This window comes from Lytechinus pictus, chromosome 8 (assembly GCF_037042905.1).
Source record: "Lytechinus pictus isolate F3 Inbred chromosome 8, Lp3.0, whole genome shotgun sequence".
NCBI lineage: Eukaryota > Metazoa > Echinodermata > Echinoidea > Temnopleuroida > Toxopneustidae > Lytechinus > Lytechinus pictus.
The window spans coordinates 32,031,214-32,097,301 of NC_087252.1; the positions used below are offsets into that span (position 1 = coordinate 32,031,214).

General features: G+C 37.8%; 2 protein-coding genes across 2 annotated transcripts; both read right to left on the reverse strand.

Annotated features, from left to right (window-relative positions):
• Nucleotides 1-605: 605 nt before the first annotated feature.
• Nucleotides 606-7,609, reverse strand: LOC135154916 (uncharacterized). The gene is made up of 6 exons (XM_064103158.1): nucleotides 6,233-7,609; nucleotides 5,716-5,888; nucleotides 5,061-5,527; nucleotides 4,188-4,799; nucleotides 3,279-3,658; nucleotides 606-3,171 (listed from the first exon to the last, which is right to left on the reverse strand). The coding sequence occupies exons 1-6, from the start codon at nucleotides 6,577-6,579 to the stop codon at nucleotides 2,700-2,702; spliced, it is 2,451 nt and encodes an 816-aa protein (XP_063959228.1). The 5' UTR covers nucleotides 6,580-7,609; the 3' UTR covers nucleotides 606-2,699.
• A 24,675-nt stretch (nucleotides 7,610-32,284) lies between these two features.
• LOC135155276 (uncharacterized) lies at nucleotides 32,285-47,215 on the reverse strand. Its single transcript, XM_064104212.1, has 2 exons — nucleotides 47,014-47,215; nucleotides 32,285-33,195 (listed from the first exon to the last, which is right to left on the reverse strand). The coding sequence occupies exons 1-2, from the start codon at nucleotides 47,213-47,215 to the stop codon at nucleotides 32,285-32,287; spliced, it is 1,113 nt and encodes a 370-aa protein (XP_063960282.1).
• Nucleotides 47,216-66,088: the final 18,873 nt, after the last annotated feature.

A 66,088-nucleotide genomic window follows, 5' to 3' on the forward strand; every position in this document is an offset into this window, starting at 1 on the left:
AGAATATAATGTTAATTTGTTGATGCCATACAATCCTCCTCGACGTTTAAGATCTTCTGATTCTGAATTGCTTACAGTTCCTAAATCCAAGAAATCATGGGGGGATCGGACATTTGCACATGCTGGGCCATCCTTATGAAATCAGTTGCCATATTCCATTCGTAGTATTTCAAATATCGATAATTTCAAAATTACTCTAAAAACCCATTTGTTTAAAATTGCCTTCCAGTAGTTTCCTTTCATTGTCATGACTGTCATTCTTTTTATCTTTGTCCCTTCCTGTACCGTGTAATTTTTCTCTTATTTCCTTTTCGCAGCGCCTTGAGCACATAATCAATGTGGATTTGGCGCTTTAGAAATACTCTCTATTATTATTATTATTATTATTATTTCTGTTCTTTCAAAAACTCATTGGATTGTATGTTAACTACGGGGTCAGCCACAGTCAAGCCTTTAGTGGGCTTAGAGTTTCTCAATTTTTGCAAACGAGTCTGAACCGCCTGTAATTCAACATCAACTTCCTCCGAAATAACGCCTTCAGCGTCAGACTTCAAGTCACTTGAACACTCCCTATCTATTTCTTCCTTTTGTTCTACCACATCAACTAGTCTGGTAGGGAGGTAGGGTTCCCATGCACCCGAATGATATATTTTTTTAACCTACATTTTTGTAATCCTTAAGATGTCTAGGAAATGAATTTTGATGTTCCCAAAACAAAATATTGTCCCATGGGGTTCAAATCCAAGATGGCGTCCAAAATGGCCGCCATATTCATGGAATTTGGATTTTCATACATAAATTCCGACACAAACATTCATTTGCCACAAAATTAGTGTCATATGAAAGATGAATAAATTTTCTACAAGTTGATACTATTCATTGGTGATGAAAATGTAATCAAGCTGAGATTTTGATAAGAAAAGTGCAATTTTGAGATTTTTTTTCCAAAAATTGAAAATTTGCGAAATAATGATTTACCATAAATCTCATGAAAATATGGAAATTGCCTTGATACTTTTTAGAAAACTTTCCTAATATACAACTATTATGTTGACGAAATTCCAAATTGATATCATTTTTCTTTACAAACTTATAATGTCTCAAACTTGAAAACTCAATTTTCAGAAATTTAGCTTTTTTACTGCATATTGTGGACTTGGATATACTAATGTATATTGTCACATTTTCAACCCAGAAAATGGAAAAAGGTCTTAAATAATGCGAAATTATCTATCATCTTGTTGGTAGAAATGTATTACAATCACTTTATTCTTCAATTTAATGTCGGGTGATAGTTTTTGACAGAACTAAGACTTTTGACCGAAATTTGTATGTTTTTGGTAAAAAGTTCACACATGCACTGTTATTGATCAGATTTATTACGAATATCAGTAATAAATGCACAATCTCAACATTCGATATGAAAGAGGATGTATCAACGAGAATATTTACAGGCTTCATACCACCATTAGTATCTTTATTTGCTTTAGAAAGAAGGAAAATATGCTGAATGTATTAAGCGATTTTGCGCTAAAGTGAGGCCAAAAAGCAACCTCGGTGTGGCAGTCACACCCATGAAAACGATTGCGAAGTGATGAATGGTATGCCATTCAAATAATACAAAAGATTTGACCAGCTTCTTCCATCGATTTTGTTGGTATGACTAACACACCGTAATGTACAGTATGTACTCTGCGTGGTAATAGAAATTTATCTGATTCAGAATAATACATAGACAAACAAGGGTGTTTCTGTTACATCATAAACACATTTATTCAATGAAGTCTCTTGGAAAAGTTCTTAGAACACGGTCTAACTCTTGTTTTTAATTATGGATAGCCAAAATTTAAAAAATATGTTTATATTGTATATCTCTTACGTTTACTACTCTGTTTCCTTTTTGCTTTCATAATGAAGAAAAATACTTCAATTATCATTATGAACAATTTGGGTGTCATGTGAGTCAATAAATGGAATGTGTACTGTTAGGGATGTGTGTCCCAATTGGCTCTCCAAAGTTAAACCACAACTTTAAACCAGTGTTCAATTTAAAACTGAATTCAGAATACGGGCTTATTTAACATAATGTGCTTTTGGAGCCCAAATGTGGCCAAACGGCATTAATGCTAGTTTACAATGCCACTTGTATTTTATCCTCCTGTGAGGAGACATCATTCATTGGTTACCCGAAGAAAGGTTCTGGAAACTTAATGTCCGTAACCCCATGTGGGGGCCTTCAAATTAACCACAACCCGATCTGTATAATTTAGATTTTTAACTACGTATAGCTTGAAGACGAATGTCCCCATCTTGAGTGTAAAGTTGGCATGAGGAATCTATTGCGAGGTTATAGTTTAAGCATGTCGTAGTCCTTTAATTCACTGAATGTCTATTTCTGCCACTTTTCAATTTTCATGGAATATACCCTTGCCTTTATCGTGAATGTGATGCGAGATCCGACAACTCAAACACCGCTACATTAATTTTTGCGTTTATTGTCAGGTTGCTAGATCTTCTTGAGGGATAAAGAAAAACTAAAAAAGCATAAATCAGTATAATTTACATTCCAAATCTAGCCAATCCAAATCTACCTATATATACAAAATAAAAATTGTAAGATCATTTTGCAATGCTAGTTTTTAAGATAAACACAAAAGTTCAATATGATAATAAGGATGGGGCTTGGGTGGCAGGACAAGCTACTCATCATCACCATCAAGAAGCTCATCATAATCAATTTCTTCTTCCTCCTCTTCATCATCTTCCACTTCATTAATAGTTGATTCTAGTAAGTCAATGAGGGAAGGTGGGAGGATAGGACCACATGACCATATTGGCTGCAAAATACCCTCCTTTGTCTTCTCCCAGCCTTGTCCAGGATCATAAGGTTTGGGGCTGTAGAAGATCATCTCCTCAGCTCGCTTGTAGTGAGCAAGGCGGTGGTTTACACGGTTAATGTGTGGTACAAGGTTGTCTCTGCATGGTGGGAGCCGGGAGAGATCAACCTTTGATTTGGACGTCAGTCTTTCGTCGTCCCCCACCATCTGCTTCAGAATGATGCTGCGTACTGCATTGACAGACTTTTCCCTAGCATGACCATACATTAGACACGTAAATGCCTCAATGTCATCCAACACCTCTGGCTCGACAGACCACTCATCACCAAGTTTTCTGGAAAAAAAAACAAAAATATTATAAAATCGTGCTCCACTGACATTTGTTTTCAATTGAAAAATAACTTGATTAAAAAATGCACCGGATTTGAGGAAAACACTCACCTGAAGGCTGTGTGGTACTTGGGGTGGCTCTGTAACTTCTTCAGGGGCCCAACCTTGCCCTTGCCCTTGAAGGCACTTGTCACATCTTCCCCGGTGAATACAAACAATCCGAGAACTGTGGTGCAGTAGTCAGCTCCCTTTGACTCTGCTAGTTCACTTACATTGACAATCTGACGATGCTTCCCAGTTCCTGTATCCAGGTAGATAGTTATGGGGATGGACTGAGCATAATGCAAGAGGATCAAGAATATGTCAGTGTCTGGAGTCCTCACCACAGCTGATTTGTACCCCAGCTTGGCAGCATACTTAAGATACAGTACAACCCGAGTGTCTGTTTCCTCCTGATTTGACTCCAGCTCATGGATCTCATGGGGCGTTACCTGAAACAAATCATTATTTTATTGTGATTACATTATGTATTTGACAATGTTTTTGATTATTTTTTTTCTGGTTCGCATTGGTTCAATAACTATATTACTGTATAATATGGCCAATAAATGTGAACCCACTCCCCTCTTTTTGAAAAATGCTAATGCAAAAATGCAGATTTCTCTTTTGGTCAATGCAATTTTACCCACTTTTTCTATCAATTTTCAATCAAAACATAAAGTGAATAAAATCCTAAAATACAAATTTAAAACAAAAATGCGCGCGGTCATCTGAAATAAACTTGTCATTTTTTAACCTAATAAATGTACAATTTTCAGGTATCCTGCAATGCTCGCTTTCACATAATTATTTATAATACCAGTAATTCGGAAATGTTCACATTTTTACTGACCTTTGGTATAGTCTATGTATAGCTCATATTCATAAGAAACTAGAAAATTGAAAGAGTCTTGTTAAATAGATGGACATTTTATAGGACATACTAATTATGAATGCATCATGTTATTTCAGTATACGTACATTGCCATCTGATGTGTCCAGCTGATACGCCTTTCCCTCGACTACTACCACTGCTGTCCCACTTTTCTCAAGCCGAGAGGTTGCTGCCTGACTCCCCCAAACACGTAGCATTAGTTTACAGAGCTGTGTCTTGTTCTCCTCATTTGCCAGGAATAGCTTGAAGTCACTCGGCTTCCTTGTTGCGGGTCCCTCTACAATAAACCTCTGCGAGAAGCCTCGGCGCAGCCTCTCCTGAGACTTGATGGAGTCCACGTGGTATGAGTCAGTTGAGAAGACAAAATTCTTCTTAGCTACCATCTGATCCAGCACTTGGAGGCAAATTTGACCAAACGTTGGCGGAAGGTTCTCCAGGGCGTGAAAAAGTGCATTACCATCCTGGATGTATAGAGCGTCTTCTGGGTAAGGCACATCCTCGGGAGCATCTTCCATCAGAAAATGAAGCATAGAAGCCTTGTTCGTCTTGTTAAAGAACCCGTCGGGAGTACCAAGGCTGTGAGGGACAGGGGTCAGGGAATACCTCATCAGCTCATCGAGGTTAAGGGGCTCGTCAAGGTTCTGAGACTTGATGAGTAACGTAAATGCAAGGTCACTTTGCTCACGGTACTGGATAGCCTACAAAGATGAAAATAGAAACAATTTAATACGCCATAACTATAGCAGCCAGGAGTGTTGATAATTTCCATAAGCACTACTCGCATACATTCACTCTTGTGCAGGTCATGTACCAGACACACATCAACTTATCAGCGCTTAATTGTGCAGTGATTTTGTCAAATTTTACTCGCAACAAGTAAGACCATTTTTTTAAATATAATCATTAGACACCGTGCAACATTATAAACAACTCTGCAATTATAGTTGAGGGGCACATACCTTTCCCTGTGTGCCAGTGAGCTTCACTGACTTGTTAGAGGCCTCCAAGGACTTCAGTTTCTGTCTCTTGATAGGGTCAAAGAACAGCCGTTTAGAATCCTTCACCAAGCGTTCTTTGATGAATGCTTCCTTGGCCTCCTTACCAGCGGATTCAGCACGGAGCACATCAAACTCAATCTCTGCAGAAACAGGAGCACCAGACGCTATGTTGTATAGGTGGTCCTTGTCAACCAAGGAGAAAGGATTGACAAAGTTGTGGATAGCAGAGATGGTACGCTGAACGTTATCTTCAGACTTCTTCATTTCAGCTCTTTCCAGCTCACGGTGCTTCCCGGCTTTCGGGTAGTCTGGGTCATCAACAAGGCCGCACATCTCCAGCATCTTCTCGAAGTACTGAGCACGAGTTGATGTCGTACGACAACATCTTTGGTAGGCACCAAACATGGAAAATAGACCTACGAACCCACCTGTAGATAATGAAGTGGGGCAATTGAAAACCTTTGTAGTAAAACTAAGTTAAACCTAAAATAACAAAGAATAAATTATACTACGATGTTGTGTATTGGTTAATACTGGACAATATCATGTAAAATATGACGGGATAATATTGGCCGGTTTCTTTGGCCATGCCACACTTGATTCAGTATTCCGGTACCTTGTGACTTGGCAAACTTCATGAAGGTCTCCTCCATGGTCTTGTCCACCCCACATAGAGAACCAGGGATGAGAGACCTTGCCACAGCAATTCCACCCTTCTCCAGCAGATCCTTGGCCCCAGGATGAGACAGTTCGATGTTTGTCAGGAAAACATCAAACCAGCACAAGTATCTGTGGAGTGATAGAAAAGTATGAATACATTTTTGATTATTTTGTCACTGCTAAAAATGACAAATTATGTTAAAATAACTAACTCATATGGTTCTGATATTTTGGGGTTTTGCTATGAGAGAGTATTTCTGAAATTTACATTTTCTAAGCTTAATAAATGAGATATGATCGATACGATTTGTTTGGTTGTTTCAAGATAAAATTTTGTCAATAAAGTTCCCTCTTCAGGCGAATTTGTTATTTCATATATTTTTGTGTGTTTGTTGCGTGAGGGAACCTAAAATGATGTCCATAAATAAAAATGACAAAACTGGCAGAACATGTAATTTCAGCACATATTTTACCTCGAGTAATTGGGTCCATCGTATGCAAAGAATAGGTCAGCCATATCACCGTTGCACTTGTGGAAGAGGGACAAGTTGTTAGTCTTTACAGAATACTGCAACATTAGGATCAGACGGGTATGATCTATCACACTAAGCCAGAATGTGGCAGTCTTGCCAAGGTGACCCTTGCGTACCTTATCTTCATATGTGACATACTTTTCAAGCATGGTGGAAGTGGATGCGTCCTGCATCGCACAGTCGAGCTTCTCTCGCGTGCATGTCTTTACTAGATTGAGCAGGGCTTTCGGGTTGGTGACCTTAACTTTCTCCTCCTCAACGAATGCCTCAATTAACAACCTCTCCATAGCTTCACTGACTGTCTTGAGGCAGAACGATGCTTTAGCATACGCCTTTCCTGTCAATACACTACGTAGGCAGCCACTAGTGATGAGACCGACCAGCTTCAATAAGTATTTCAGAATAGCCCGATCCCTTACATTTGTGACCAGTCACCATGCCGATGTAGTTCATTCCTGTGTGGAATGGTCCTGGTGTGACCACATGCTTCTTGTATTCATCTGGGTGTTTCCAAATCAGGGGGAGTACTTTCATACAACCTCCAAGGTCGAATGTGTTGAGGACGTACTCCTGACCCACTTGCATGGTAGCATCTTCTGACCGCTTTAGCAGCTCCTTGATAGTTGAATAGTCAGTAAAGGGATGGTGGATAGGTGTGAAATAGTCGATCGTTGACTTTCTTCGAGGTTTCACACCAGTAGCCGAGATGAAGCCACCAAACCCTGGGACAGGTTGCTTTGCTCCACTGCTCCCCACCACTCGTGCAAACAACCAGACACGATACTCTTGGAGGCATGTTGCATACATTTCACAGTTTATGATAGGTGGAGTGAATGAGGCTCCTTCGGGAAATGTGGGGCCTACTCGACTATGAATGTGAACAGGAGCCAGGGTCTCAGGTGTATCCAATTTCAGTGAGCGTTCATTGCTCCGTGTGAAGAGAGGGAGAGTCCGATCCTGTTCAGTGGTATCAAACCCAGGTTTCACCTCTTGTATCATTATCCCACCTGTGCTGTTCACTATGTTTGGGCCATGAATATTTGTTGTTATCTTGTTCAGATTGTCCCACTCCAAATGAAACACATTGTTTCCTTCGCCGGTTATGATCTGTGGAGTAAGGGATGTGGAAACATCATCAAGAGCCTTAGCGAGCGCTGTCTCAAGTTCCAAGCCGAAGTCATATGTCTCACTGTGACCCAACCTGTTGAGAATAGTGGTAAGTTGTTTACTGCGATAGAGGTGCCGTATGGTGGTACATATGAGTATGTGTTTTGGCAATTTCCAGTCTCCCCTCGTCACCGCACGACATATGTCCTGGAAGAGAAAAGCAAACGATTAGCATCGCAGAGTTACAGCTACATAATACAAAACTCTAGATTATTAATACTACAAAAACCTGGCAAACCATTTAACAAGCTTAGATAATAAAAGACTACAAGAGTTTAACAGCCTGTTTTTGCATCTTGAGATAATTAAGTTGTAAGTTCACAGAAGAAGAAATAATTTTTCCGACATGGAACCTTTAAACTAATTTTCACTTTTAGATCCTGATAAAATGTATGTTTTCAAAGCTTAGCAAATGCAACTTTCAAATACATTCTTATCTCACAAAATTGTCAGTTAAAACCATATATTTCTCAGCTCATGGATTTTAGGGATATATTTATAACATACCTGTCCTATAGAGAGAACTATGCGGTTAGTTTTCTTGCACTGCTTTTTGGCTGCATCACCAGAGATGACGAAATCCAGGAAGTTCACAAGTTCACGTGGAAGGAGTTCATCTGATGACTTGATCTCAAGGTCGTTAGCTGTAGGAGGCCAAGGAAGTGACTTTGACTTGTTGAATGCCTATGTGATAATACCACGAAGAAACAAGGCAACATCTTCATATTTTTCTTTGGACCCCAGCTTATATGCATAGGTCACGGCATCTGCGACAGAGATGCTGGCACTGTAGACTAGGTTGTATGTGATAAATCCTTTGTCACCTGGGTGAATTTTGGCGAAAACTATGAAGTTGTTGATATGGTGTTTCTCAAGTCGGGCCTTCAACTTGTCACTTCTGTATTCCGGATTGGGGAATTCAGTTCTCTCCAGCTCTTGTACGTACAGAAGACGCAGCGATGTCAGAAGCACAACCTCATTCTTCCCAATAACTCGGTCTTCAATAAATTCTACAACAGCAGTGAAAGCCTTCATATGTGCAACATCTTTACGATCTTGCTCTGTGTCAATGGCCTGGTTTGTAGCTTTTGCTTTATCCCGCATGAAAGTGGTGTACTTCAGGTTAAAGGCGTTGAGACACGACTGGTGGTAATTCGCTTTTCTCGCAAACAGGTCCTCGCCTTGTACCATGCGATGAAGATGATCTAGCCCTAATTCTAGTGCACGAGGCTCAATCTGCTTCCACCTAGGGTTCTTCAATGCTCCGTGTTTGTCCTTGAGTACATGGAATTGGATGCATCTCTCAGTCTTTCCATGGACCTTGGTTTCCGATTTTCCGCAAAAGATACACTCTGGAGGAAACATCCCTTTTGAAGTTGATTTTTGTGATGTAGGTTTCTGAGAGGATTCTGACGTTGAGGCCTGATTAGTTGCTTCACAACTTTCCAATCGATCTTGGTTTTTGGTAAAGTGTTGGTAGCAACCTCTGTGATAGCCTACCGTGTCTAGATTGGCACCATCAAGGCTCTCTGGAATCTGATTACATACATCTTCCATGCGATAGCGCGAATCACGAGGTTCTCTGAGTCTTCTGCCTCGGATGCTATGTAACTGAGCCAGCTTGTCAGTGGTAGATCCCCGAACTTTACTAAGAGGCGTGAAATCTAGATATTCGATACCACTGGCATGCAAAATACAATTTACTTGAGGCATTTTCTTTGGTACTTCTGATTCGTCACCACATTTTCTACTTTTGCGTTTTGGCATGGTGAATTGTTAATGGTTAACTGCTACAATAATTGTTAATGGTTAGCTGCTACACTAATTTTATGCTAATTGTTAGTTCACCAACACCAGTCTAAATCTACAATCTTGCACTTTAAAGTGATAATAAAAAAAAGACTGATAACATAACAATGCACATCTCAATGTACTAACAATACCTCTTGTTTTTGACTTTCTGAACATGCTTGTGATTTGATGAATCTGGTTAGATGTGATATAGATTTCCCTGGTCAGATCAGGGAATTCCTTGGTCAGAATGGTCAAAGGGGGTTGATATGCTAGAAAGTGCAGAAAATACAGCATTGCTGCGTGCATGCAAACTTGAAAAGGGCTGAAAAGCGCCACTGTTACATAATAGACTGTGTATTCAAAACCGCTGAAGCGAGACCAATGAAATTGTTATAGAAGTTAGAACATGATATGAGCTTCCTAGTGCCATATATTTTACAGAGAATAATTTTCATTTTTAAAGTAATTTAGCCACATATCAGAGGGACATTTTTTGGGGGATGCGCTGTACATTAGTACATTTAGTGTGCAAAATGCAGTAAAAAAGCTAAATTTCTGAAAATTGGGTTTTCGAGTTTGAGACATTATAAGTTTGTGCAAAAAGATGATATCCATTTAGAATTTCGTCCACTTAATGAATGTATATTAGGAAAGTTTTCTAGAACGTTTCAAGGCGATTGCTTTATTTTCCTAGGATTTATGGTAAATCATGTATTTCGCAATTTTTCAATTTTTGGGAAAAAAATCTCAAAATTACATTTTTCTTATTAAAATCTCATCCGAATTACCATTTCATCACCCCTGAAAAGTATCAACTTGTAGAAAATTTATTTATCTTTCATATGACACTAATTTTGTGGCAAATGAATGTTTGTGTCGGAATCTATGTACGAAAATCCAACTCCCATGAATATGGCGGCCATTTTGGACGCCATCTTGAATTTGAACCCCATGGGACAATATTTCGTTTTGGGAACATCAAAATTCATTCACTACACATCTTAAGGATTACAAAAATGTAGGTTTAAAAAATATATCATTCGGGTGCATGGGAACCCTATCTCTCTCCCCTACTAAACGACCTCAACATCATTCTTCTGGACCCAATGTAAATTGGGGTCACTCGCTTTACGGGCCCCTTTTACATTACCAATAACTAGATCATACAAACAATCGGGCAGACACACAGCCTCTATCTCTCCTTCGAAATACGGCGAATCTACAACTATCTTAGCCAATGGAAAACGCCTGATTGTAGTATCTATTAACTTGACTGCTCGACATTGACCTATAAACTGATCTTCCCTAACCAATGCCTGTTTCACTACACAGGTAGTGCAACCTGTATCACGCAACACTGATACGGGAACATTCCCAGGCATCAATCTCCCAGACACGACAGGCAAACCATCGACCATTGAATCGATATCATCATAAGCCATTCCAACATTTTCAACGACTTCGTCCCTAACACTGAAGTCATCGACCACAGACTCAGACACACAGCAAGCCGTCATGTCTACAACTTCAGACTCTATTTCATTTACCTGAGAACTCTCCTCACCAATGTCTAACTTAGGGCCTCCTCCCCCTACAAACATCATACCCTGAGCCGCCGCAGGCCGGGACAACATGGGGCACTCCCTCTTTATGTGATTAGGATTCCCACACATGTAACACCCTCTCGTCTGAAAAGGCTTATTACCTTCATTCTTCCTTATTCTAGACTGAATTTCATTTGATTTCTGATTAGTCCTTCTGAATGGTTTTGACATAGGGTTCTTACTACATGACTTCGGATCTGATCGGAACTTTTAGGATTTCTGCCCACTTGAGAACACGTGAGGCCCATGCGCACTAACATAAACTTCCGCACAATTAACGGCTTCATCAAAATTCATGCATTTTCGTTCCCTAATGAACCTAGCAACCTCTTTAGGACAATCAGTCAAAAATTGCTCTCGCAATATCAGATCCTCAAGAGCCCCTCTACTACTATCTATCTTAGCCGCCTCTACCCACTTATCAAAATGAGCCTTCATTCTAGTAGCAAACTGTTTGGGACGTTCAGAGTTTATCGGCCTACTTAATCTAAAATTTCGCCTATACCCTTCCTCAGTGAGATGATAGTATTGCATCAGCTCATCTTTTACCGCGGTATATTTCTGGCGATCATCTACATTCATCCTATTTAGTCCAGGATAGGCCCCATAGACAAGGGGTCGAACCTTGTTTTTTTAGATATACAATGTTTTTTGATGGTTTCTTGTCAATTCGAGGGTGCTGATTCCGAATCTGAATGATGCCACTCTTGTAACCTTGAGCATTTCCCGCAAATTGGCAAAATCCAATATGGCCGCCAAAATATGCAAATTACCCATGAAAATCATTAAATTGCCAACACATTAGCTATAAAATGCATGTAGTTGTTGTGCAGAAGTGAAAAAGCAATTGGAAAAGCGATATTTGACAAAATATTTATTTTATTGATATTCAAAATGGCTGCCATAACCCCTGTATACTTTATTATGTAGAATATGAATGGGGAAATATTTTTTCAAACAAGAGCACTATTATTGCATGTGATTGTGACCTGCGAGTGGACTACTGTCTGAAAACATGCCTATTAACAAAACTATGTCATTTGTATACTATCTAATGTTATAAATGCTGTATTATGATATTCAAAATGGCTGTCATAAACCCCTTATACTGTGTACAATATATAAAAGGGGACAAATAATTTTCACAACCTTTGAATTTGTTTGAATCAATGCCAATAACTGCGAAATATTGGTGTAACACTGTCTGACAACAAGGATTTCTAACGAAACATATCATTTCCCTTGCAATTTCGGTAATTATGCTGCATGTTGACATTCAAAATGGCTGCCATAGGCCCTATCTGTATTATGAATAAAGCGAATGAAGAAACTAATTTTCACAAGAGTAAAAACAATAAAATGAATGTAATTGTAATCTATACAAGTGAAATATTGTCTAAACACATGATTTCTGGCGAAACATATCATTTCATTTTTCATGCATGAGATAAATGCTGTATTGTAAAATTCAAAATGGCCCCTATGGGCCCTTACAGTATTATCTACAATGTAAATGGGGACAAATACTTTTGAAAGAATTAGGATTTGCCTGACTATGAAATCCATATAATTCTGTTGTATAAGGAAAATATTGTTTGAAAACGTGATTTTTTTTAATGAAATATAAAATGTCCTCTCCCATAGGTGATAAATACTGTATTTTGACTTTCAAAACGGCCGCACAAGCCCCTACAAATTATGTAACATGCGTATAGGGAAACTAATCATCCTCAGAATGAGAACCAAAAACGCACGTAACTATGTGATGTATAGGTAAAATTTGGTCTTGAACATGATTTTTTACTAAATACATCACATAATGGTTGAGAAGGTAATAAAGGCCTTACTTTGAAATTCAAAATTGCTGCCATAGCCCAAAGTAGTATGTACATTGTAACTGGGGACAGATAATTTTGACAAAATTTTTACTATGAAAATGGCTTAATTTTGATGTAAGTGTTAAGTATTGTCTAAACCCAACGATTTCTAACGAAATATATCATAGCTTGTGTCATAAAGGTGATGAATGCAGCCTTTTAAAAATGAAAAATGGCCGCCATAGTCCCTTATCTTAATATGTAAAATTTGAATGGGGAAAGATAATTTCCACAAAGAAACATATTGCAGCCATTTTGAAATTCAAATATAGCATTTATCACCTAAATAACACAAGAAATGATCTATTTGGTTACAAAATCATATTTTCAGACGATATTTCACTCATACATGCAACACCATTTAGTCAAGCAAAGCCAAATTCTGTTAAAATTATATGTTCCTATTAACAAAGTACATAATAGGCCTACTGTTAGGGCCTGTAGCGGCCATTTTGACTTTCAAAATACATTATTTATCACCTACCTGGCAGAATGAATGATATATCTTGTTAGGAATTATGTTTTCAGACAATATTTTACTCTTAAATCACAATTATATGCATGTTATGGTGCTGACTCATGTGAGAATTGGTTTCCCAGATCGATTGTACATAATACAGTCAATGTCTTTTGGCGGCCATTTTGAAAGTCAAAATACAATATTTAACACAAATATGAAACCCGAATAATATATTTTGTTGCAAATTATATTTGAAGACAGAATTCCACTAATTTACCACAAAAAATACGTTTTAGTGATTGTTTTTGTCCTCTCTCACATCGTAGATCATAATTTTAGGGCCTTTGGCGGTCATATTAAATATCAAAATACAGGGTTTATCACATACATGGCATGTTAAATAATAAATTTCGTCAACAAAAATGTTTTTAGTCAGTATTCCACTCGTTTATCTCAACAAAATGCATTTTAGTGCTCACTCTTGTGATTTTATTGTGTCACCATTCACATTGTACATAATAGTGTTAGGGCTTTTGAAGGCCATTTTGAATATCAAAATACAGGATTTATCACATAACTGACATAACAAATGATATATATCGTTAGCAATCATGTTTACAGACATTGCTTCACTCATAGATCATAATTACTTGCATTTCAGTGCTCAATTTTGTAAAAATTAATTTTCCCCATTCATATTGTACAGGGGTCTATGATGGCGGCCATTTTGATATCAAGAAAATAAATATTTTGACAAAAATCATTTTTTCAGATATCATTTCACTCCGGCAGCACAATTGCATGTACTTTAAAGCCAATGTGTGGACAATTTTATGATTTTCATGGGTAATTTGAATATTTTGGCGGCCATATTGGATTTTGCCAATTTGCAGAAAATGCTCAAGGTTACACGAGTGGCATCATTCAGATTCGGAATCAGCACCCTCAAATTGACAAGAAACCATAAAAAAACATTGTATATATAAAAAAACAAGGTTCGACCCCTTCTATCCTGGACTAATTCACTACATCTAAAGCTTTCCCTGTCAGATTAGAGATTAGATATATTACCCAAAAGTCATCAGAAACTTTTTGGCTTTTCATTAACATCTCAAATTTGGTTATGTAAGCATCGAACTTATCGTGGGCATCGTCAAAACGACCTACTTCAAGCTTTATCCCACCTAACTGAGGTACATTATTCACCTCTTCCTTACGCATATGCGCTAACTTCAGTTCATGTTCACGCTCCTTTTCTCGAGCTTCACGCTCAGCTTCAATTTTCTTTCTCTCGTTCTATCGCCTGGCAACGCTCAGAAACAACCTACTTAACTCACCCCCACTAAGGCCCATTTCCCTACCTAACGTGGAAAATTCTTTCATTTAATGCTAGCCATAGTGACTATTGACTATAGATTCCAACAAATTCAAATATCCTAACAGGCTTTAACCATCCGCATAAACAAAGCAAAAGCTTTAACACCTTGCAACAAATGCCAAACCCCTAGTGTCTTTCAGCAAGCACACTAGAATGTATCTCCCAATGAGCATGCAATTAACCATGCGGAACCACACCAATCCACTTCACACAAGAGGATTCAAAGCCTAGTTAAATTCAACACTGGAATCTATTCAAGCACGTAAACTTGCATCAACAATCACAATTGCCAAAATTACCAGGCATTACCAAGGACGTAACCTGGCTCCGGGCGGGTAAAATCTTTATATCAATTTCTCCCGTCACCTCCATATAGGCAACTTCTCCTGCTTTTAAGCTCATTACTAAACAACCATAATTTTGGGGCAAACAGGTTCCTGATTTAAAAAGAGGAAGGTATAAAATTCGTGTCGTATTAAATAAAAAAGTACAATATTTTTTTTAATCAAATTCTATTAAACTTCATGTCATTTCCCTGCACATTCATCTCCTGTCCTTATTTGCGCTCTCAGTTAAAACTTTTGAATGACACTTAAGTTTCTTTATCATTCAAAATGAAGCGCTTCAGGATAAGTCAAAGAAAATATACATCATCCTTTTAATATAATTTCAATAAATCACAGAAGTTTCAACTTTTTGCGCACTATTTTCCTTGTAATGAAGTTCAATAATCTTAGAAAATCAATTGAATCGATGGGGTATTAGAGATATCTGCATTTGATGAAACGTCTGCCCTTTGAAATTTCAGAGTTACATTGCTCTGCGCGGGGAAGAATATCTTCCTCCCGGCATGTACACTTCTTCTCCTCTGTTTTGGGAGTTAAAGATATGCACTGTCGCTAAATTGTTTGTAATCAAATCTGATCTTTCCTAGGGAAGTATTCAATATCTTAGAGAATACCCTTTTCTCGGGACCCTTTTCTTTGCCAAAAAATTGATAAAACGCTTTAGCTTCCGCGCTTCGCGCGGGGTTATTATTATATTAATTTCCGCCATTGTATTCCTTTTTTGTGCGTTCACAATCACTTTTGAAAACAAGGTTCAAAAACACAATACAGTCAACTGAATTGGAGCTGATATAGGTACTAGAGACAAGAGAGACGGCTCCTTTTATTTTTAATTTATGAAACACCGAAAGCTTCGCGCGGGAGGGGGAAACTCCCCCTCCCTGCACCCACCCCCTAGGGAGCGCGCTCTGTAAGTGATGGCACGCTTCGCGTGCATTTACCGCCCCCTCCAAAATGAAATCCTGGCTACGCAATTGAGAACCCCCCCACTTCAGAATTTTCCGACACATATTGAAATAGTGTTTAAATTCACCCTCTTTCAGATCGGAATATAAATATTTTCTGCTCGCGCTTCGCGCTCGCATTATTGATTTTTATAATAAAAAAATGTATTTAGAATGCCCAGATACTAGGTCTAACTCTAAACACGCGCACGCATGTTTATTCAGATACGCAGCTTGATTTTTTTTTGGGGGGGATACTCTGGGCTAAAAATATTTATATCAAATACATTTTATCAAAATGAATAAATTTTATCAAAATCTGATAACAATTAGTTAAGTTATTTAATTCTAAAGTTTAGTAATATTTTATGAAAATGGTGATATGCATGTCGTCATGAATATTTAATAGGTGGGCTGATGCTGTCACATCCCCACTATCCTAGCTGTTCCTTGTGGAATCAAAATTGTTTCATTTTTTTCATACCAGAATGAATGATATGTCTCCCTTATAATGAAATAAGTTGCAACAAAGAATATCTAATGGACAAATCAGTTGTCAATGTTTTGGTTCTTGAAAAGAAAATATTGAATAAACCTAATTTTATATAATAAAATACAAAAGAATAATGTCAATCTTTAAAATGCAATAAATGTGATATTTCTTGTCTGATTTTGATCAAATCTTTATTCTTATGTTCGTCTGAGTTTTCTTTATCTGTACAAACCATTTTACATTCAGTGTGGAGTTTCAGATCAAAATATCAAAATTTTTCTGCACGCGCTTCGCGCTCACATTATTAATTTAAGAATATATCCAATTACCCATAATTTTCTTGATTTACAAAACATGAATAGAATGTCCCGTTTTTAGGTCTGAAATCTCAACTTTGTTTCCGCTCGCGCTTTGCGCTTGCATCAATTGTATAGTTATATACCTATCCTGTTCATGATTAGAAAAGTGCATAATATGTCTCGTTTTTAAGTTTGAGATCTCATTTTTATTTCCGCTCGCGCTTCGCGCTCGCATCAATTGTATAGTTTTATACCTATCCTCATCATGATTAGAAAAGTACTTATAATCTCTCGTTTTTTTTGTCTGAAATCTCAATTTTGTTTCCGCTCGCGCTTCGCGTTTGCATCAATTGTATATATATACCTATCCTGTTCATAATTAAAAAACGTGCTTAGAATGTCCAGTATTTAGGTCGGAATTTCAAATTTTTCAGCTCGCGTTTCGCGCTCGCATTATTTGATTGTTAATTTATGTATCGTCTTAATGGGTAACTGCAAACAGTCCTTATAACACGTCCCTTTCGATCAGCCCAGAGCGTATAAAAAAAATATCTGCTCGCGCTGATCGCGCTTACAATTATTATTACATAAATTGTTACACACGCATCTTGGACCACAAGCAATGCTTAAAATGTTCAATTTTCAGGACAAAATACATGAAATTTCTACAAAAAATAACTCGCGCTTCGCGCTTGAATTATCTAATTATATATTTATGTTCTTTTATAAGAAGAAAGCTAAGAAGTGACTTTCGTATATATGTATATATATATATATATATATATATATATGTGTGTGTGTGTGTGTGTGTGGGTGAGTGAGGGTGTGTGTGTGTGTGGTATATGTGTGTGTGTGTGTGTAATTATGGAAAACTCAATTGTGTCTGTCCCCCCCACCTATGAGGAGAGATTTCAGCACCCCCACTGAAAAAATCGTTCCCAGGTCCCTGGGGAGAAACCACTAAAATATTATATCAATAGACCATAGTGACATCATTAATTAATTCCTAAACATGGAAAAGGTGACCATAGCAGTAAGTAATTCCTTTCCAGAATAATTTCAAATATTTCAAGCAGCAGTGTCTCGGTGGGACCTCCAAATTGTCACGTGAGAAGTGACTTTTTTTAATTATTTATCTACTGCTGCTTGACGCCAAATAAGGAATACGTAAAACTGAGGATTACAGTTAGTAAAAGATTTAATCAAAGCTCTTAAATAATTCTGTGGTCTCCTTTGATTTCTTTTACAATGATTCACATGAAAATATACATGGATATGGATAACAAAACATAACTTAACTTAATGATAATAGTTGATGTGAGCCCCCATCATCTCATCTGGCCTGACATGCCCCACTTGGCCCTGGTGGTCGGTCCAGTTCCTGGCCTCCGCAGCTTGCGATGTCTCTTCCACTCGGCCTCGGCCTCCGCAGACTGTTGCCCCTCGATGAGTAGCCCCCAGATCAGAGATGTGGCTTCAACGCATTAGTGGACGAGATCGAGCCCCCAATAATGACATGAGTTTTGACGAATCATGTCGGTGGAGAACCGGCGGCAGCTGGGGTCGTTATCTCGTCACCGACGTAAATTAAATAAATTTCTTCCCTGACAGGCACTGACCATGTATTTTAAAAGTATGAGTATCCATGATTTAAAAAATAGGTAGATCATATTAGATCAAGATTTATGAAATAATACAATTTATTCCATATGCTAATAATACAATAAAGATATTGGTATACATAATTCAATTGATGGTAATATATTTGAAAAGTGACTGAGTCTGGAATAAACCTGGTGATTTGATGGTTACCTAATTTGATTTGCTGAGCAATTTTTTTTTTCTCTCAAAGTCAGAATAGTTTCTTTTATATATATATATTGGAATTGTGATTTTTGGTTTAGGCTAGGATGAAAGATTGTGAAAATATCGAAATAAGGTGTTTTCAATTCAATCACTTTTCTTTTACATTTTGATTTTACAAAAAAAATGGAATATAGTAAACTTGTTTCATGAAATTAAGTTGGATTATAGATTTTGATTTTCCATTTTTTTTCAAATCTTAATTCTTCAAAAAAATTTGCAATATAAAAGTTGTTGAACAATGACTTGCAATTTCAACTGTAATCCGAAATAGTAACTATAACCGCTGCCACCAGATGTGGGGTTGAAAGTAATACAAGTCTTAAGGGGAAATAAAATGTTCAACTGAAGAAGGAACAGAAGTTCAATCACACATCAAATGGAACAGCAAGCAGAGAGGAGAAGATGGAACTTAACTATGTACTTATGTACAGACGCTGTTTGATTATTGGGGGCGTGGCTATCCATTATTGAACATGAAGATATACCCACCATGCCTACGTGTGTCTCAGAATCGCTTCATGATCGAAAACACGCATGCGACCTTGCCAGAGAAGGTGTGGCTATATACATGCATGAACAAACGTCCATCTATTCAACTAATATGTTCGCTATTATTTGCATGGGTTAATTTCAATATGCCTTACCGATAACATTGCCATGTTAAATATGTTAATTTAGTGTATCTCCGGATATCTTGTACATGCGTTGTCTGACCAGAGAAGGCGGGCTATTTCATGCATGATTAACGAACACCTATTTTTGCTTTTAATTCACTCAAACGCCCAACGGGTCAGGTATTTGAATACTGACTGAAGTGGGCTTTACACCCGGCTTTAATACATTTCATTATTTCCAAATCAGCCCGATATCCATGTGTATCATTAAGTAGCACATGTTTAGCCCCGTGTCTGTTCAGAGAAGGCGTGGCAACTCCGACATGCATGACTATCACGAATATATGCTCGCCAAAGCAGGAGTAAAGTGATTATTCGATAGGCCTACCCTGGGCATGAATCTGCTATTTAAAATTGATGGATACAATATGAATTTTTTTTTTCAATCTTTCGTTTGTAACTAACTTTTTTATTAAATATCCCTCATATCATCTTTAGGCATATTTCTGGGTATACTCTTAATTCATTTTCATGCGACCGCTTATTATTATTATTTTTTTATGTGTAATGATTTCAAATCTTATATGTACTTGGGTGGTTGAGCTCTGCTCTACTCTTCCAATGATATGTTTTGCTGACCAAGATGGGTCTTGTTCTTTTTGTACATGTAATTTATATTGATATTGACTGCACATTTGCACCACAGACACGCATGAACACCCGTTCAATCACTAGCAAACGCACCTACACCACAAGCACCCTTGCAGTTGACCCCTTACTTAGGTACTTTACATTTTATCAATTTTGATGGAATCCCTCTCTTTTATTCTTGATAATTACATAGAAAATTCACATGACAGCAAATAATATACACCTCAAGAATTTAATAACATGTCTGATAGTAATCCCGATCATATTTCCCTTTTACATGCAAATTTAAGAAGTCTCAATAGAAACTTTGAATATTTTGAAAATCTCTTACACACATTAAATAATTTCAAATTTTCTGTTATAGGAATTAGCGAGACATGGTTGCATGATAATTCCCCAGATTTGTTTAATTTACCAAATTATAAGTTGATAAGGGCAGACCGCAAAGGAAAAAGAGGCGGAGGCGTGGCCTTCTATATTATTGATAAACTGAAATTTAAGATCCATTCCGATGTGAAACTCTTACATGCAGAGTCTTTGTTCATTTAAATTAAAAACACAGGATTTAAAAATATCATCATAGGTTTGATTTATAGACAACCAGGCTATAATTTTGATTTGTTTTATGAGGAACTAGAGCAATATTTATATGCATTAGGTAATGAAAAATAACATACTTTTATTCTTGGTGATTTTAATATCAATTTCCTACCCTCAGTCGACAATAATCACTCAATCAATTTTATGAAACTAATGTACTCATTCGGCTTCCATTCATCCATCAATAAATCCACTAGAATCAACCCAAATTCATCTACTCAAATTGACAATATTTTTTCCAACGTACATAGCAACATGAATAATAAAATGATAGGAGGAATTCTATGGTTTGAAGTTTCAGACCACCTACCAATATTTTTAACTTGTGAATTGAAATTACCGTGCCCCAAATCATTTAACCAACGCTCATATCGAAAAGAATCTAACTGTAATATTGAATTAATGAAGCAAGACTTATTATTTGAGGGGTGGGAGGATGTCTATAATGAAACTGACGCAAACACATCGTATAATCTCCTAAATAATAAATTACAACATTATTATGAAAAGAATATTCCCATAGGAAAGGTAACAAATATCGAAAAACACCCAAACAACCCTGGATAACAAAAGGTTTATTAAAATCGATACAGACACGTAATTGCCTTTACAAGTCACATTTACGCAATCCTACTGAAGCCAATATCTTAAAAGATAAGAATAGAATTTATAAATTATAAATATTAAACCCTTCTGAAAGCAACAGGCAAAAATATGTTAAAGCAAGAAACCATATAAATAGGTTATTAAGGTATGCTCGTAAGACTATTACAAACTAAATTTTTTGCAATGAAGGGAAATATGAAACAAACTTGGCAGCTCATCAATGATATATTACATAAAACAAAAAATAAATTACCAAATTATATCAATGCTGATGGAAGGCGAATCACAGATTTTAAAGAGATAGCTGATTTTTTAAATAATTATTTCGTCAACATTGGTTTATCTTTAAACAATTCAATATCTCTGACTTCAAACACCTCTGATAATTTTACCAAATTCTTGCCCATGCAAAATCCAAATTCTCTTTACTTCAAACCTATTACTGAGAGCGATATCACTGATGTTGTTAAAAAGCTAATCTGTCCAAATAGTTGTGGCATTGATAATTTTAATCCTCGAGTTATAAAGAATGTTATATATTGTATAGTCAAACCATTATGTTTTATCTTTAATTTGTCTATTTTGACTGGTATTGTACCTTTCAAATTGAAGATTGCAAAAGTTATACCTGTTCATAAGAAAAGTGATGTTCATGATGTTTTTAATTATCGACCAATTTCCATACTTCCTTATTTTTAAAAAAATTGGGAAAGGCTTATTTACAATCGACTTTATGATTTTTTATGTACAAATTCAATTTTAAATGAATGTCAATATGGTTTCCTAAAGAATGTTTCAACCGAAATGGCTGTAATTGATTTACACGATTATTTGATTAATGTTTTCAATAAAAAACTTTACTCTATTGGAGTATTCTTAGACTTAAGCAAAGCTTTCGACACCATTGACTTTTCAGTACTTATATCAAAACTTTATAATTATGGAATAAGAGGATTACCTCTTCAGTGGTTTCAAAGTTATTTATACAATAGAATTCAATATGTTTCTTTTAACAATATTTTGTCCAACCCATTAGAGATTTCATGCGGCGTGCCCCAGGGGTCAATCCTCGGGCCCCTCCTTTTTCTGATATATATCAATGACCTGCCCTTTTGTTCTGATAAATTGAAATTCATTTTATTTGCTGATGACACCAATATTTTATTTACTTCAAATGATATTACTTCTCTATATGACACATTAAACATTGAATTATTGAAAGTTTCGAACTGGTTTAAATGTAATAAATTGGTAATTAATGCTGATAAGTCTAACTTCATATACTTTTGTTCCCAATATTGACGTTTATCATGCAGATATACTCGATTCATTTAAATTGGAAATGTCAGGAAACTATATCAAACGTGTTACCTCAACCAAATTCTTGGGTATTACTATTGACGAAAATTTATCTTGGAAAACTCATATAGCCCAAATTAACAAAACAATATCTAGAAATGTTGGTGTCATCAGCAAACTTCGCCATGTCTTGCCTCAATCCGTTTTGCTAATGTTATACAATACTCTTATTTTACCGTATCTCAGTTACTGTAATATTGTTTGGGCAAATACTCATCCAACCAAACTCAAATGTTTATACCTCCTGCAAGAGAGGGTTGTCAGAATAATTACACTTTCTCATTATCAAGCCCATTCTAGCCCACTATTTAAACAACTCAATATATTAGATGTATACCAGTTAAATGACTATATGTGTGCAATTCTCATATTTAAACATGTAAACACTCAACTTCCTAAATACATATCGGATATGTTTGTAAAGAACAGTCTAATTCATACTTATAATACTAGAAACAGGAATCAATACCACAGATGGAATGTGAATACAGAATTTGCTTTTTATTCATGTAGGCATCATGCTCCTACAATCTGGAATTCACTCCCTACATTTATAACGTCTATTTCATTTTATAACAGATTTAAGCACAATGTAAAGCTATATTTGATCAAACGTGACTCTCGTTGAATTTTAAATGATTTTTGTCTTCTTTCCTATCAATCCCCCCCCCCCTCTGCTTTTCATTCTCTCCTACCTTTTTCATGTATGTTTGTTCTGGGTTAGTCTTGGTGCAAGACGCAATTCATTTTTATTTACTGAATATTTACTGAATTTGTTCTCCGCTTTTATCAATTGATCAAATCTTATGCAAGTAAGGGAGCTGTCTTGACAAGACCTTTACGGTCTTTTACAGCTATACCTAATTTCAATACTTTTCTATTCAATATGCATGTACATACCATTCATATACTTTATTTTATCTTGAATTGCATTTTTTTATCCAATGTGTTGTTATAAAATGTTTTTAATATTGGAATTGAATAAAGTTGAACTGAACTGAACTGAACAATTAAAAAAAATACAAAGTATATCGCAACAAGTTAACAAAATTAATTCGTTTATCACGTAAAATGTATTATACTAATATAATAAAAGATGCCAGTTCAAATACTTATACTACCTGGAAAGTCATCAAAGAAGTAATGGGAACAAATGCAGATCCCCCACCTACCGAAGATATGACTTTAAATGGTTCCAAAGTTGACTCTTCCCTTTATGCAAACTCATTCAATTCATTTTCACAAATATCGGACCCGAACTTGCAAGCAAGATCAATAGCCAAAATGCGCATTTAACGGATTATCTCCCCGAACCTAATCCACATTCATTTTTCTTGAACCCTACGAACCCCACAGAAATTCTCAACATTACACGGTCTCTTAATACCTCAAAATTTCATGGGCATGATAAAATTAGTATGTCTCTTTTAAAAGAAATAATTTACCCGCTTGCAAACCCTCTTAGTCATGTTTTTATTAAATCTCTATCACAAGGTATATTTCCTGACTTATTCAAAATCGCCAAAGTCAATCCAATTTTCAAAAAAGACAATCCTCATGAAATAAGAAATTATCGCCCTATATCTCTACTCCCTATATATCCAAAATCCTCGAGAAAATAGTACAATTTATTAATTTCTAATCAATATGGCTTCAGAAAAAATTATTCAACAAACTTGGCTTTAATTCAAATTTACGATAAAATAACAAACGCCATAGCTAACAAAGAGCATGTCATTGGTATATTTTGTGACCTCAGTAAGGCGTTCGATACACTTAATCATAATATTTTACTTTCAAAACTTAATTATTATGGCATACGAGGTCAATCACTTCTTTGGTTTAAATATTATTTAATAAATCGAAAACAATATGTCACATTTAATGGTAACGATTCTAGTTCACTTTCAGTTCAATGTGGTGTCCCTCAAGGCTCCATTCTAGGCCCGCTTTTATTTTTATTATATGTCAATGATATTATTAACACATCTTACATTTTATCATTTGTATTATTTGCTGACGACACAAATATATTTTTTTCTCATTAAAATATAACTTCCCTAAACAACATATTAAATCTTGAATTAATTAAAGTTTCACAGTGGTTTAAAGCAAACGAACTATCCTTGAACTAAAAAAAGACCCACTTCATCCATTTTAAACATTCTCATATTACCGATACTCCAATTCACTTACAGATTGACGGCACACCATTAGAGCGGAAGACTCACTCTAGATTTTTAGGCGTCAGCATAGATCAAGCTTTGTCTTGGAATCACGGGGGGGGGGGGGGGGGGCACTTCCATTGACGAGTGGATACCATGCGCGACCATGGGGTCTCAAAAAGCACCCTAAACACGTATTTTCCATATTCTGAAAATGCACCCCTTAACACGTATTGGCGTGTGAAACCCTACCCTTAACAAGTATTGGAAACAAAACAATACTCTTGGCAAGTATTCGAAATGAACCCCTAAACAAGTACAGGAATATTTTGTCACGGGTCCTTCGGTCGTTGGTTTTACACATCATTTGCTTTAGTACGACCCCACCTTCCACACCTCGTGCAAATCGGACTCTAAACAAAAAGTGTTGGGGCAAAAAGGACATCCTTTACAAAACATTTTAATTTTGTTTTATCATCCCCGCAAATTTGACCCTAAATACGTAACTTTCCTAGCGAAATAGATACCCTTTTTTCATTATTTTTGTGTTTTTGACACCCTTATCACGTTACGTACGTAACGTGCCCTATCTTGAAAAAGACATCCCTTTTACGTGTTTTTTTGGTCGCGCATGGTATCCACTCGTCAATGTAAGTGGCCCCCCCGGGCTTGGAATGAACATCTGCACCATATCATTATATGTATCTCGAGAAATATTGGAATAATTTCCAAGTTGAAATTTATTTTACATCATAAAACTTTATTTCTATTGTATAATTCGTTAATACTCCCGTATATAACATATTGTAACGTTGTTTGGGCTAATTGTGGTTCCACAAAACTTCTATTTCTAAATTACAAAAAAGAGCAATTCGCATTTGTACAGGATCACATTATTTGGCTCACACCGTTCCTTCATTTTTTAAACAAAAGACATTAAAAATTGCCGACTTATATACTATTCAAATAGCTATAATTATGTTTAAATATATTAACAATCTGCTCCCCTCGTCTTTTGATAACATGTTTAAATTTAATAGTTCTGTCCATACTTACTCAACGCGCATATCCGGAAACTTTCATCTCTCTAACCCCAGACTGTTAATTGCCTCTAAATCAATTCGACATCATGGTCCAGACATTTGGAATGATCTTCCAAACAATATTAAAACTTGTTCAACCATATACTCATTAAAAGCCACTCTAAAGAAAACTATCATTCAATCTTATCAACCCCTCGCTCCAAATTAAAACATTCACACAAATATCCACATTCGCTATTTGATATTCTGATTTTACTCAACTGCTATACACAGCACTTGCAATGCACCCACTTGACCAGTAAATATCAATCTAAGTCACGAATCTTTTTATGAGGCCGCCATCATTTCAAGCCTTACCGCTCACGATGGCGGTCTCCTGCGTTCATTTATTACATTATATATATATGTTTACATTTATAAAAGATCAATTTATACTCACATCATTATTTGTATTTATCATGTAATATGACTACATCGTTTATATTGTGAATTATTTTGTATATTGTAATTGTAAATATTTTTGTATTGTGTTTTTGAACGCAGAAATAAATGCAAGCAAGCAAACTATGAAGACACAGGAACAAAATAATTAACTTAACTCGATGGCTTGTTACGATCGTCTGCGTTCGCGTAGCGGGGCTGGCCGCATCCTTTCGAGAAAACCGGGGGAGCTTTTCTCGAAAGGGTGGGTTGAGGGAGGGGAGTCATAATAACGCACCTTTTCGAGACAACCGGGGGAGCTTTTCACGAAAGGCAGTGCTGAGTAGTCTCCTGTACCAGTTGTTTGTTTGTGTGTCTGTGTAAATTGTGCGAGGGTATTGAGGCCGCATAGGAGGTGGGTGTGTGTGTGGGTGCATGTGTGTCATCTTTGGAAAACTTCGACGGACATTTGCATTAAAATGGGAATGAAAAAACATTTTCATTAAGGCTTATTTATTTCAATAGTCTCGGCGGTGCACGCGTCGACCGGGTTCTGCTTACATGGTAACTATCATATTAGTACTAGCTGGCAGCTTGCGAAGCTCAAGCCCGGAGCTAAAGCCAATTTCAAAGTAATTGCTTCAGTGGTGTACAGATAAGGGGGGGGGGACTTCGGGCGCTCGCCCCCCTCAAAAAAAGAATCACGACCAAGAAATGAAAAAAAGAGAAAGGGAAAGAGAGAGGGGTGGAATATTTTTTTCTGAATATTATGCCACACATAATTGGATTTTTTTAAAGATAAAAATATATAAATTTTTGCTCGCTCACAACTTTTTTTATATTTTGCCTGATACACCATACCTAGCCCGACAAAATCTTTGGATCATTACGCCACTGATATGTTTCATTACATTTCTATGCAAATGCTAAATTTATTCAGAATAGAATACGATATTTCTCCTAATAATTCCATTGTTTTATATGGCTTTGTGGAATTGTTGATGGGGGTAGTCAAGAATTACTTCATTAATATGCAATTATATTCAAATCACAAAAAACTGCAAGTTCTCTTCTTTTCTCCTAATTATCAGTGGCATAAGATGAACCCAAAGTTCGAAAGGGTCAGATATGTCGTATCGGGGAAAATTCACTAAAAGTTGTGAGCGAGCAAGAATTTTTTTTTCGACATTTTCATTTGAAAAAAAATAAATCAAATTTTGTATCCAATTTTGACATAAAGATATTAAGAAAATGATATCATATTTCAACTTTTTGTCTTTTCTTTCCCCCTTTTTTTAGTCGTCATTTTTTTTCTTTTGGGGGGGGGGGCGACCCAAGTCCCCCCATCTCTGCACCTCTACCAATAGTCTATCAATATTGTATTGTTGTTATCATTTGATGAAAAATTTCCATAGAAAACGACTGGTTCAGAAAACTATTAAACGCAGCCTTTCGTGAAAAGCTCCCCCTGTTGTCCCGAAAAGGTGCGTTTATTTGATTTCCCTCCCTCAATCCACCCTTTCGAGAAAAGCTCCCCCGGTTTTCTCGAAAGGGTGCGGCCATCTCCGCTCCATCCCCGCTCCGCGTAAATGTAAACAAAGCTGAACTAAATACCAAAGCTTGAACTATATAACTATTAAAGGAAACCAAATGTCAAAATAACAGTCCTACACTAACTTTATATAACAAAATACAAAAGAACTAGTGGGGATATGACACCATCAGTTTACTCACTGAATATTCATGAAGATATGCCTAAAAGTGTTTCACCGGAATAATGCAAATCTTTAAAATGCAATATATGATATTCCTTGTCCGATTTTTATCAAATCTTCATTGTTTTGTTCGTCTGATTTTTCTTAATCTTTTCAAACCATATTTCATTCAATGCTTAAATTATAAAGTTTCAGATCAGAATATCAAAAAATTTCTGCTCGCGCTCCGCACTCACATTATTAATGTAGGAAGATATCCAATTACCCATCATTTTCTTGATTTACAAAACATGAATAGAATGTTCCGTTTTTAGGTTTGAAATCTCAATTTTGTTTCCGCTCGCGCTTCGCATCAATTGTATAGTAACATACCTATCCAGTTCATGATTACGAAAAGTGCTTAGAATGTCCAGTTTTTAGGTTGGAATGTAAAAAGATTTCAGCTCGCGCTTCGCGCTCGCATTTTTGCAAACAGTCCTTATAACAGGTCACTTTTCGATCAGGCCAGAACGTTTATTAAAAATCATCTGCTCGCGCTGATCGCGCTCGCAGTAATTATTTGTTACATACGCATCTTGTTCAGGGCCCGTATTCCATAAACGAGATAAGCATGCTTAAGTCAAAAATCTAAGCATTTTGTCTTATTTTCTGTCTAAGATAAAATTCTTAGCCAAAACGCGTATTCCATGAAGAATTGGCTAAGAATTTTGTCTTAGAATTTGGCTAAGAGGTTTTGCGCAACTAAGACAGATATAGGATGAATGGCTAAGTAACTTTTCTTAAAACTGCAGAGTCTGTATTTCATAAATACAACATGGCTAAGAATTTAGCCCTAACTTTAAGACAGTTGTGAGCTGTCTTAATCGTTGTAGTTTCAAGGCAATTTCAGCCAACAAAATTTTATAATTTATACCTATATTGCATTTCGAGCTCCTACCTCATTTTTTAAACCGATTTTCATGAAATTTGGAACACACATTAGTCTTAAGGTAAGGAGGTGGAAGATTTTTTTTCTTTTTCAGAAATTGTGTTGCCATGGTAACAATATATTATGGCCCAAATGTTGCCGTTTAAAATACTTCATTAGTTTTATACCAATTCTCATGAAAGTTGGCTCACACATTGGATTTGAGGAAAAGATGTGCAAGACACATTTTTGCATGTGTCGGAAAATGTGTTGCCATGGTAACGGTATATTATGGCAAAAATTATGTATAAATCTCGCTGTTCTAACTATTTCTCTAGTTTTTAACCAATTTTCATGAAATGTGGCACAAACATTAGTCTTGATGTGAAAATGTGCAAAACATATTTTATGCCTATATAAAAATATTGTGTTGCCATGGTAACAAATAAAATACCAAAAATAAATGAAAATCTTGTGATTGAATTACTTTATCAGTTTTCAACTGGTCTATTCTCCTAAAAATTTGGCATACACATTAGTCTTGAGTTGAAGATGTCTAAGACATATTTTTGCCTGTATCAAAAATCATGTTGCCATGGTAACAACATATTATTTAACGAAAATAAGGTGAAAATCTTGTAGTTTGAATTCCTTCATCTCTTTTCAACCAATGCTCATGAAATTTGGCACACACATCAGTCTTGAGTTGAAAATGTGCGAGAATGTTTTTGTTTGTATCAGAAATCGTGTTGCCAAGGCCAAGGTAACAACATATCATACGCCAAAATAAGATTAAGACAGTGGTCAATGCTAACTTTTGTTTGGCTACATGTAGCTGTGGGCTTAGTTATCGTTTTTAATTTTAGGGTGGGGGGGGGGGGGCCTAGACCTCTAGATCTCAAACTACAGCCCCTAGCTTTAGATGTAAGCCAAAGATCAAGATCCTTCAGTCCTAGAAATAATCAAATGCTATATCCCTAGCTTACTTCCTTTTTCAGGCCTAAAGTTAGATGAATAGATCTAGACTAGCCTACATTTACTATTTTTTAGAACTAGAATCTATATTTTGATAGAGTCTACAAGTCTCTACTCTAGATCTCGACCTATTACTTAGATTGATATAGTTCTACTTTTAGATCTAGATAGGGTCTAACTTTTAGTCTTAGTCATTTAGTCTAGATCTAGGCCAGAGATTCTAGATCAAACAGTAGACTAGTCTGACTAGATCAGCCAACGTTAGGGCTACCGGCTAGGCTAGAAATAGAATCTGGAATGAATAGAAGAAAGCATAGCCATACTAAAAAAGTTAGGCTAGGCCACCTAGATCTTAACTAAATTTTTATATAAATCTAGGCCCCAGTCTAGACTGAGCTGTTGGTCTAGGTTTTACTTTAGGCCTGTTTTGTAGAAACCTAGATCTAAACAAACTCCCCAAAATGTATAAAATAAAACTCCTCCAAACAAACAGATGGACCTAAAAAAGAAGTAGGCCTAGATCTAACTTAGTTAGATCTAACTTTTTACATAGATGTCTAGGTCAGGGTTAGATCTAAGTTTAGGCGTAGTTGGCAAGCAATGCATAGCGATAGGTCTAGCACTGTAGACAGGAATAACCAACGTTTCTGGGGATTTATTTAAAAGTTTCTGACATTTACTGTCATGTTACATTGGTGAGATTAGGGTCTAGGCCAACGTAATGTTAGACTGTCGAGTGTCTTACTCGTAGTTTAGCAGAAAACTCAAAATGCAGTCGGAGACTGAAGCTTTTGGTCTAACTCTAACTAAGTCAGATAGTCCTACATCTAAATCTATCCCTGTCCTAAGTAAGGCTAAGCCAGGCTTAGTCCCGAATGTTGTTCTAGGCCTAGACCAATACTATTTAGGTCTAGGCTAGATATATGTACTATATGTAGCTTCAGTCTCAGTTGCTCCACTATGGCATCCCACTTGTAACAAAGTTACGTTTTGCAGCCTTCATGAAAGTAAAAAAGTCAAAACAATGTTCAATTCTCCTCAAAACAGACGGATATTTTTTAGTTCTTGGACCTAGCCTAGATCTAGGCCTAATGTTAGACCCAAGACTAGTCTCAAAAGTTACAAAAGTTTTCCCTTCGGGGCCTAGGTCTACTTAAACTGAAGTTAAAGTAAACTGTCGAGAGGAATATATAGTTTATATTTTGACAAACAAATAACAATACATGAAAAGTAATAAATGGGACTGATACACAAAAAAACTGTGCAAGTCACTCGGTTTGGGATTGAAATGTTTTGGTAATTAGAAAAATATAGATAATTTTAATAAAAAGTTCTTACCATATATGGGTAATAAATGCTCTTCTCTTAGTACAATAGTTGTAACTAGTTTCAATAAAATCCAAAGTTTTAAGAAAAAACAACTTCAGTGACATTTTTGCAAGTTTGTTGCAGTCACCCCTGCAGCAATTTAGTATTGAGAAAGTCGCTGAAGGTCATAGAATTTGAGACTTGGCTTAGCCATATCGCCTGACTTGAGACAAATGTCTTAAAGTTTATAGAATATCGTTAGGGAAGATTTCTTAGACAAGCAAAATGCTAAGACAAATTGCTAAGACTTAAGCAAAAAGCTTATCTTGTTTATGGAATACGGGCCCAGGACCATAAACATTGCTCAAATTGTTCAATTTTCAGGACAAAATACATGCAACTTCCAAACATTTTATTATATATTTATGTTCTTTTATAATAATAAAGCCAATAAGTGACTGTCATATAAATTCATGTGTGTATATATATATATATATATATATATTTGAGATCAATAGTATGGAGAGGGCCGTAGCAAGGTAAATACCCGTCTTCATCAAGCTTTCGGGCACATGCCCTTCATCAGGATCTAAACCAATATATAAAATACAAAATATAGGCCTACTAATAACAATGGTAAATACAATGCAATGCAATATATAACGGAGATAAGTAATTATAGTCCATAAATAATAATCAATTATACATGCAAGGTAATGGTAAGTCAATATGTACGAAGTATAGAATATTTAGTTACCGTAGGGTCCGTAAGTATAGTGTGTTGTTGACAGTAAAGTTAAGTGTGAAGTGAGGTCAGATGTGCAGGGGTGAGTTCATTAAAGGGTGACGAGGGTCGTTTATTGGTCGGCGTTTATACCACGTGGTCTTAATGTTTTGAGTTTGTGTATCCAATGTGATTCCCTTTCATGATGGTGTCGTGTTTCTTGTTTTTTACTATTTCGATGGCAGTGATGTTAATGTTGTGTACTGTATGCCCGGGAAGGTTGAAATGTATGGTGTATGGGAGGGTTTTGCTGTTAGGTTTGTTTTTATTGTAATTGGTTACTTCTGATCTAGTGTTATTTAGTCGCGTGTATAGTGTTGTTTCAGTCTTTCCGACGTATTGCATGTTGCATTTGGTGCATGTTAGGAGGTAGATGACCCATGAGGATTTGCAGTTTATGTGATCGCGTATGTTGAATTTTTGTCCAGTGACTGAACTTGTGAATGTCGTTGTTTCTTGGATGTGATGGTGGAGTGAACATTTTTTTGCTTTGCATTTGTAGAACCCTAGCTCTGGTGTTGACATGTCTGTGATAAAGGTGCATGTCGTGTCACTGGTGTTATGATTATGTGTTTGATTGTTTCTGCTGTTATCTTCTGTTTCCAGTTGTGGTGATTTAGCGTTTACTTCGGCGGAAGGATGTCATCGGGGCTCTGTGAAAGATGGTTTTCAGTGTGTCACTCTGTTCGATGAGTGGATAATGTTTATGGATGATGGAGGGTATTGTTGATGTGCCTGGTGTGTATGTGACAGAGAAGTGGATATTCGTAGAACTTTGTTTCTTGTTTTTGATGAGAAGTTGTTCTCGAGGTATGATGGAGGCCTTTTGGATCTGTTCCGTTACCAAATTGGTGTCGTACTGACGGCGTGTGAGGTGTGTCTCTAGTTTGGTCAGATGGTACTTTCTGCTGTCATCACCAGAGCAAATTCGTCTTACGCGGGTGGCTTGACTGAATGGTATACTGCGGAAGGTGTGTTTCGGGTGACAAGAAGTTGGTAGAAGATAACTGTGTGTATCTGTCGGCTTGTTGTAAAGTTCTGTGTGAAGTGTGCCATTTTTTAGTTGAAGGAGTGTGTCGAGAAAGCAGACCTCTGAATTTGAGGATTCGAATGTGTATTTTATAGTGGAATGTCTAGTGTTGATGGTGTCCTGGAATTTCGCAAGAAGTCTAGGAGAGCCAGACCACATGAATTGTATATCGTCGATGTATCGCTTCCAAGAACCTGCAATGATAGCATGTCTTGAGTTGGTTAGTATATCCGTCTCAAGTTCGCCCATGAAGATGTTGGCATAGGATGGAGCGAGTGGTGTACCCATTGCAGTGCCCTGGATTTGGATGTAGTGTTGTTCCTGAAATTTGAAGTTGTTGAGTGTGAGGACAAGTTCAAGAAGGCGAATGAGTTGGTCTGTAGGTGGGTGTAGGCGTTGTCTCGAATTCAGGGTGTTTTTGCATGCTTGTATTCCTTCATTGTGTGGGATGTTGGTGTAAAGTGATTTGACGTCAGCTGTTACTAGTATGGTGCGTTCTGGGAGTGGGGCGTGAGATTGTAGGAAATGACAGCTTTGTTTTTGAAAATGCTGCCTTTTCGGACCAAATCAATATTTATTTTACCTTGTTAACAAGCGTATCAAATCCTGAATTACTGTTTTATTCAGATATCATTTGTACGAAGGACATGTTCCCTCTTTCAGTTTAATCCCTTTGATTTATCCTCGGTAATAAAAATATATATCAATGCCTAACAAGGGGTCTTAGGCATTTTTCTTACCTGTCTGTATGTACACTGAATGTAAACGATGTAGGCCTACAAATTTATGTTATTCAGCCTTTGGCTATAAATTTGATTTCATTATAGTACAATTTATCTATATTTATATATAGGACCTACTTTAGTTGAGGTAGGGCAAGGCGGGGTAAGATGAGCCCTTTTTTTTGCTTTTTGCATGTTAGGACTGGTATGACCAATAATCTTGTAGAAATAAGTACCCTGCCTGCAAATTTAATTCTTGGGAAACATTTTTGTTTACCTATATGACACTTTCTACTTTCAGGCTGTAAGGCCTTGTCACCCTTGAATAAAAAAGTAAAATGGCTCAACTTCCACTCCATGGGGTAGGTAAGTTGAGCCACCTTCTGTGGTAAGTTGAGCCACAAAAAAACTATGTACAAAAGCTATAGGGCAAGAACAAGCGTAACTTTTATTCTTTTCACTAAAAATAGTAACATCATCTAAACGTTAAACAACTGTCTTGTGAATTTAGTCCCTTCTGCCTGCATATCAATGGCCTTTTAAGGTTTGTTTTTATATACATTACCATATGAATTACCATTGCTCAACTTGCCCCATGTTGGCTGGCTCAACTTACCCCAGTCCGAACTCCATGGGATATTTTCACATCCTTGTAGTCGTTTTCCCCGAAGTCCGTAATGTTAGTCGGGGCTATATACACTTTCTTTATGCATCCATCATGTAAAAGACTATGACAAGAATGAGGATCCATACCTGGACTAGCAATATTTTCATCGCATAAAGATGCATAGTAGTAGTGGTAGTAGTAGTATTAGTAGTAGTAATAGTAGAAGAAGAAGTATGTCATTTGCACGTCACCTGGAAAGATGATGGCGAAAATATGATGTTGGGCCCTCGAACCACTGGAAAACAGAAAAGGTCCCCCAACAGAGCCTGGGGGTACTCCGCATTCAAGTGGCCTTCACAAAATGGTAGTACAAGAGGGTGCGGTCCACATGCAAAGTGACAGGAATAGAATTTGACATTTTTATTTAGTTTCCCACCCACAATGAAATACATTTTCATGCCTTTTTCTCTTTTAATCTGCTTTTAATCGAAGAATCAGGCAAAAATAATCAAGTACCATGACGGAGACCTTAACAGAGGAAAAACTCAACGACATATCAGAGGCTGTGGGTGACCATAAGAATGTATTTAAGTTCGGGTTGAAACTGGGATTTAAGGAGTCCGGCGTCAGGATGTACATCAGGGGAAATAAACGAAATGACACTTTTGAAGGAACCACCTCCATGCTCTTCGACTGGAAAAGAAAGACACGGCGAGCGAAACAAATACCTAATCTCATCAAGGCACTGGAGGACGCTGGATTTGCGGAATTAGTTGATGATTTTTTCCCATCTGGAGGGGGTAAGATGGCCTTACAAAAACACATGTAAAGCTAGACCCACTTTTTTTAAATGTAAAAGTTTATTCCTGGATTGCTTTCCGCGAGTTGGGATATCTTTTTGGGTGAGGGAAGGGTGCACGCTTGCCTTGCCTATATATTTTAATGGCCCCCTTCTCATTCAATCCTCATCCTAATTTAACTTCAAATATTTAAAGTAGAAATATATTGGAAATCATAAAAATAAAGATTTATATATCAAATTAAAGGGGAAAATAAGAAGAACACGATGGTGTACATCATTTATCATGGAGACCGATGAAACTCACTTAATTGATAGTTTAAAGTTCTCTCTCTCAATGCTTCAAACACGCACAATTACGTCCGCGAAAAGATGAGGTAAATTAAAATTAGATGTTAAAGATCATCCCCAACATGCGTAGCTCATATGTAAACAAACCATCACAAACACACATTGCTTGCTCGCCTTGGCTGAGCTGAGAGAGTACGGTAGATGCACGTGTTGCACAGCTCTCAACCGGCATTTTTGATGGTTTGTTTACAATCACATACACGGAACGAGCTACGCATGTTGGGGATGATCTTTTACATCTAATTTTAATTTACCTCAACTTTTTGCTTCAAAAAAGGTTTTATCGTAATTTAAAATTAGTACGAGGTGTTACTATATTTTTATATAGATAAATAATTCCCCGAGTTTCGTAATTTTGTTAAAATAATGAGATAGAAATTATATCTAACAGAACGAGTGACAATTTATCCCAGCCACGTGAATATTATCGTCGGTGCATATCGTCTGCTGCTATTCGTTGAGTTGATTTGCCTTCAGATTAGGATATATTCACTTGTTTGTAAGTACAGTTATATAATTATTTTCCTTCTTTAGAGTAAATGAGGGAAGAGACTCTGTCTAGATTGTCAGGCTGGAATTAATTTTCATGGATTTATTTTGGCCCGCGGTACGTGCAGCTAGCACTAGCAGTAGCAGCTGCATGAATTGGTAGCGAATCGGCATGCAAGTTGAATTGTCCGACTCATCATCATAGGCGTAATTCCCCTAATTTACCTCCATCCACGTCACTATATAGAGCTAGAAACTTCATCATCATTCTCTTCATCTTCAAAATCATCAATTTGAAAATCCAAAATCTAGATAAACTTCTGGTTTTTCTTTCATTTCGTGATCGAAGTATTCAGTGAGTGTGGAGAAAACGTACCCTCTCAACAGGTTTTGCATGCAATGGAGCTTGACGTGGGAGAGCCAATCACGTCTCTCGTACACTCATACACGTCATCAAATTTGAGTCAATTCAGAGACCGCTGGGAGGCGTATTTCGGAGAGGCATTTTAGCGCTTTTTAATTGGCGATTTCCACCTTATGTATTACTTTCGTTAATTTTGAATGACTAAATGATAATCCGCACATCATGACCTTTCCACTGATATATAATAAGGCCATATTCATAATCATTATATTTCTCCTTTAAGTGCAATGTTATACATTAAGAGTTTTATAATAAAAAGTATTGAAAAATTAAAGATATTTAGAAATTATCCTTTCGTTTTGTATAACTGAAAACAGACCCCAAGGGTTCCTAGAATTACAAAATCTCTTAGTAAGAGGTTCTATTAATTTCTCTAAAAGATAAATAAACAGCAAATTATTTCAAAAGAAATTGAATTTTATGAATGAATTGGTAAATAGATCAAAACATGTTATTATATCCGGATATAATTAGCCAATTTCAGGTCCATTTGATGGTAAATGTTTATTCATACCATACAACAATGAACACCTCATATGAGAAAACACTGTGCCTGTAACTCCTCATTTCCTCTTACTCTCTTCTACTCTTTCTCTCTGTCACGCAATTATAAAGCAATGAGACAAATGTCACACATAGTATTACTATAATTACTTTAATTACAAATAAATAAACGGGTTCATTTAATTAATTCATACAGATATATACAATTATAAGATTACATAATAAAAAGTACACATGTATTAATTCCATTCCAAACTGGTCAAAGCGGAAAGAAATTTAGCGGAATGTGATCACTGATCAAAGCGGAAAGAAATTTACCGGATTGTGATCACTGATCAAAGCGGAAAGATATTTACCCGATTTTGATCGCCTGTCAAAGCGGAAAGAAATTTCCCGGTTTGTGATCACTGGTCAAAGCGGAAAGAAATTTACAAGAGTGTGAACACTGGTCAAAGCAGAAAGAAATTTACTGGATTTCAATCACTGGTCAAAGCGGAAAGAAATTTACTGGATTGTGACCACTGGTCAAAGCGGATCAAAAACATTTACCAGTTTGTGATCACTGTTCAAAGAGAAAACGTTTACAGTATATATACCGGTTGTCGTAGATATTTGCAAAAGGCAGTCGGATGTCGGACGATAAACACTTAAAGTTAAATCAAAATTCCGCAGACAAACAAAAAATAAGACTGGATGGATCTAGCTGAATTAGTGTTGGTTCGATCGATAAAAAGCTGAGATGATTCTGATGAAGCGAGCGAGGCAGTAATAAATTTCGCGCACTTTTTCAGTTTTGGCGCCGGGCGCCGCCTGTGTGTATTTGTGTGTGTGTGTGGCCGGCCAGTGGGCTGCGCGTGCGGTGCACGCTATATATCGCACGTTTACCGGGCCGAAGGCATTGAACTAGAACTAGTTCAGTGGCCGAGGGGCGGTAGTTCCGGTGTGCCCCCACTGATCTCTCCACTAAGGGAGAGATCAGTGTGTGCCCCCCCCCCAATACCTACACACACGTATACACACACACTCACATCATCCCTCCAGGATCACGTGCACTTCCGGGTCCACTTAACCACCAGCCAATTACGTAATATCTTGCAAGGAGTGTACATCTACCCTAGGGCGCTTTATTGCGTCTATACCACTGAACTGGAAATACGTGTCCCTATTTCCAACGTACACAAAGCCGTGCGGCAACGAAGAGCATCGGGCTTCACGCTCGACTGAGCGCGCCGCCATTTTGCTAGGTCAATACTGGCTGGTCGACAAACGCTGCGTGTAGGCAGAGGGGAAAATGGAACGCAAAGAAAGTGTTCCTTGTGCTGATTAAAGTTTTAGTTTGCTTTGTTACATCATGAACTATATGTTATTGAATACTTTCATAACTGCAAATGTTGATTTAGTCACATTTTTGTATTAAAGGGGAGTAAACATACGGACATGAAATCATAAAAACCCTTTTCACGCGCACACTGTGACAAAGAAAGGCCCCACAACAAATTTGCTTTCTGAGTAGGCCTACAATTTGTCTGAACAATTAAATAAATTATTTTAACGATTAGAAATCATGTCCCTTTTTTCGAGCTTTTTTTTAAACCTCCCTTTTCATGTAACTATTCCTCTTATCTCATTTTCTCCCGCATTTTCTCTGGTCTTCCTCTTCTGTCCATCTCTCTTATCCTCCCTTTTCTCCACCCCCTTCTATTTCTTCCATTTCTACTTTCATGCACCTCTCTCTCTTATTTCTCCCCTTTATCATCTCGATCTCCCTCTTTATTATTTTTCCTTTCTCTTTCATTTCTTCTTTCTCTCTGATCATTCCTCTTCTTTCTCATCTCTCTCTCTTACCTTCGCTTTCTCTCTATCCCTCTTATATCTCTCTTTTATTTCCTCTTATCTCACATCTCCCTTATATCGAGCCCTCTTTTATCTCCCTCTCGTCTCGCCTTTCTCTCCTTACCTCTTTCTCATCCCTCGTCATTTCCCCCTTTCTCTCTCTCTTTGATCTTCCTCTTCTTTCCATCTCTTCTCGTTGATCGTCTGTTTCTCTTTTTTCTCTCCATCTATACCATTTTGCCTTTCTCATTTCAACTTTCTCTATATATATTTTGAGTAAATATTCCCTTCCCATCCTCTCATACTGTTCAATCACACATTCAGGGTGAAAAATTGAATAGAAGTTTGAGGACAAGACGGTTGTTACTTTTAAATGAAGCCTTCAAAGTTGGACCTTAGCAGTCAGTCCGCAAGCCCCTGTGTTAATGAGCAAATGAGCAAGATTTATCCAAGTCCTCTCGTGGCTGAATTCATGTCCCTGCAAAATCTCGTGAATTGTGAGACTTTCTTTCTCAAATAACTTAACCACTTTCTCCTTGAGTGATATTGATTATTGTTGTACCATGGGCAAGAGTAAATGTTACTCTTTTATATTGGTCATTTCTTTTGAATGAAATATTTTGATAAATAAGTGAATTTTTTACCTGAAAAGATGCATCAAACATAATTTTCTTCCTTTGTTTTCACTTGCAAATTGTGCAACATTTTGTGTTTTAGGCCGGGTTTTAGGCACCAACATTATTTATATCATCAGAAAGCTCAAACTCTATACTTGCTTACAATGTCACTCTTGATATGTGGCATCTTTTAGATGGGTCAGCAGCCAGCTTTTTCCATCAAGATGCAAGACGAGATTTCTGAAATTTCTGAGTAACATAAAATCCAGAGTTCTGATTGGCTGAATACTGTTTTCAAAACAAACAGGCGCGGGTAATTTGAAGAGATTACCACATGGTGAGTGTGACCTTGCAGAGGCCCAGTGTGGGGAACATTGGAATTTGCGTGGGTGTGTGGTCTCTATGACCAATCAGAGCTCAGTATTCTTGTTTTTGAGCTGCAAAATGTACTTGGCCTATGAAAAGCTGGCTGCTGACCCATCTAAAATACATCTTCTTATAAAAATTATATCATATTAAAGCTTAGATCTCTGGCTTTATTATGATTTAAAAATCATTTGTGCCCAAACAGAAATTAAGTGTGAAAACAACAACTTTTGTTGCATGAAAAAAATATTTTGTTTCATGTTTTAGATCAAAAGTTTTTCCTATATTACAACATTCTTTTAAAAATCCAAACACATGACCTAAAAGAATAATTCTTCTTATTTACAAAGATACCTAAAACATGAAATTTGGTCAATATTTAGAGCAGCAATGGCCGAATAAAAAGAGGTGTTTTGGTTCGCACCAAGCTCATTAACTATGCAAAAACCCTCTAGTCATGAATATCACTTGGATAAAAGAAGCTACTTTTTCAGGGCTTGCGGACTGACTGTTCGTGTGCTCAGCCATGAAATATCTACTAAGTACAGTGTATATAAAAATGGGCACAATAGAATCTGAATTCTTTTGAAATTTAATTTGGAAGAGCATGGATGTTGCACGACATGTATGCGTACAGATATACATCAATACACCTTTACATAAAGGAATAGGTGATGGATAAACAAAACCAAGTCAACTCTAACAAGTTTTCTGATACAAATTAGAGCACAAATCAGAAAAGCATAGCAATGGTAATTCTATTTAAAAAGTTGTGGCACTTTAAATTTCGCTTATTTTCACATACCAGTTATATGCATATCCTGGTCAGTATGAAATATTCCACATGTCAAAAATTGCACAAAAAGACCACTACCTCTTCTCAAATATTTTAACCCCTTTTTAAAAACTACATGCATTACCAGGTCCCAGTACATTGTGCATATCGAAATATGTTTGTACATGATTGGCTTAATGACATTAAAATACACTTTGCCACACTAAGTACATTACTTTCTTCTACGGCGCGTTCTCGAACAATTGACCTAGCAAAATGGCGGCGGTCACGTGACTTATCGAGTTCGCCGGCGATGTTTTGCTTGGGTGAACACGACTTCCACGTATTTCCAGTTCAGTGGTCTATACCCGAGGGTTTTCGAAAACTGTTTTCAAAACTAGCGTGATCGGAAAATGTTGTAGATTTCATTTTGAGCTTGAAATATTTAGATGTTTTCTTTTCTCTCATTTTTTATTCCTTAGTTTCTTTTTCCCTTATAATTCTTTTCCTTATCCTTTCTTTCCCTTCCTAATTTCTTCATGTTTTTCTTGTAAAACCATGTTCATAAATATTATAGATTATGATATTGAAGAAAATAAAAGATAATAATACACCACTAACTGTTACCAAATTGCAACAAGTACAAATACATATATTCGAAGCTCCTACACATAGATATTTATGTATGAGTGTCTAAATTCTGGAGAATTATAATTAGAGAATATTCCGAGTTATACTTTCGTTGTGCAAGTAATATTTATTTTGAATATATTTATCATTGCTATTCTCATCAAAATGCTGGAACCCTCTCAATTTTGTTCACCTCTTCCCCTCCCTCCTTTCCCTCTATCTGTCCACTACTCTCATCTCTTCCCGATCTTGTTTCATTATCCGTCATTTTATGTATTATATATTACACCCTTCTCTTTCGTTTACTTTCTCTCTCGAGCTATTCTTTAATCTGTTTTCCATTCGTCCCTTTCAATTCTTGATCTTCTCTCTCTTCTTCCTTTTAACAGTTTAACCTTTCTTTTCTTCCCCTCTCCCTGTTCCTTATTCTACTTATCTTTCCCTCTTTTCAATCTTAACTTCCTCTCTCTTTCCCTTCCTATCCTTCATTTCTCCCGTTCCCATTTTCTCTCTCATTTATCCTCCTCCGTTGTTCACCCCTCTCCATTTCCTTTCTTCCCTTTCTTTTCTTGTCTCGATCCCTACCTATCTTTTCCTTCTCCATTTTTATATTTCCTTTCTTCTATTTCTTTTAATTCTCTCTCTTCCCTTTCCTATTTTCTGTTTAAAGGTTTGAAAGGGAGGGGTTGTTAGAGAGCCTTTTTGAACGGTAGTGAAAAGAATATCCTTATTTATTGTTGTTCACCCATCACCAAATTAATGACCACCCCCATTTCTAAGAACATCCTGTCATGATTTGGGAGGCGGATGTGATCAAAGGAGATGGGTGGGTGAACGAGGAGCAAGACGACCCCGGACTGTTAACAATAACAAAAGAACAAAAATAAAAAAAAGTCGATGAGTACAGCCATTTTTGCAGGTGTTCGCTTTGTAGCACGTCTACTTTGTATGATCTTGGTCAAGTAGTATTCATTTCAACCTTTCATTCCCCTCATTAGGTTTTTAAATATTTTTTTTAACCAAAGAATTGATGATCCCAATTGATTGCACGTTTTCGCATAATGTGAATTCGCAAATGCCAATAATATTCATAATTCAGTTTTATCCTAAGTTTGTAATATTTAGTGTTTCCTTTATGAGATGAGATTATAGGTGCATAGTTCACAAGGGGATCAGTGGCGTAGCAACGGGGGGGGGGGGGGGGGCTGGGGGGCAAGTGCCCCCCTGAGATTCGGTGTGCCCCCCCCTGAAAAAATTGGAAGAGCAAAAAAAAAAAGAAAAAAAGGAAAAGACGAAGAAAGACAGGAGAAAAAAAAGAAGAGGAAAATAAGAGGAAGAAGACGAGTGAATGAAATAATGTACGTGAGGGGGAGACTTGCAAAAAAACCCACATCTTTCATGATACTATATAAAAAATTTGCTTGCGCTTCGCGCCAGAATTGCCTGTTCGATGAGATTCATATCTTGCTCAATAGGCTGATATGGAGCAAGTTTTGAAGTCAATATACAAAACATATTTTACCTTAGACATCGAGCTTTTATTATTTTTTTTCATTTACAAATTTAAGTGCTCAGTGTGTGGTGATAGAAATGATGGATGATAAAAACAACAGCAATTAAAGTCACATTTGAAACCGAATTTGCCCCCAATATTCACTTTATTACCCTTTAAAATGAGTATGTGACGTTGAAAATACCAATTTTCCCACTTTGATGCGTGCTCACTCATCCATGAATAAACAAATCGATTTCATTTTTGCACAGAATTCTGCCCATAGGTTGATAAACATTACTGCCAAATGACATTGCTAAAGACAGCCTTGAAAAAAAAGTTCCACCATTTTAAATAAGGGGTTACTTATTCTTAAACATATGCACCCATAATGTACACAAGTCTATGAGAGAGGAAGTCAAAATTTTAACAAATATGAAATGAAGGGTTTGTTTCATGGACGGTTTTTGCTACTTCTGCCAACAGTTATTTCATGAAAATTCGCACATGGCGTCAGAGTAACACTATCCAAAAGGAGCGTTCACCAAAATAACCATTCGATACGGTACAGAGTGGGGCCAAGGCCTTGAACTTTCTTCTCATTTGCATAATTTTCGAATATTGTGTGTTCACTGATGCATTAAACATCGGGATTTTCATAAAAATCAAATCAAATGAACTATGCAAGGAGGTTTGTGACAGATATCCATAGTTACAAATTGCATTTTTTCCAATAACGTCAAAAAGAGCTTATCACATTCCACATGTTCATTCAAGCGTGAATGTTTAATTAAACGCCTTTGAATCATTGAAGTATGTTAATTGGTCATGAACATAACGAAAAAGTTGAGAAAAGATCATTTTCAGTTACCAAAATGAAACAATACTTACCTATGATATTTGAAAATCGTATGTTTGGTTTTCAATGAATGTTCATTACACTGTGAAACGATGAATATTGTTGAAGATACTCTTCCCAAAAATAACTGTCATCATATTCTATCATTTATTGATAGAAATGTGTAAGAATCCAATTATAGCAAATTTGGACTTGTGTTTATTCAACCGTGAAATTAATCAAAAAAGTTGTATCGTTTTTTAGAAAGTACCTTTTACAAGCCTTCTGACTATTTTTCATGATGAGAATGTGGAATTAGTTCCAATAAAATGGAATCAAAGTCATGATATTTGGCTTGTGACTTTTGAAAAGTGAAATTTTTGCCTTTTGACGGTGCTCACTGAAGCATGACGTAAAATACGTCCATAACATTTACTAAGAGGGTAGCTTATAAAATTACCTACACACTCATGTAAAAATATATTAAAAATTCGCATTGGTTTGGAAATTATTGATGTTTGTTTAAGGGGGACTTACTTTGTTTGTTGTGTATATATGTATGTCTGTCTGTCTGTTTATCGATCTATCTATCTGTCTATCTATCTACCTACATGATATATCTATTTATCTATCTGTATGTCTATCTTTATATTTTCTATCTATCTATCTATCTATCTATCTATCTATCTGTATGTCTATCTTTCTATCTATCTATCTATCTATCTATCTATCTATCTATCTATCTATCTATCTATCCATCTACCTACCTACATGATATATCTATCTATATATCTGTAGGTCTGTCTATCTATCTATCTATCTATCTATTTATTTTATATCTATCTATCTATCTATCTATCTGTATGTCTATCTATCTATCTACCTACCTACATGATATATCTATCTATATATCTGTAGGTCTGTCTATCTATCTATCTATCTATCTATCTATTTATTTTATATCTATCTATCTATCTTTTATCAATCTATCCACCTACATGTATATTTTATATATCCTCCAATCCATCTATCTATCGGTCTATCTTTCCGACTATCCATCTATCTGTTTTGATATGTATGTCGATCTTTTATCTTTCAATATAATGTCTGTTGATCTGTTTGAATAATTTTGTCTGTTTATTTGTCTGTCTATCAATAAATGTATCAATATATTTTCTGTTTGTCCATCTGTGTATATATAATATAATCATAATCACCGTTATCATCATCTTATTTGTCATCAATCATTATTATCATCCTTATCATCATCGTAATTTTTGTCATCAATCGTTATTGTCTCACCTGCAAAGCAGAGTGAGACTATAGGCGCGGCTTTTCCGACTGCGGTGGCGACGGCGGCGGCGGCGTCAACACCAAATCTTAACCGAAGGTTAAATTTTTGAAATGACATCATAACTTAGAAAGTATATGGACCTAGTTCATGAAACTTGCCCATAAAGTTAATCAAGTATTGGTAAACATCCTGCCTGAGTTTTGAGTCACATGACCAAGGTCAAAGGTCATTTAGGGTCAATGAACTTTGGCCACATTGGGGGTATTTGTAGAATTACCATCATAATTTTAAAAGTTTGAAGGAACCGAGCAGATTCCTCGATTTAGAAATGCACCCGACGGAAAAACACCGGAGTCAAGTGTTAGGTTGACGACTTCTTTTAATATAGGAGAAAAGAAAACCACTGCATTGTACAGAAATAAGTACCGATTCATTTAATTACTAACATATTGAATTAAATTACAGTATGAATAGCATTTATGAAAAGATAATATATTTCTGTAAAGAATGCAGTTCAGATAAATTCGAAGTCGATATTCAATTAATGAATCAAAAATTAAATAACTAGCACATGGATATAAAATTTCACCATATGCAACAAACATATTATCAATCAATTAAATTGTATAATTGATATTATAATGAAAAACGATATTTTATATATATATATTTTTTAAAGAATATGTGAATCGATATACAAATCGATTAAAAATCTATAATCGATCACAATGCCAGATGAAATAACTATCGATATAATTCATTGGTTTTTAATTGAATCACATAAAAATACTTCACATTATCCATTAAGTAAGCTACACTCACCCTGGTTATGGGGCGGTAAAAATATGATTTACACCTACAGGTGCAGAAAGCAGCTCGGAACCCGGGTGGCGGACCGCATTTGTAGTACGTGGCTAAAAATACAAATAAATTATGAAATACACGAGTTTTATTTTCTAAGATAACAGAGCCAAAAAGTAAATCACGACAAACCAGATAATTGATTCTGACACTTGAGACTAATAATTCCAGAAGGCTCAAGAAATTAACTTGTACCCTCAATTTTGTGAGCACCGCATGACAATAAATTGATCGTTCTGCCGCATAGATTTGGTCAAAATCAAAATTTATAAAACTTCTCAATCTTTGTCAAAGTTTTACGATATATACAACAGGTAAATTAAACATCATTAAGGTACAACTTTCATTTTCATTACGATCGACAATAATAAATGCCAGTTAATTATTAATCGACAATAAATAATACCAGGCACTAGCTCAGTGCCACGCCCAAAAAAGTCAAGGCGGTCGACCGATCACACATCAGGTAAATCAAAGTAAATCAAATATAACTCGGAATTAAATAGTTAACTGCCATAAAACATCATAATTCAACATTCATCATCATCATCATCACATAATCATTCAATATTAAATAACGTACCTTGGCTGATTAATTAAAAGCCTTGCCACGTACAAACAGAACATCGATCTATATCGAAGACGGATACCGTACGGTCAGGGTCCACCTTTCCCGATGACTAATTAGCTGCAAGTGAGTGACGCTAAACGCGCCTTCCCGGAAGGACGTGCCTGACATAAGTTATTGGACTATTTTAATAAAATAAATCAGGGCTTCCGAATGAGAAGGTAGGTAATAAATAAATATATTAAAACAATTGATATATCGTGTAATCTTATTATGGCAGTTAACTATTTAATATATATAAATACTTAACTATTATTTTTAAGCAATAATAAGATTATATATAAATGACTTCCAATTGGTGTCCAATTGGAAATTTTTCAGTTACCCAACTGGATCCAATTGAAAACCAGTGATTCATCAGTAATACAATGTATCTATTCATTTATTCTCATTCTCAAGTGCCACACTTTCTAACTAATTAAGTTCATTCCAATTGGAAGTCCCAATTGGATCCAGTTGAAACCAATTGGTCTCAACTGGAACCAGTTGCCTCCAATTGGTTTCAACTGGAACCAATTGGAGGCAACTGGTTTTAATAGGGAAATTGGAACAACTGGAACCAACCGAGATGCAGTTGCCTAATTGGTTTCAACTGGAACCAAATGAAACCAATTGGCAACTGGTTCCAGTTGCCCAATTGGTTTCTAACTGGAACCAATTGGCAAGTGGTTTCAATTGGAACCAGTTGTTCCAATTTCCCCATTGAAACCAGTTGGCCAACTGGTTTCAATTGGTTTTGCTCTAATTGGTTTCGACTGGATTTTGGTCCTGGGTAGTTCGCTGGCGCTTTCTCAGAAATAAGTGCATCGTCATCAGCTCGCTCTTCTATGTACGCAACTATCATTCGTTTAACACTCAATGTTTCGAGCTTGCCCCCTATGTCCAGGGTGAAGAATTTGCTATTCTTCTTCAAGACTTTGAAGGGACCGTTATACGGTTGTTGCAAGGGCTTGCGTACTGCATCTACCCTAACGAAGACATATGAGCTGTTAAACAAATCCTTCGGAACATAAGTAGCTCCTTGTTTAGCTCGCGTAGGAGTTACAGTGCAATCACTCATGTGCGTTCCGGAGCAATAAACTGACCTGGCAGACGCAGACTGGTACCGTATACCAGCTCGGCAGGTGAGCATGTTAGGTCTTCTTTAACGGTAGTGCGTATGCCGAGGAGTACTATAGGCAAGTACTCGTGCCAGTGCTGCGGGTCGTCCTGAGCTTTCAGGGCCGACTTCAGCTGCCTGTGAAATCGTTCGACCAATCCATTAGCAGCCGGATGGTATGACCTCATACAAACTCTTGTGGTTCCAAGCAGTTTGGATAGCTCCGCAAATAAACAAGACTCGAATTGCCTCCCACGGTCGGTATATTGCAGTCTGGCGCTCCAAACACCGAAATCCATCGCTCTATAAAAGCTCGTGCAACTGTTTCTGCTGTCATATCAGGAATCGGAATGGCCTCTGGCCACCAGGTGTACCTATCTACGCAAGTGAGGAGGTACGTATTTCCATTAGACGGAGGGAGCGGACCAACGAGATCAATATGCACGTGCCCGAAACGTGCATCCGGTGCACTGAAAGTACCGAAGGGTGCTTTGATGTGCCGGTTAACTTTTGACCGCTGGCAGTGAAGACATGATTGTGCCCAATGTCGAACTGTCTTATTGACACCTGGCCAAACGAAACGGGCAGTAAGAGTTGCACGAACACCAGGATGAGACAGGCTGTGCATTGCATTGAAAACAGCTCTCCTGTGTTCTTCCGGCACGAACGGGCGCACAAGATTGTGTGACGTGTTGCATACGATCTCTTCTCCGGTATCGATCAATGGTACTCTTTGAAGTGCCATGCTGTTCTCGGTTTCCGACGCGTGTGTCAGTGTGCAAGACATTGACTTCAGGGCGTGATAGCGCATCATGCAGCGACTGCATTGTCATCTCCTTTCACGTGACACAAGTCGGTTGTGAATTGAGCAATGTAGTCAAGCTGCCTAATCTCTCTCGGATTATATCGATCAGGTTTGGCATGGAATGAATAGATCAACGGCTTATGATCCTTGAAAACGCAAAATGGCCGTCCATCAAGCATGTAGCCAAAATGCTTGATTGTCCAAAACACTGCCAAAAGCTCGCGTCCAAACGTACTGTAACGAGTTTCCGCAGGTTGTAGTTTGTGCGAAAAGAAAGCAATCGGTTGCCAAGCATCACCTTTGAGTTGTTGTACAACTCCGCCGACGGCATGGTTTGACGCATCAACCATGAGGCTCAAGGGGGCATCCACGTCCGGGTGGGCAAGCAAAGCGACTCTTGTCAGTGCCTCCTTGATTTCACGGAAAGCTATATCGCATGCGGAAGTCCACTCCAGCGCCTTGCGAGATCGCTTGCCGCACTTGCCTCGTTTATTTCCCAACAAATCCGTAAGTGGCATCAGGATGTTTGCACAGTCCCGAATGAACCTTCGGTAAAAGTTCACGAGGCCTAAGAAACTTCGCAAGTTCTTGAGGGTTGTAGGCGTCTTGGCGTCGCGGATCGGGCTGACCTTGTCGGGCAGAGGACCGATTCCCTTACTAGTGATGCGGTGACCAAGGAAATCCAATTCGGGCGCTCAAAACTCGCATTTTTTGGGATTTATCACCACGCCATACTCTAGCAACCGGCTGAAGAGTAGGCGAAGGTGTTCCTCGTGTGTCTCCTTTGTGGCGCTAGCCACAAGGAGGTCATCGATGTACGCATAAACGAAATCGAGTCCCTGAGTCACCTGATTGATAAATCTTTGAAATGTTTGGGCAGCGTTTCTCAAACCAAACGGCATCCTTTCAAACTCGTAGAATCCGAAAGGTGTGCTAATGGCGGTTTTTTCCGACATCCTCAGGTGCAACCGGTATTTGATGGTAAGTGCGTACCAGGTCAATCTTGGAGAATACCATTGGCTACTGGACGAACGGATGATTATGAGTTCGAGCATGTGCTGAAATTCGTCGCGAGCAATCTTAAGCTTGTCTGTCGCTAGCCTGCGAGGTTTCGCGTGCACCGGAGGACCGCGAGTCTCGATGTAGTGGACCACATCGTGCTTCAAGGCTTGCGCTTTATATGTGGGTACGGTGATTTCACCATACTCCGCGCGCAACATCTCGTAAAGCGGATGAGGGTTATCGGTCGTATTGTACACAGGACTAATGCGTGGACAGTTCGCTGGACTACCCTTTACATTGAGGCCTGTTCACGTCTACTAATAAATGGAAATTGTGTAGGAAATCTGCACCAAGTATTCCAGTAGATACGTCGGCGATAATGAATAGCCATCTAAACGTGCGCCAGAGACAAAGATTCAATGTAAGCGAGCGTTGACCTTAAGTGTGTATAATTGATTCATTGGCGACTCTAAGCGTGATGACGGACTTGTGCATCCGCTGCTGTTTAGTTGGCGGAAATACAGAAACGGCTGCGCCGGTGTCAACAAGAAATTTCGCTCTTGTCTCTATGTCTCTGACATAGAATAGGCGACTATCAAAATTTTCGGGCTGACCAGTAGGGTTTGTCGCCCTGTTAACCCACTGGCCTGCTAGTTTTCCGAAAGACTAGCATTATGTCGTGCGCACAGTGGTCGACAACGGTGCGCGTTGTCACCAAATTTGTGATGGTACCAACGTAGCTCATGGGATGAAGCATCTGTCGACGTGTCGCGTCTGACCTGTCTATTGTCACGCTTCCTGCTACGGCTACGACTACGGCTGCGCTGGATACTTCCCACAACGGTTGTGAGATCGCGAACCAGCCTGGTGAGTTCGGACACCTGACTTTCGAGATCGCTACTACCCAGGTAACAAGCCAACGTTGGCTCTATGTTGGAAACTTGAAAGTCGTTGGACGTTGGAAAAACATGATGGATTTACGTTGAATCGACGTTGGAAACTAGTTTGATGGAAAGATGATGGACAATCAACAATGACACGACGTTGGCAACGTTGGAAACTTGTTTTTGGAGAGTTGTTGGACAGTCGACAATGTCACAACGTTGGAAACACGTTTGATTGGATAGTTGTTGAACAGCCAGCAAAGGCACAACGTTGGCAACGTTGGAAACTTGTTTGTTGGAGATTTGTTGGACGGTCGACAATGGCACAACGTTGGAAACTAGTGTGTTGGAGATTTGTTAGACAATTGACACTGGCACAACGTTGGAAACTGGTAGGTTGGAGATCAGTTGGATAGTCGATGATGACACAACGTTGGCAAGGTTGGAAACTAGTTCGATGGAAAGTTGTTGATCAACCGACAATGGCACAACGTTGACAAAGTTGGAAACTGGTTTGATGGAGATTTGTTGGATAGTCGACGATGGCACAACGTTGGAAACTTGTGTGTTGGAGATTTGTTGGACGGTCGACAATGGCACAATGTTGGAAAATGGTAGGTTGGAGATTAGTTGGATAGTCGACAGTGACACAACGTTGACAAAGCTGGAAACTAGTTAGATGGAAAATTGTTGAACAACTGACACTGGCACAACGTTGGAAACTGGCAGGTTTGAGATCAGTTGGATAGTCGACGATGACACAACGTTGGAAACTAGTGTGTTGGAGATTTGTTGGACAATTGACACTGGCACGTTAAAAACTGGTAGGTTGGAGATCAGTTGGATAGTCGACGATGACATCAACGTTGGCAAGGTTGGAAACGAGTTCGATGGAAATTTGTTGATCAACCGACAATGGCACAACGTTGACAAAGTTGGAAACTGGTTTGATGGAGATTTGGTGGATAGTCGACGATGGCACAACGTTGGAAACTAGTGTGTTGGAGATTTGTTGGACGGTCGACAATGGCACAATGTTGGAAAATGGTAGGTTGGAGATTAGTTGGATAGTCGACAATGACACAACGTTGACAAAGCTGGAAACTAGTTAGATGGAAAGTTGTTGATCAACCAACAATGGCACAGCGTTGACAAAGTTGGAAACTGGTTTGATGGAGATTTGTTGGATAGTCGACGATGGCACAACGTTGGAAACTAGTGTGTTGGAGATTTGTTGGGCGGTCGACACTGGCACAACGTTGGAAACTGGCAGGTTGGAGATCAGTTGGATAGTCGACGATGACACAACGTTGGAAACTAGTGTGTTGGAGATTTTTTGGACAATTGACACTGGCACAACGTTGGAAACTGGTAGGTTGGAGATCAGTTGGATAGTCGACAATGACACAACGTTGACAAAGCTGGAAACTTGTTAGATGGATAGTTGTTGAAGAACGGACAATGGCACAACGTGGACAACGTTGGAAACTAGTTTATTGGAGATTTGTTGGACAGTCGATAATGGCACAACGTTGACTAAGTTGGAAACTGGTTTGATGGAGATTTGTTGGATAGTCGACGATGGCACAACGTTGGAAACTAGGGTGTTGGAGATATGTTGGACGGTCGACAATGGCACAATGTTGGAAAATGGTAGGTTGGAGATTAGTTGGATAGTCGACAATGACACAACGTTGACAAAGCTGGAAACTAGTTAGATGTAAAGTTGTTGATCAACCAACAATGGCACAACGTTGACAAAGTTGGAAACTGGTTTGATGGAGATTTGTTGGATAGTCGACGATGGCACAACGTTGGAAACTAGTGTGTTGGAGATTTGTTGGGCGGTCGACACTGGCACAACGTTGGAAACTGGCAGGTTGGAGATCAGTTGGATAGTCGACGATGACACAACGTTGGAAACTAGTGTGTTGGAGATTTTTTGGACAATTGACACTGGCACAACGTTGGAAACTGGTAGGTTGGAGATCAGTTGGATAGTCGACAATGACACAACGTTGACAAAGCTGGAAACTAGTTAGATGGAGAGTTGTTGAAGAACGGACAATGGCACAACGTGGACAACGTTGGAAACTAGTTTATTGGAGATTTGTTGGACAGTCGATAATGGCAAAACGTTGGAAACATGTTTGATTAGATAGTTACTGAACAGCCGACAATGGCACAATGTTAACAATGTTGGAAACTAATTCGATGGAGAGTTGTTGAACAACCGACAATGGCACAACGTTGACAACATTGGAAACCAGTTTATTGGCAGTTTGTTGACAATTAACATTGACACAATGTTTGAAACTATAGTTTGGTGGATATTTGTTTGACAGTCAACATAATATCCCGGCATAATATACACAGTGTTGAGAACAGAACTGGTTCATTGGAGAATTGATATACAGACGACAACTACTCGCATAAAATCCAATGGGGCCGGGGGGGGGGGTGTGATCAAGTAAGTTTGCTTGTCTATCCATGTCACCCTTGTATCCTCCCAGCAATAAGGGGAAAAGAAATCGAGAGAGAAGGAAAATAATGGGAAGGGAAAGAGGAATTTAAAGGGGAAAACATAAATAAAGACGGGATAGAATAGATCAGGCTACCGGGGGCTGCAAATGTGTCGATTAATATATAGAAAATAAATGAGAAAAACAAGAAAACAAATGCAGTTCAAGACCAGAATTTCCAGAAACTCCTATTCGTCCTTTGCAGCTGGCTAGGCCTCTCACAGTAAGTACGAGATATAGGCCTACCGTCACGTAGCTAGAAGAAATTGAAGAAGGAAATACAAGCATCAAATGTGCCTATTTAAAAATACCATACTATTCTGATGCACAGAATTAGTCGCGACTCGCGACGCGTCGACGTCAGACTCCTTCTTCTGTGTAGTCTGCTTCCTTCAATTTTGAACTTGAAGAATCTGGCAGAATTTTAACTGGATATAGACAATTAAATTCCCGAATATCTAGTGATCTGGCACAGTACTTATAAGCTGCATATTTAGGACCTACAAACTACAGTGACATTTTCTTTGCACTTGCAGATAGTCGGCAACTGCAACTGTTGATCCCCTCCGAAAGATCCCGGAGTCAGCTTCTGTGTGCATACAGTCCGACGCTAGCCTCCCGGCGGTATCTGATATCGTAGCCATCCAACGCCTCAGACTTCTGGGGAAGCTGGTGAACCTCGACCCCTGCAGGCTAGAGTATCGTCTTCTTCTTCATGTTATGTGCCAGCACCCCAGCACCAAGACTGTCCAAATGTTCCAATCCCTCATCAACAAGTACGACCTACCCTCCTTCAATGATCTTCTCAACTCCCCTATACAGTACAAGCAATGGAAGAGACTCATCTCTACAGCCGTTCTTGACTACAGGGAGGAAGAAACCCAAGCGGCTCTAGCAGCCAAATCCTCACTTCAGCTGCTTAGTCACCTAGACCGCACCCAGAGGACAACTCTACTCCCGTCAAGGCTAAACTCTCATAGTCATCATAGTCATCGCCAAGCCTTATCCCTGAAGAGTCAACTTCTTTGTGGTGTCTATGCTACCAACACACGTCTCACCAAGATTGGGAGGCGTCATGATAGCACATGCTATTGCAATATCAAGGATGAGACTGTAACCCACCTTATAGGAGAATGCACCCTCTATGCGGATGAAAGGAAAAGGTTCCTCACCAACCTTCCTCCGTACCTCCAACATGATCTTGCCATAACTCCTGTGTCACAAGTCGCAGCAGCTGTTACTAAAGTTGTACTTCTTGGATTGGACACTAATGGAACTAGTATATCTGTTGCTTCAGCTCCCCAACTTCATTACTACTCTCTTAATTTCTAGCATGAGCTTCATGTTAAACGTTCTTTGTTGGTGAACAACAAATAGACAGTCTGGTGATTCACTTTATTCCAATCTCCTCCTGAGCCTTGCTCTTTTGATTCTATACATATTTATCAAACCACTTTTTCTGCGTATCCACTGGATCTCGCAGTTCTCCAGGACTGGAGGAAATCAACAGAAGAAGAAGAAGAAGCTAGCATTTTCGTGTAATGTAAGTACTTAACACCAGTCACTGCACTGCCTCCTGTAGCTCACGGACAGGGGGCGAACACGACGAACCATCCCCGTAAAATTATCTTTTACAGTTAAGATGAGAGCAAATCATTAGAGTTTTAATGAATTTTAATGAAAAAAATATTACGCTCGGTGTTGGAGCTCAGTTCAGCAGCCCTTTCAGTTTCACGCTCTCATTCTCAACACCGAACACCGGCCGTACTTGAAATCACCCAATGACTTGCTTCCTGACATTCCTGCCTTATTTATTATATTATACGCTGCCTTGAATTGACCTGGTCGGTCTTGCCTGGCCTAGCCTGGACGGAGTGTTTTCCAACTGCAGTCAAACCTGTAGGTGCTACGTGAGGCATGCTTACACTTGTCGCTGAAATATCATTTAAGAGTTATGGCATATGAGCGAGACTAGGCCATGGCCATGCATATTGATATCTCAGTTGACTTCTATCTTAATCAAAAAGAGGCGCTCTTAAGTTACAGTAGGCAGTAGCTACGTTACTCTGAGTGAGGCCAAGTCACGCGACCTTCTTTTTAGATTTTGTAAATACTGAGAGACTGCAATTACACATGTGAATTTTTGTGATGATTAATGACGTTGCAATTGGCATTGCATACCGAGTCATCAAACAATTGTAGACAGAAACAGAGATTGCAACTCGCAAGAAAATGTAATACATCTTAATTCTTATTACATATGCCTATGATTGGTATTAGTCTTGTTTGAGAAAAAGAGGATGTCAAAAATGTTTAAATGCTACAAATGCCTCAATTAATATATCACACGTAATTCTCTTGATTCCTCTTAATTATGTGAAGAGACTTGTAACATAAAGAATGAAAAGAAATGAATAGTTGTAATAATAGTTGTAATGTTTTTTGACATAATCATGAACAGGTTACAGATGATGATGGCACAGTGTTGAAAACTGTTTGATGGAAATGGCGCATCGTTGGATTTGTTTAAAATTAGACCAACAAAGAAGCAACGTTGAACCTATATTAGACAAACATTGAATCAACGTTTACGCCAACGTTGGACTAACATTGGACTAACGTTAAATCAACTTTACATCAACATTGGACCAACGTTGGACCAACATTGGAACAACGCTGCCATACCTGCCTCATCTGGACATAGTGATTATGCACTCATGAATATTCATTACATCAGTAAATGACCAACATTTTAGGTAATATTGCTCAAATAATTAAAGTATTTATGTTTATTCTAAACTTCCACCATGAAAAGTTTCAGAAAAGTATGTGGCTCCATTACCATATCATTTATAGTCGAAACATATTATTCTAAGTGAAATTTTCAAGGTTAAATGTGGAAAATGATATTAACTGTATTCTGCCAAGTGTAGCAAAGTTGCTCTTTATATAGGAGTCAATGACAGGATTCAGTGGATAGGTGTAGGATGATAGGAGTAGGAAGTAGGATTAGGATGTAGGATTTTAGGATAGGATAAGATATGTTGATAAGGATTAGAGGGTAGAGCTGCACCGGTGGACTTCACCTTGAAACCCAATAATGTTTTGATAATTATTGCCATACGTTGGAATAACGTTGGAGCAACGTTGTGACAACGTTGTAACAATGTTGGAGCAATGTTGCCAGACAACGTTGGAGCATCGTTGGTGGACAGCGTTGAACCAACGTTGTAAACATAGTTGGACTGACGATGTATGCACGTGCACTTCCATCGCTGCTACAACGTTGCAGCAACGCTGTTATTGATGACTCAGCCGACATGAGACCAACGTTGGAGAATTGATGGTTGGAAATGTTGTTGGTCTGACGATGTATGGACGTGCACTTCTATTGATGATGCAACGTTGCTCGCCAACATTGTAGCAACGTTGTATTTGACTATTTAGCCAACATTGTATCAACGTTGCCCGACAACGTTGGAACATTGTTGCTGGACAACGTTGAACTGACGTTGGAAATGTTGTTGGTCTGACGATGTATGCGCGTGCACTTCTACCGATGATGCAACGTTTGCCTCCCAACGTTGAGGCAACGTTGGTCCAACGCTGTATTGTTACCTGGGTAGCTTTTGGAGTAGCTTCCGCATTTCCGGGCGCGATGGCTGAAATAGTGCCAGGCATGTACGACTGTATCTCAACAATACGATCAGCCAACGTAGCCGATTCGCTGAGCGGTAAGGCTTCGCTAGTAGATGCTAATATCTGCCGAACATTAACAGGCAATCTTTGGAGGAATAGTTGTTTGAATATTCTTTTCTCTAACTCCTGCTCACCTAGAAGTTGTTCCATGCGTCGCAGAAGCTGCGAGGGCTTGCGATCACCTATCTCTTCTTCAGTTAGAAGAAGCTGAACTCTACGCTGATCAGAAGCACTAACACGCGCTATTAGGCTTTTCTTTAGAGTAGAATATTGATCAGTAGCCGGAGGATTGACCAAAATATCGCGTATTTCCTGGGCTACATCTTGCGGAAGAGCGGCGATGACATACGCATATTTCGTCGCTTCTTGAGTTATGGCGCGTGTCGCGAACTGCGTCTCAGCTTGAGCGAACCAGACCAGAGGGTCACTTCTCCAAAATGGTGGGAGCTTAATCGCGACCGCTTGTACATGGTTTGCAAATGCAGGGACGGGTGGTGCTCCATCAGGACCAGCTTCATTATCGCTTAGCATATCGAAGCGAATTATACATACAAATATATTCAATACAATATAAATTACATTCAATAATTATTGAATGACCTAAAGTGTCCTCAGACGTTTAATGATCACGTCTTGACTTGATGATCGACTGGCTGTCGGGTCTGGAATGTCCATTAGAAGGTCGACGTCCGACGATGGGAAACGCCAGTGCTTGGGTGATGTCGAGCTGAGCATGCAGGTCACGACGACGACGGGCTCTGCGTCACTGCGAGTTTCTGGTCTTGTCGGACTTCGGGTCACTCGGACTTCAGATCACATCGGCCAAGGATCACATCTGGCTCCGGCGGGGCTAAGGTCAGGTCGGATTCCGATCTCGCCGGCTTCAATCACATCGGGTGCGATCACGTCGGGTGCAATCACGTCGGGATCACCAATGAAGGAACCGAGCAGATTCCTCGATTTAGAAATGCACCTGACAGAAAAACACCGGAGTCAAGTGTTAGGTTGACGACTTATTTTAATATAGGAGAAAAGAAAACCCCTGCATTGTACAGAAATACAAACAAAAAAAAGATACGAAAAGTACCGATTCATATAATTACTAACATATTGAATTAAATTACAGTATGAATGGCATTTATGAAAAGATAATATATTTCTGTAAAGAATGCAGTTCAGATAAATTCGAAGTCGATATTCAATTAATGAATCAAAAATCAAATAACTAGCACATGGATATAAAATTTCACCATATGCAACAAACATATTATCAATCAATTAAATTGTATAATTGATATTGTTACGGAATTTATAAGGGGGTTGGAAATTATTAAACCACTATAGTGTAGGCTCGCACATATCTCACTGAGTTCACAAGTGTTCGTTTTCTCTCCTCTACTGTCTCTGTATCAAAGTTCTCACTTCAACTCTTTCAGTTCTTTCAGAACGTAAGTCAACTATCTGTACATGTGTCTATATTCTCTCAAAAGTGGGAAACAGCAAAGTGAAACAACCAGGGCTGACTTTTAGGTTAGACTGTCCATTTATTAATAAACACGTTCGAAGAATAAGATACAATCCAACTACACTCAAATGAAAAGGACTCCACGACATGCCCCGAGGAACTCTCCCCAAATGCGAATTACCACCCCTTTTATAGAGAGCTAAATCGAGCAAAGCATCCTTGAGCTAATTTCTATCCCTCTCCCAAGAACAACATTCGTCCTCGGCATAGATGGGCTGCACGCGACTGAGAGTCGGTCCTTGATGTTGCTTAACACAAGGGCAGACTCTGTTTACGAGCGAGCGAGACCCTGGACTTATGCAAAACAGAATTGTCCTCGGCGTGAGGTCAGGCGGGGTCGGACGCGACAGAGATCTGTCTCGCTGGGCGAGGTCGCACGCGACTGAGAGACTATCCTCGCCGTTACGTAAGCGAAGGACAGTCGCTCTTGACGAGCGAGGCCCAGGTAATAAATAATGCCTGACCTCAGCTGGGAATGTTAAGGACGCTGGCAGAGCGAGATGTAGACATCCCGCAAGCTATGCGATTTACAAGCTCGAGAAGGCTTTGCTCTCAACATGGACCTATAGGTCCATGCTCTCAATGAATACCAAGAATGACAGGATAGTACAAATACAAATTCGTGACACTATCCCCCTCCCCGGAAAAGTCACTGTCCTCAGTGACAGATCCAAACCTATTGACTGTGCAAAGCATAATGACACAAAATCATCTAAAATAAACATTACCAAAGAGTAAAGAAAAATGGATTGTCTTAATTAACCTCTATTTACAACATACACTATTATTATGAGCAGTATTTAACCCGATTACATGTATGACTTGATCTGTACAAATGAATATGCCTACTATTATAAGCTAATTACCTAAGGCTAGCTATGTGATCTGTTGGATCTCTTTGCTGAATTTCGTCCCTTACGGTTGCGTGTCGCCAACAGCATTAGTGACAGGGCAGTAAGTGCGACATTCAACACGGGGGAACCAAATAAACACTAACAAAATGGCTACGCAAGAAAAATATCAACATCAATAAATCAAGAAAGTCAGGAATATCCTGATCTATATGGAAGTAGTATAATGAACACGTATGAATTAAAACAAAATAAGTGAACAGTCGAAACAACCAACTACTGAATAAACAATAGATACCGTTATCAACCATGACACAAGTGAATAAAACAGAGCAGGCCAATAGAGGATGCAAAAGAATCATAAAGAATGGAGAATTAAGACAGAGAGTAAAACAAAATTCAAGCAAAAGGTAGGGCGTAATATAAAAACAGACATACCAAATTATACGAAAATGTTGTCTCCATAAGAGGAAGTATTAAGCGAGAGATGCACATCATGCATCAGAAAGTCAAAGGATGAGGAGAAAGATGAAGACGGATGTGAATATAGAGATATATGACAACATAAAAAACATAATGAAGATAAATAGAACATTACTTAAAGTCCATGTATATATACAGCGACAGCGGATAGTTCATCATTACAAAAGTTTCTTCTTTATTCCATGAGAGAATGCAAAAGTCAATTCAATGTTCGCGGTTAGTGTTACAAACTTGAGTTGAAGTTCCTGACTCAAACTTACAGGTTGAGCCGATGAGTCGGCTGTCGCGTCTTTCCGGGGACTGGTCTGTCCGGGGACTTGATGAGCCAGTCAAGCACAATCGACACATCAGGATCATCTCGCTGAATTTTGAGCAATTCATCATGTGTAAGATTTTCAACTATGACACCCTGGTTTACAATAATTCTATGCTTATCCACCTTTGTCTTCTTCTGCTGCTTTGAAACACTACTTGCTCTCATAAGCCTACTTGGAATCGGCCAGGACCTCCAATTAAATGACTTTGCTGCTCCATCCTTAACACAGGCAATACTAACATTATTCCAGCGCACCGCGACGACTCCAATTAAACACATTAACATAATTCCAAACATAACTCTGTATCTTGACAATACACGACTAACACCTGCGGCTAACGCGACGACGACGACAACAACTACGACAGCTAACCACTTAATACAAGATAAATTCTTCTTCACATATGGAGCCCCTTCTTTTGCTGAAGAAGCTGTTTGAGTTTGGGTGGATACAGACAGTTTCTCTGTTGGCCGTGCACCCTCAAACACCGGTGTATCAGAGGCAGAACTACTTTTCACCACTTTTACCGGCAGCGGAAAAACCTCATCCATACATTTTCCATACGCATCGTCTACTTGTTGAAGGTTTGCAATATTTGTCCCAGCATGTACATGTGTATCCTTATCAAGTGCTTTGGCTACGCGTACTGGTGAATCGATATCCTTCTTACTGATATCGACTAAGCGACTAGCTTCATGTATCGGCTGTAGGGTCTCCCTGTCACCCATGGGTTCGGTTAGTCCATAGGGCAACTCACCTGGGTCTAACTTTGAAGTATCCGCACACCCAGCAATGATAAACTCTGAATTAGCTGGGATGACGACGTCACTCTTCACTGTCACACTACAGTTTACTTTATCACCCACAATCTGAAAGCGAAACAGGCGATCGTTCATGCGTAGCCCACGTCTCGGTTCGAGAACGAAATTGAAGTGGTGTATGAAATCAAATCCAAGAAGACCCTCGTCACTTATATCGGCAACAAATACATTCCACTTAAATGTTTTATCCTCAATCGTTATGTCAATATCAGCAGTTCCGTGAATATTAAGCAGCCCATCGCCTGCTGCCTGAAGTTTGATGTCTCCTGTCAGACTCATCAGATTTGGGCGTGAGTCTTGGGCTATACTATGATACACTTTGGATGATATGACAGTTACTGCTGCTCCAGAGTCGACCAAAAATTTGGCATTAGCACCATTAACATTCACTCCAATAAAGGCAGATATTCCCTTAGTTTTAATGAGCTTGATAATTCTTCGTGCACCGCCAACTCTATTTTCAAGGGCCGAAACCTGGTCGAGGGGATCGGCCCCTCCTAGTTTCCCGCATCAGAATGATCTCTAGAGGGTAGGGGAGCATCCTGCATTTGATGCATGGCCTGAGGGGGTGGGGGTGGTGGCTGACCCCACATCTGTTGTGGGTGGGGTCTCGACTGCATATGCTGTGGCGGAGCCCATGACTGGGGTGCGAATGTTTGTTGTGGTTGGTAGCGGCGACTATCATAGCGATGAACATTAGGACAGTTGCGAGCTAAATGTCCTTCCCTATCACACTCATAGCATCGGCTGTGCAGTGGTCTATTACCCCGAGGAATGCGCCCTCTATCGTCATTACCCCGTCTACCTTGGCGAACGTCTCCCGACTGCAATTGCCTCTCGACCTGTTCTTTTAGTAGAGAAGAAAGAGTATCGAGTCTTTTGTCAATGGAGGTAGCTCGACGCTCAAAATCAACCAGGCGATCATCGGATACGTTGATCGAAGAGGATGACAGAGCCCTAATCGGCCGGTAGCTGCTGCGACCATTCTCCTCTCTCAAATTCATATACCGTTCCGCTATTTCCCTGGCCTCTTGTAGGGATTTAGGTTCGTGCATTCCGACGGCTAGAATCATGTTTTGATCACCCAGTCCTCTCAAGAAATGGCGTGTACTAATTGTTTCTATTGTCTCAACGTCTGCACTTGGGTAGCCGAAAGTTGTGAGCCTTCTAACGTCGGCGGCGTAATCAGCAATTACTTCTTTAGGCCCAAGACGTCTTGCTTCCAGCTGAGAAACGAATGATGCTGGGGTTTTCCTGTTTTCGAATCGTTCACTTAATGCTGCTACAAGCATATCAAAGTTTCCCGTCACATCGGAAGTCAGCTGTTGGAAGGCAAGATCGGCAGCATCTCCTCGCAGACATGCCAGCATCCGAAATCGTTTTTCGTTCGCATTCCAATCACAAGCTTCAGCGATGTTGTGGAACGAAAATATGAAACTCTCCCAGGGGCGCGTCCCATCAAAATATTCCTGATGTGGAAGTTGAATAGCAGCCCTGCGGTCATGGTAGTTGTTGGGGCCGATAATTTTAACCTCGCTGTCAGAATCATCATCTCCATCTGAAACTTGGGAATGTAGTCTCGCCTGATCAAGCTCAACTTTCAACTGCTTGATCTCTTGTTCTAAGTCTGTTTTTCTTCTCCTTCCAGGCATATCGACTAACGTGTTGAAGTCCGAGATCCCACCGCTGCCACCAGTGTTACGGAATTTATAAGGGGGTTGGAAATTATTAAACCACTATAGTGTAGGCTCGCACAGATCTCACTGAGTTCACAAGTGTTCGTTTTCTCTCCTCTACTGTCTCTGTATCAAAGTTCTCACTTCAACTCTTTCAGTTCTTTCAGAACGTAAGTCAACTATCTGTACATGTGTCTATATTCTCTCACAAGTGGGAAACAGCAAAGTGAAACAACCAGGGCTTACTTTTAGGTTAGACTGTCCATTTATTAATAAACACGTTCGAAGAATAAGATACAATCCAACTACACTCAAATGAAAAGGACTCCACGACATGCCCCGAGGAACTCTCCCCAAATGTGAATTACCACCCCTTTTATAGAGAGCTAAATCGAGCAAAGCATCCTTGAGCTAATTTCTATCCCTCCCGCAAGCTATGCGATTTACAAGCTCGAGAAGGCTTTGCTCTCAACATGGACCTATAGGTCCATGCTCTCAATGAATACCAAGAATGACAGTATAGTACAAATACAAATTCGTGACACTATTATAATGAAAAACGATATTTTATATATATATTTTTTTAAAAGAATATCTGAATCGATATACAAATCGATTAAAAATCTATAATCGATCACAATGCCAGATTATATAACTATCGATATAATTTATTGGTTCTTAATTGAATCACATAAAAATACTTCACATTATCCATTAAGTAAGCTACACTCACCCTGGTGATGGGGCGGTAAAAATAAGATTTACACCTACAGGTGCAGAAAGCAGCTCGGAACCCGGTAAAAAAAAAGTAAATCACGACAAACCATATAGTTGAGTCTAACACTCGAGACTAATGATTCCAGAAGGCTCAAGAAAGGTAAATTAAACATCATTAAGGTACAACTTTCATTTTCATTACGATCGACAATAATAAATACCAGTTAATTATTAATTGACAATAAATAATACCAGGCACTAGCTCAGTGCCATGCCCAAAAATGTAAAGGCGGTCGACCGATCACATATCAGGTAAATCAAAGGAAATCAAATATAACTCGGAATTAAATAGTTAACTGCCATAAAACATCATAATTCAACATTCATCGTCATCATCATCACATTATCATTCAATATTAAATAACGTACCTTAGCTGATTAATTAAAAGCCTTGCCACGTACAAACAGAACATCGATTTATATCGAAGACGGATACCGTACGGTCAGGGTCCACCTTTCCCGATGACTAATTAGCTGCAAGTGACGCTAAACGCGCCTTCCCGGAAGGGCTTGCCTGACATAAGTTATTGGACTATTTTAATAAAACAAATCAGGGCTTCCGAATGAGAAGGTAGGTAATAAATAAATATATTAAAACAGTCGATATATCGTGTAATCTTATTTTTAATATATACAAATACTTCACTGTTATTTTTAAGCAATAATAATAATATATTATAGCTGGACTAATTAGTCAGCGGAGGAAATTATAAGTGATACGTTTTGTAAAGATTGTGACGTATCTAAAAACGGCGGCAAAAGAAACTAGTGTGTCTTCAATTAGACAAAACTAAAAATAAGGTTAATTAAATTATTTTGGTCGCTACAAGTTTATGGATCTGATTCATGAAACTTTGGCATTAGAGTAATCAAGCATCAATACACATCCTGTGCAAGTTTCAGGTACACATGATTAAGGTCAAAGGTCATTTAAGGTCAATGAACTTTGGCCAAGTTGGGGGTATTTGTTGAATTACCATCATAAATCTGTAAGTGTATTGGTCTAGTTCATAAAACTTTGACATAAGAGTAATCAAGTATCACTGAACATCCTGTTCAAGTTTTAGGTCACATGACCAAAGTCAAAGGTCAATGGACTTTGGCCATGTTGGGGTTATTTGTTGAATAACCATCATAACTCTGTGAGTGTATGGATCTAGTTCATAAAACTTGGACATAGAGTAATCAAGTATCATCGAACATCTCATGTGAGTTTCAGGTCACATGACCAAAGTCAAAGGTCATTTAAGGTCATTGAACTTTGGCCATTTTGGAGGTAATTATTAGATTGTTGTCATAACTTTCAAAGTCTTGTAATTTTTTTTTCTGGTCTCGTTTGTTGTATTTTTTTTTCTCTTTAACTTTCTGAAGTATAATCTATGTTCTAAGATATTAATAAGAATTATACATATTTTTTTGTGAGAACTTTTAATTTGCAAAGCCATATCAGGCTTTTCCAAAGGTTCTCCTTTTTCATTATCAATCTTTGTTACTGATGAACATTCTTTATGCATTTTTGTTTCGATTTTAATATTTGTATATACATAAGCATTGTTTGTAATAATTGTGTAAATATGTTTTTATGAAAATGGAATAAATGATCAATCAATCAATCAATAAAGTTTATCGATTTAGTTTATGAAATTTGGATATAGGAGTAATCAAGTATCACTGGCAAGACTTAAGTGGCATGATGAAGGTAAAATGTAATTATTGTCAATGAACGTAGTATTGTATCATAACATGAATGGTGTTTTTTGTGAATAATTATTTTATAGTAGTTTTCAAAGTCAGCACTGCTGCTATATTGAATCGCGTGATGCACGTGAGACTGCCAGAGGCGCTCCACTTGTTTGTTAAACTGTGTAATATGTCTCTTGTTTTGATTGGTTTAAATAAACTTGAACTTGACTTGAACTTGAACGCAAGTTTACGAACAGCTGTATGACCCCTCAAATTATTTGTTGAGAGGGATCTTTTTTTTTCCTTTCAGGTAAACTTTGTTTTGTTAAAAAGTGAGATACCGGCTTTACTATAAGTGATTGATGTTGAATTCAATGTAATTTAGCACTGTAATGTGTTCCACATGCCAAAGGGTACACAACAGGACTGTAAACCAAGACATAATAAAGCCATATGAAACCGTAAATTCTGTACTTTGAACAATTTCCATTCTTCATATCTTTTTGTCATATTCACCTTCATATTCCTCATTCATGATATTATTAATATTTTTACTACACGTACATGGATATATTCTATAATCAATGTCAGATTGTCCACTGTTGGTATATATCATGAATACATACAATCTCCATTTTAATCGATACAAGAAACAGTTCCGGGGACCAACCAACGTAATATTTCGATGAAGAGCATTTCGTCGATTCACCGGTTGTTCCCACTCACACGTATTGCGAGGTACCGTATACTAAGGTCGCACCATGAACTGCATTTTTCAGTGGATTTCTAACAAGTGGGTCTCGCGTGCTGGGATCTCACTTCTGGTGTCCACAACACGCAACTTCTATGGCTTGATTTTTCTGTGTGGGACAACATCTAATGAACCCTTGTGTTGTTCCTACGATCAGAGAGAAAAGGTGAAATACACGCGCGCCTATGGGGATTGTGAACTGTAGGAAAAATCGTATAAAATTACACTTTTTGATATTTCTACGAAGACGAAGTTATATAGAAAATGAAGAATATTACAATCAGACCATATCCCTAGAAAATTGCTTCAAGAAATGTCATTATGAAGAGGAAATGGACAAAAATTTGTGAAGAAAAATCACGAAAAAGGAAATCGCATCATGAATATTCATATCATGGGCGGTCCCACATTTGCATGTTATAGTGAGTTTTCCATTATTTATAAATAATGGTTATTTGTATATAAATACGGATTATTTGTATATAATGGCAAACTGTAAAAATTGTTTATAAATAATGATTATTTATAAATAATGGGATATTGAAACAAAATTATTACTTATAAATAATGAAGTAGATATTTCATTATTTAACAAATAATCTTTATTTATAAATCATGGAAAACTCGTTTTCTTTATTTATAAATAATTTGTTAAGTTTCCCATTATTTATAAATAATGATTATTTATAAATAATGAAAATAATGGCGCACTCGAAAAAATTATTTATAAATAATGAAGTAGACGTTTTCATTATTTAACAAATAATCATTATTTATAAATAATGGGAAACTTAACAAATTATTTATAAATAAAGAAATGTGCACTGGCATTGTTAATAAATAATTATTATTTATGAATAATAGAAAACTTATTTATGAATAATGGAAAAACGAATTACAATTATTTATAAATAATGAAGTATGTAGTGTCATTATTTATAAATAATGAAAAACGAAAATCATTATTTATAAATAATAAAAGGCAAATAATCATTATTTAAAAATAATGAAAAAAAAAAATCATTATTTATAAATAATGAAAAACAAATAATCATTATTTATAAATAATGAAAAACAATAAATCATTATTTATAAATAATGAAAAACAAATAATCATTATTTATAAATAATGAAAAACAAATAATCATTATTTATAAATAATGAAAAACAAATAATCATTATTTATAAATAATGAAAATCAAATAATCATTATTTATAAATAATGAAAAACAAATAATCATTATTTATAAATAATGGAATGTCGA

Bases quoted from the DNA above. Each gene is read 5' to 3' on its own strand.
- LOC135154916 (XM_064103158.1), bottom strand. From the start codon at position 6,579: ATGGAGAGGTTGTTAATTGAGGCATTCGTTGAGGAGGAGAAAGTTAAG. The intron at 4,800-5,060 runs GTATGTGCCCCT...TCATCTTTGTAG, and splicing joins TCACTGGCACACAGGGAAAG to GCTATCCAGTACCGTGAGCA. The intron at 3,172-3,278 runs GTGAGTGTTTTC...TTTTTTTTCCAG, and splicing joins AAGTACCACACAGCCTTCAG to AAAACTTGGTGATGAGTGGT.
- LOC135155276 (XM_064104212.1), bottom strand. From the start codon at position 47,215: ATGAGGTCATACCATCCGGCTGCTAATGGATTGGTCGAACGATTTCAC. The intron at 33,196-47,013 runs GTCAGTTTATTG...CCCCACTCCCAG, and splicing joins TACCAGTCTGCGTCTGCCAG to AACGCACCATACTAGTAACA.